General features: G+C 40.9%; 3 long non-coding RNA genes across 6 annotated transcripts; all 3 read right to left on the bottom strand.

Moving 5' to 3' along the window:
- Positions 1–24161: 24161 nt before the first annotated feature.
- LOC135290375 (uncharacterized) lies at positions 24162–39443 on the bottom strand. The gene is made up of 4 exons (XR_010353150.1): positions 39335–39443; positions 32703–32859; positions 30077–30184; positions 24162–27027 (listed from the first exon to the last, which is right to left on the bottom strand). It is a non-coding gene; the product is annotated as an uncharacterized LOC135290375 (long non-coding RNA).
- A 3583-nt stretch (positions 39444–43026) lies between these two features.
- LOC135290531 (uncharacterized) lies at positions 43027–49854 on the bottom strand. The gene is made up of 4 exons (XR_010353297.1): positions 48773–49854; positions 47915–48000; positions 46225–46285; positions 43027–43279 (listed from the first exon to the last, which is right to left on the bottom strand). It is a non-coding gene; the product is annotated as an uncharacterized LOC135290531 (long non-coding RNA).
- A 10185-nt stretch (positions 49855–60039) lies between these two features.
- LOC135289990 (uncharacterized) lies at positions 60040–66030 on the bottom strand. 4 transcript variants are annotated; one of them, XR_010352742.1, is made up of 4 exons: positions 65884–66030; positions 65350–65566; positions 63313–64989; positions 60040–62844 (listed from the first exon to the last, which is right to left on the bottom strand). It is a non-coding gene; the product is annotated as an uncharacterized LOC135289990 (long non-coding RNA). The 4 variants fall into 4 exon arrangements; XR_010352740.1 differs by having other exon boundaries at positions 60040–63427; positions 63535–64989; XR_010352741.1 differs by having other exon boundaries at positions 60040–64989; positions 65169–65566.
- Positions 66031–72089: the final 6059 nt, after the last annotated feature.

Genomic DNA, 72089 nt, shown 5'->3' with positions numbered 1-72089 from the left:
TGGACAAAACAGAAGCAAAATTCAATAAATATTCCCAAGGCATAAGACTTTGAAGGAAACACAAATATTATTGAAAGACTTACCTCTTCTGGATTGGAAAACCTGAACACACAGCTACAAGCATGAAGAGACCTGAAAGAAATACTGGAACATTCAATCACACGAACTTACCTAAAGCCTCTTTGCTGCATTACAGGAAAAATAGACTCATTGAACCTTCATCTTCCATTAAGGTCTGTGGGATTACCATTTATTAACTCATGTGGTTTGACTCTAATGTTACTACAAAGAGAATCAAAAAGTGCAGAACAAAAGAACACTCAAAGCACACTCTAAACCCCATGTTGCCATGCTGTCTGCTTACAGTGAAAGAGAAACAGTCTCCTCTATAGCAAAGGACAGAGAAATTTCTTTTGGGGATGTTAAGGTTCCAAGCACTGCTGCAGTTAAGAGGTTTTGTGTAAAAATACTCATTCTTGGCATTCCTTCTTGCTCTTAATGCTGAGTTGGGTCTGGTAACAAGATGTGAGAGAGTAGTCAGGCACTTTCAGGAAATACTGCCCAACAAATTGATTTCTCTTATAATAGCTCTTGGCATTTCAATACCTCAAGCTAGCACTATTTCTGGAGATATTCAATAATGCTGCTTTAGTATGCACAGAACAGAAGAACGGGGCAAACTCAATGCTTGGAAACTGGGGGAAACAAAATGTTCTCAATGTCACCTGCAGATGTGACTCTGCACAGAAGGTCAATGGATTTCTTTAAACCACAGGACAGACTTCTGAAAGCTAAAAGAAATGTTCTTTTTATTTGCCTTGATAAATACTTATTTTAACCTAGTCTGTAAGTTTCTTCTTCAATTTCACATTGTAGGAAATCCAGATGTATTTTTGTTTATTTTCTCATTTTCTCACATGAGAATTTTGCTCCACAGGCTTTCATGCTTACCTTTAACTTCAGAAAGTTAGCACAGATTATCTTAATTTCCTTGTTTTGGAATCTGTTCTGCCTTTCATGACTCGAACTATGCTTCTCTGGTCTGACACAGACAACCCGATAGATCAAAATTGGCACCTTCTATATCAGATCTGCAGAATCACCAGATTCAGCACAGATAGGAGAATCCACTCCCGAAGTCATACCAGTCCAAACCATTATTAAAAAATTTGTTTTACTTTTGTGCTTACGTAGTCTGAATACAGCACTGGAAGGAAAGGAACATCTCCAAATGACAATTTGCTGTGTCATGCAAAGATCCAGGCCCTTTTCTGACACAGACCAATATGATTATAACTCTTACAGAAGCTCACCAGCTCACTCCATGGCTTTCTCTTATGCTCAGAACCAAGGTGCCTGCATCTGTTCAAAATCACTTCCATGTCATTTTAGGAGTTCTGCCTAAGGGACAAGAACCCTGTTCTTAAAAACTTTTCCATAAGGAACCTCAGCCTCTCATAGCAAAAAGAGTTCTTTACACCCATCTTAATGTCCCTTTGCTCTCCCACAAATCCTTCTAGAACTTGCCACAACCTACAGAAGAGCATGAGTCACAAATCTCAATTGTGCTAATAAAAACTACCCACTGCTTCTTGTGATGCCATGTCCATCCACACCCATCAGTGCTGTCTTGTCACCAATGCAATTATATCTTTCTGTGGCAATGAGACTAGATTCCTCATCTGGTAGGACAAGTCACTAAAAGGATGAACATAAATAACCAGTTGTGGCAATCCATTCTTGAGCTCTGGGCCAAATAGCACCCAGATTGATGAGAGCAAAACACAGGTATAAATGTACTGTTGGTGCATTGCAGGAGGTTGCATTGCTGCTTGAGGTTTAGCAAGGACACCAGTGAGATTACAAGATTGTTTCCAAGAGATGCAAGCCATTTCAGCAAGAAAACACAAAGAAAAGTAAAATTCAGAATCAGAAAAAAAATCAGAGGCAGTGTGCAGAATAAAATTATGCAGACATTTTCATTATTAAGAAGAGCTGTGAGAATGGCAGGGGGAAAAATGTGAACCAGCAAACTAAATGCAGAACCCAGTAATGCACAAATGTGTGTTAGATTGTCCAAGACTTGTGTGTCCTTGCCACATTAGGAAACACGTTTTTGGCTACTTTTCTGCCACACTGAAAAGCAATCCTATGATGACAGGAGCACCAGGCACTGGCTCATAAGGTGTGTAGAAACATCCCAAGATTTGAATTGCAGCCCAGGTGGGTGAAATATCAGCAGTAACATATGCAGTATCAGAGAAGGGAGCAGAAACATATCCCAGAAGTACAGGCTGGCAGTAAAGGAGAAAAATTAGTGTCATCTATATGGCAGAAGGGTACTGTATTTCCTGATGTCCCTGATAGCAGCCCCAGTGCCAGACTACTATGTCCTCTGAGGCTGCTATTCCTTTTCTGAGACAGCACTCACATTGCTGACAGGCACTGTTCACAGACACTTGCCCAGCTGTTTCCAGGTGTTGGCACTTACCATAAATGCATGTCATCCAAGAGCTGCCTCCTCTGAATACACCCAAGGGGACACAGCAGGGCAACACCATGCAAAGCCCAGTGCCTGCTGAAGCTGGACCTGCTGAGCAGTGGGATGACTGAGGGAAAGCTGTCATGTGCCCTAGGATGTCAGAAGCTACCCATCCCCCTGTGGAGAATTGCCTATTGCTTATCATCCATGAGAACAGACTCATTCCTAACTTCCAACTTCTTCTAGACCCAAAGCTACAACTGATCTAGATGGGGTTTTTCTCCCATATCTCAGAGGCATTCAGGTCATGACTGCTCTGTTCTGACTTTGCTAATATGGGCTGAATTATGGCACTCTAAACAGAGATGTCAATTCTTCTTGTAGACTGCAATTATGTGGAGATGTAGGTAGTCCTGCAGACTACAAAGATAATCTTGCAGACTACAGTTAGGAGCAGACCTGGACAAAAGAGGCATCTTATTTCCAAGTGTTCCCCCTGCAGCACAGGTTCCAGCAGTCTCATTCTTGCAGCTGGTTCCAGTTTCATGCACAGCCCTCATTCTTTGCCTGTAGAATGTTATGGGAAAGATTGCCTAGTAAAGTTCACGCCCTTGTGCTCTCTGGCAGAAGAGATGCAGAGATTTCTTGCTTTCCTTTTCCTTTTCTGCCCTGCTACAAGGCAAAAATGCTGTTCAGTTTTAGCCCAGGGCAAGCTTCCTAAAGCATCTAAAGCAAATGTATTACCAGTTTTTGTAGGGCTGTTGTGGTTGTGAGTAGCCTGAAAACACCCTTGCTGGTGCTATTTAGCTGGACCTGAGGAGCACAGTCACAGCTCAAACAGAATAGACAGCATGGACAAAGACATACTTCCTACAAAATACAGATAGCTCTGCTACCTCACAGGAACTTTAAAGCAACAGAAGAACACAACACAACAAGGTTAGTAGGCCTGGATATACAACATGTATCATTCAGTGCGTTGAGTAAGCTATTGGAAATGACACTGTTGCCAAACATCCCCCTCAGATGTAAGAATAGACAGCATGCCTTGGCAGAGCAAGAGATATCAGAATAGGACTGTTCTAACAGTGCATTCATTTGGATGTGGAGAAATTACAAATATTGAATCCTCTTGCTCTTGGGAAGGACTGTGTAATGTCAAGTCTGCAAATTAGGATTATGGGCAATTGGGGAAAGGCAAGTTTCAAAGGGAAAATTGTTGTAGTTTCCGCCTTACTTCCTTGTCTCTGCAATGGACAAGCCAAAGAGGAAATTACATGGAAGCTTTAAAAGAGAAACCTTCTAGACTTTAATGTTATTACCATACAAGAATTTATTCAGCAGAAAATCTTGCACGTGATCACTACATTCTGCACCAACTTTCAATAGTTAAGCTGGCACCCAAGGTAAAGCTAATGAGCCCCACTCTCACATTTGTGCAGGCACCTCATTCTGATATGTGTGAGTATAAACTGAGAGATTGCACATGCAGATCCAGCATGCACAAAGCCCACAGGAGCCATTTGGTAAATCTACCTGTGCCTCAACATGTTTGGCAAGAGAAGTTGGATACCAGTAAGGTTTCATTTTTCTGCCCAGGTAGTCACTGGTACTTTGAAGTACGCACCACGGACAGTAGAGCAAATGAGAATAAAAAGTAAGCAAAGATGACTTTCAATATTCCTAAGCAGGAAAAGGAAGATGGAAGCTGTCCATTAAAACAATGTAAGGTAATGAACCAGTAGCAATTGTTCATTGTTTCAAGAATCCTATTAAGCAGCCCAATAACTATGGAAAAGAGAGGGAAATTTTCACTCTGATTTTGCTACTCATGGTTCAAATTCTACAATCTGGGGAGTAGCTCTTACTGTGTGAATAGATACTTTTAGAAGGGATGAGTGTCTAGAGTCCTTGGAACTTATGGGATAAACTAAGTCCCAATGATAAAATTTTAGACTATATGACTATGCTAAGTTATGACATACATAGCTCTTCTGGTCTTCATAACCAGGTAGTACTTTTAAAAATATTGAGATCTACCCTTTCTTTTGAAAAATATAATGGAAGTGACACTGTTAACAGCTATACCAACACAGGGGCTTTTGGTACAGCAAATAATTTTTCTAATTAAGTGGTGACTGAAAGGTATTCTTGCATAGTTTATCCAGGAGTTGAGTAGCCAGCACACTAGACACATGTGTACAAAGTCTGGGCTGTAGTCCAAATCTAGCTACTGATCTGAAGCATGCCCTTATGCAACCCATTTTCTCTCCATTTCTTAATATATTTCTTTCTAGCCCTTCTGAGTTTGCATGTGGAAACTTCCAGGAGCAGGCAAAGGCACTAAGTGTGTGCCTATATGTAGCACAAGGAGGGCATCCAATTCTGAGGCAGGGTCTGCAGCTGCTGAAGCTGCATAATACTTAAGACATGGATATGGATAAGCATGTGAACAGAAAGTGTCCAGGGAGAGAAATTATGCTTCAGCATTTAAAATTAAGGGCAACTGTTTTAGTAATGCTTTTGTGACCTTCCATTTTTAATCACTATGCCTAAAAGTCTCAGCTAGGCAAAACAGCAGATTGCTTTTAAAATGTCACCCAATAGCTATTTTAACTAAAAGAATCCACCAAACACTGAAAATTGTATTACTATGAAATCAAAACCACTAATTTGACATTAAAGTAACCTTTAAAAATCATTCCTCAGAGACAAACCTAACCTTTTTAGCCAAGCAATAAGATACATACTTTGCATAAGTCATATTAGATCTGATACCCCTCATGAGCTGCTGAGAATGTAGGGAGGGCATCAAGTGCTTTTAACCTCCAAAGGCAGCTGTCTCAGATATATCTCACAGGACACAATCCTTCAAATAAGGATGAAGTTACTCCTCTGGAATTTTTATAACATACAAAATCCCAAATGCCAGGTAGAGGCAAATGGGGGGTATCCATTGGTCTGTCTTCATCTGGGCTTCCCAAGGGATGGAAATAGATGACAAGTGCTATCTTGTCACCTCACTGTTCTCAAACCAGAGAAGAACCCAAGTGCTCAGTGCACCCCTGATGTGAAAAGTCACACTCCACATCAGAGAACAAGGGCTGCTCTGAGTGTGAAACAATTTATGGCTTTTCCTGATTTCCCTCAGGAACAGGCTTAGCCTTGAACAAAGCATAGGATGAGCATGAATCCAGGTTCTGGATCCCCAGAACAAGGGATGGTTAAGAGGTTTCCTTATTTTTTTCACTCTAGTAATGGAAAGGTGGAAGCACAGTGAAACAGGCTCTGCAAGGCACAAATGGAAATCACTTGCACTGATTACTCCAATTTAGCAATGTCTAATTTAGCAAGAAACATGACAAATGGTGTTTTGTGTTTCGCGGAGTATGCTGGCATTTTTACAGCTAATTCATGAAATAACATGAAGAAAACTTGCTGCAGATGGCCTTTAATTGAGAAATAAATAGGTAGAGTGCTAGCCACTAAAATATCTGATGAGAGCTATATTTACAATGCATGAGCTAACCAAACTGTGTTATCTACACCTCATTTAGCAGAGTGGTGTCCAAGCAATTTTGTTACTTACCCAGGAAATTTGGCAAGAGGAACAAAAAGGCATACAACAAAACATACTTCACACTATTGCTCATTGTGTTTGTAACTCTATATTCTTCTGTGCATAGAACCCGTGATGATGACATAAAGAGGGCTGCTGAATAGCAATATAGTTTCACACATTGATAAAGTAAAGATACCCACACCTGCGTATTTAATGAATTCTAAATGCTGTCTGAGCATTTGGAGTCAGAAACATCTCTTAGCTCAGATCTGTTCATTTAGAGCCTGCAAGAATGTTTCGGCAGAAATATTTTTTCCCAACATGAGTGATCTCTTCCTGCAAACACTGGTTTCAGTGCTTCAGAGGTGTTCAAGAATCAGGTTCAGGATGACAATTACCTCTCAATCAAATGCTACAGGAAGAGCAACACCAAAGAAAAAGGGTAACACATGATAGAGAGTGCAACCTAACACTACAGTTTCTAATCAAACCAATGTCCAAAGCAGACACTATCAATACTATTTGACAGATGGGTAAAATAAGGTTTCAAGAACACTTCCAGAACTTGTCCCCCTTGTCCATTACCATAATTGCAGCTATGTAGCATAATGTACTCCCTGAACCTCAATTTGGAGAGGCAATTTTAAGTGCCACAAAGCAGATGAGTCCAAATAGAGACTAGAGTCTAGAGATTTCTCTGTCTAGACTAGAGTCTAGAGATTTCTCTGTCATCTGCTCTGATATCTCCTCATAAATTAGCACCTTTCCCATCCTCCACCATCCCTCACCTCTCCACCATTGCTCCTTTCTCCCTTTTTAGTGGGCTGGAGGCAGTGCATGGCAGCATGCCACAACTGACCTGGAGCTCCTGGAGCACTGTCTGGTGAAAACAGAAGTACTGACCAGCTGGCTGCTGCCTCCAAAAAGGGCTGAGTTTCACCCATCTATCCCTAAGCCAGGCACATGGTATTTGGATTTCTTTCCTTTTGGAGATCTCTGTACCTCAATCAGTTTCAACTTCATTTGTTTAAAATTTAAAATTAGGTGTGAGAAGGAAAAGAAAAGAGGTGTTAAAAAAACCTCTGGGTAAATATACAAAGATATTATATTATTCCACTTGATACAGACTTAGACTTTTATCTTATTTCTTAAAAAAAAGAAATAAGATAAAAGTCTAAGTCTGTATCAAGTGGAATAATATAATATCAGAAGAAAAGTCAGATTAAATGTGCCTATCTATGCAGCAGTAGCCGTAGCAGTAGCTACTTTTGTTACTAATCTAGAAAGAGTGGGGAAATATATTTCTGTCACCCTCTCAGAAGTGGCTTTGAACCAGCTGCTGTGTTATGAAGAGGTTACACCTCTCCACTCAGGAAAATGCAGAGAAGGCAGCAGGACCAGATCTCTGCTGGACTAGTTAGTACTGACTGATTATTGGACAGTGTAAGCTGTCAAGGGTTAAATGAATGAAGGGGTAATAGAAATGTGCTGGAGTGGTATTGGATGTCCAGAAAATAATTGCTTTGTTAATGTAATACAAGAAAAAGCCACGTAGGAAAAAACTTTGCAACTGACAGAAGACTGGAGAACATTTCTTTTGATTTGTAGGGCTAGAACTGGGTAGATGTTATAGAAAAGCAGAGGTATAAAACTCTTAGGAGATGGAGGGTGTTGGCAGCAGAGAAAGACATCATGTGAGATCCCAAATAAAATTTTGATAAAGCAATAATAATTTTACATGCTGAGGAAGCCTTGCATATCATGATAAGTCTATAATGAGGACCACAAGGCTTTGCCATTTTAAACAGGAGCCCAAATAATGGAAAGATCAAAGACAGAAAGGTATCCAGAGGTCATAAAATAGGAAACAATGTGGGCTTTTATTTTTGCTGCAATAGACATGGCAGACTGAGATTATGTTGGCACAAGATGCAGGAGCCTCATCTCCCTACAAGTCTCTTTGGGCATTCAAAAACAGAGTAGCACAAAGTGCCTGGAAAGAACAGCAGGGAGATTGTTTGCAGGAGCAGTAGACAGTGCTGTATCAAATGACAAATGGACTATCAGTCTAGAGGCAAATGGGGTATTTGTTCATTTTTTGTTGAAAACAAGCACACCAGCCAATAACATAATTCTTCCAAAGATAATGACAGGGGAAAAAAGAGAATTCAATGGCAGATAAATAGGTAAGACCCTAGGGCTTATGGTAATAATTTTGCTCTAGCTAAATACATGAATTAACTGGATGAATAAATAGCAATTTGAAAAAGAGAGTTGGAAAAGTACCACTCTCAGGCGAAAGTGTCCTTTATTTCATCTAGCTGATGAGGGGTTATTTTAGAAGACACTGCTGAAGAAAGGTTTTCCAGAGAAAGTAACCCTCACCAGGACATGGTTGTCAAAGAGAAGGTGTTATCTGGGAAACAGGTTTTAATTGAAGATGAGTCAGGACAGCAGGAAGATGAGACAGCTGCTACTGATAACTTTGACAGCCACTTTGAACAGACCCAGATACCAGTGGTGTGGTAATCATGCAGCTATGTGACACAGCCCTGCCATTCTTAATAAAGGCTACAAGGTTTGCAAGCAGTGTGCAAGACCTGTGATGAAGACCTCTCAGATTTGCCCTCTATTAAAAATGTGGCTACTTTTTTCCCTGTGTAGGCTGGACCATTGTCTGGTTTTATTTCTTGAAGTACAACTAGTGAGGCAAATGCTTAAAAGAAGTGGTGACAAACATGCTTGGCTCTTAGTCCTGTAAGCAAGGAGGCAAAAACTTCACCTGAAAAGATGTCTACTGATACATGGATATTTTTGAATTTCCCAAAAGAAAGTGCCCAGGAAGATTTTTCCCATCTTTGATGGATATCTGCCCTCTCTGAACTTTCCTTGACCTGTCTGTAGCTTCATGTTGCTTCTCTTGGCTGTGGCAGCAATTCCTCTGGCTGATCAGGTGCCTGTGCCTGCTCTCTTTTACTTTTGCTTCTCCTGGTGTGGTACGACCATGGTTTTGCATAGACAGCAACGACAAGCTGCTACTCCATGTGCAATGAGATTTAAACAGCAGCAACTTGATGACAAAGTGCTGACAAACCCAGGCCTGGCAGGACAGCAGAGACCTTGGGAAGGACACAGGATGTGGCACAGAGGAGCACAGCTGCAAACACATTGCCCATGGTCAGCTCAAGTGTGAACCTGGAGCTGGACAAACTGGGTTCAGGGGTCATGGACACAACAGAGAGAGAACATCTACTGAGATGGCCCACGGTCTTTTTAATTTGGATGTAACTTGGAGCTGCAGACCAGTGTAGGAAGAGAGCAGTATCTCATCAACCTACACAAATTATCCCAAGTGATCCTAGAGGGACAAAGAAGAATTCATAACATGAACATTCTTCCTGGCAAAGGACTCTGGGTGCTGAAAGCTCTCAATAACATTCCCCTATGACCTCCACCAGTGAGGAACCTCTCAAGACAGGGGAGCAATGGAAGGGTAAGCACAACATAGAAAGGGGCAAAATGAGTGAGAGAATGTATATGTGGGGACAATTTCATAGCAGTTCTTCCACTGCATTGCTATTCCTTCATTTTTGCAGCACTTGGAGCTGGATTAAAACTGAAGAATCCCTTCATATTTCAGTTAAACAAACATTAGATTCTTGGCCTTACTAATAAATTAAATGTGCTTCCTTCTTGTCCATAAACAAGTTTTTCAATGTAACACCTTACTCATTGCAGAGCAATGAAAACAGCAATTTGTAAGGAGCAATGAATGTATCCATCTGGGTTTGTATACCTCCATAGGTGGAAACTACACAACCTCTCTGGGCATCCTATGACACTGTTTGATCCCCCTCTCACTAAAGATTTTTCATGCCTTCTGATAGTATTTCCAGAAAATGGCCTTTTCTATTGTTGTTGTGGCTGAGAATTTGGAGCAAGGAAACTCCCTATAATTGCTGCTTTCCCATTTTTTATAATTATTAGATCCATGATAAAGAATACAGAGATGTTTGAAAGGTAAGGTTGTTGTTTAGATTCAAACATGCTCATGAACAATTGATTACAGTGGAAATTCTCCTTTTCTGAGGCTAAGTGTGGATCCTAAGTGAGAAGGTCTTCAGAAAACAGGAGGGTCCTTGCTGCACTTCATGACGTAATGGGAGGGTTTCTCTGATAAAATTTGCCTGAAGCTCCCATTCTGTCTGCCATAATCAGCTTATGAGTAACTCAGCATTTTACTGTTATATCAGTAACGTACAAATTGCTGGTTCCACATCAAATGGATTCCACATCGTGATAAATGGTTCATCTCATCCACAGATTAAGTACTGACAGCAAATTAGATATAAAAAAATCAAAATCTCTTCTGAGATGCATGACTAGAGAGTGGAAGATATAATCCCAGATAAGGTTTCAGCAAGAATACTATTTACAGTATAGGGACCTGACATTTTGAGAAATATATGTGGCATATCAGGCAAGCAGAAAGAATAAGCAGAGGTTTACAAAGCTGGAATTCCCAATAAAGACTTGAAAGAAGCTCCACCATAGCTTCAGACACATAAAGGGCTGCTGTAAAGAGGTAGAGAATAACATTTCTTATGTACAAAGTGGATAGGACAGGAAGCAGTGGAATTAAATAAACATAAGGAAGCTTTGTGTTACACACTAAGGGAAATCGGGCAAAATGGGCTGTAGAGAGAATTGTAATCTTCTTGGAAGCTTTTAAAGACAGCCTAGGCAATGATATGTCAGGATGTCTTAAGTAGAGCTAGTCCTTCAGTGAGACATGAAGGTAGGCTACATGTTCCTTTTACAGACCTTTTCTGTCTGATTCTGCACTTTCTATCTTGGCTTAACCATTCATTAAGCAGAGTTTATCTACAGTGAAATAACTGATTCCTTTAGACTTTAGCAAGACTACTAAAGCATGTAGAAGAAGAGGAAATTAACTTGGCTGAACCAGGCCCTAGGAAGAATTAATGAATTAGCATGCAAATTCCCATATAAAAGATCGAGGTTATACCTCATATGAAACTAAATTATTTTTAAAATAAATTTTGATTTCCTTTCTCTTCCTCTTTGTTTTGGGGTATTTTCCCAAGAATAAATACTCCCAGAAGTAATGAAGATTTATAGACAAACATGACATTTCTACAGCCAATTTTATTACATTTATAACTGTCAAATTTTTTTCAGTAGTCTTCGGAGAGAGTAAGTGGAAAAGATTCTCAGTGATTCTGGAGAGTTTGGTACAGATAAGAGCAGGAAGGAGAGAAGGTTAAATATCCTCTCATTATTCTATTAGCATAACAGATATTTGGGATCTTTTTACTTCCTCATTATGGACTAGGTTCTCAGGTGCTGCAAGCTTTGTGATCTCAATATATACCTCATCCATTATATCATTCCCTCAGCCATGGGAGTACAAAAATATCCAAAATCTTCTGATCATGTGACACTAGAAAAATATGTAATCCAAGCCACCAAGAAACTTGCTGAGGGGAGAAGGAATAACCAGGATGGTTCCCTTGCAGTCTAACAAGCAACTTGGGTGTGTGTTCTTTTTTTTTTCCCTCTCTCCATTGACATACTTTTTTACAATAAGTGGTTCATACCCACAAGAGCTGTCACTACACATATTGGTGCCTCATTGGGCAATCCACTGAAATAGATGAAGATGAGAGGCTGTGTGGGAAGACACTGAAAGTCCTATGGCACTTGTCTGATAGTTTCCTACCCATACTCCCTAGAGTTGTTTTGATTATGAGACCAACATCTTGTCCTTCTGAAGGGTGCTTGAGATCAAGCACAAGACGTAAATGGCCAAGCAACACGAAGAAATATCAATCCATAATTTTATAATATCATATTAAAAATAATATTTTTAAAATCTAAACCTTAATAAAGTATGTAAAAACACCAAATAAAATCAATGTTTTGTGTAGACAAAATGTTCTCTAAAAGCAGTTGGGGAAGAAAAACATTTCTGTAAGTAACAAAGGCATAATGTACAATATTGGTAGAATTAGTCCTTTTTATTTATAACATTAACCCAAAGACTCTCCAGGAAATTTATATTTAAATACCCTCCTCTGAATATATTACAACTGTAAAAGATAATTTGATCAGAATATAAATGTTATGACTATAGACAGCCACACACTGCATTTTAACAGAATACTTACTGAACTCAGCTGAGGCCATCAACTAGGCATCCAGTTATCCCTATGACTGTACTTGATGTTATAAAGAAACCAGTCAAAAATAAGTCTTGTGAAAAGCTGTGATATTATCTCAAGAAATTATATTGAGGGGGAGAGTGTTCAAACACAGTGGCAGTACTTCATAAAATAAAATAAAATGTACTTCCATATATTTCTTCAGCTAGAAAACTTTTAACCTTCAACAGGGAAATTTTCTGAATGATGAAGACTTCATAAAAGATGCTGGCAGGGCAACTACAGGGTATCCAGCTTCATTTCTTCCCTGGAATATCATTTTGAGGAGGAAATATTTACATTCTTGATTCTTCATCACATTAAGGGGGCAGCAAAGAATTTTGTATCAGCCAAATCCCTTACCTCAGAAGGAGCAGGACAGGATAAAGGGTGGCTGGACTGCACCCAGGTTTCTTTCTGAAAACCATGCCCCTCCTGTTCTGATCTGCACTTTACTCATCATAGCTTCCTGCCAACAATCTGTCAAAATCTGCCTGGCTTTCCTCTTCCCTTCGGCTGCTCTGTTGCTGTGAGCTCCAGAGGTATATGGAAGTATGGCATTCCCTAATAAGGAAGCTTTGGTCATCAGAATTAAAGTGGGATAGACAGGCTACTTCCTGCTGGTGGTGTATTTCCCAGACAGTCCTTCCAGTAATTACCAGGGATAACAATCCCAAGGAGGAATTCAGGTCAACACTTTCCTGTTATTCAGTGTACAGCTGAATGACTTCAGATCAAAACTCCTCTTGTAAACAGAGTTGCCCTACGGTCCTGGTGGTGAAACACCAATTTACACTCACCTGATGTGAATAAGACACAACTTTTCATGTGAAGTCAGCTGTTAGTATGTGATATCAGAGAAGCAAGGGGGAAATTGTAGTTCAGGACTAATGAAATGGTGTGGGATGATTACCTGCTCAGTAGAGGAAAGGAGGGAAATGGATATTGTCTACCTGAACTTCAATAAATCTCTAAATACTATCTCCCATAAGATCCTCTTAGACATGATGTAAATTTATAGGCTGGATGAAAAGGCAATGAGATGGACTGAAAAACAAATGAAGGGTCAGGTAATGAACAGGGAGATCCATGGAACAAGGTGTATTTGGAGGTCAATAAATAGCATTGTACCCCAGGTGCCAATACAAGGTTCAATCCTGGGCAACATCTTCATTATTCATCTGAATGATGGCTCCCCAGTAAGTATGTCCCCAGAGTATACCCCCAGTAAGTTTGCAATTGATGGAAAACAGAGCAGTAATGATATTCCACAGGATTGTACTGCATTCTGAGAGATGATAACATCCTGGAGAAGTGGGCTGACAGAAATCTTATAAGTTTCAACAAGGACAGGTGCAAAGTTCTGCATCTGGGAATGAACAACCAGAAGAGTCTAAGAGCCACGCAATTTGGAAAACATCTGTGGGGAAAAAGACCTGGAGGTCCTGGTGGACACCAAGAATTACATGAGTCAGCTCTGCACCCTTGCACTTGCACAAAAAGGATAAAAAGGATAATGTTGTCCTGGGCTTCACTGGGAAGAGTACTGTGAGCAGGTCAGTGGAGAGGATCCTTTCCCTCTTCCCAGCACTGGTGAGGGCACACATTGGTGACAGTGCACCCGCTGTGGGCTCCCCAGTATAAGAGAGATAAGGCATAGTGGAGAGTCCAGCAAAATGCCACAAAGATGATTTCCTGGGGCACCTGTCCTACAACAAAAGACTGAGAAAGCTGGGATTGTTCACCTGCAAAAGAGAAGACTCAGCAGGGTCTCCATCAATATGAAAGAACCTGAAGGGAAGCTGAAAATGAGAAAGAGCCAGACTCTTTCAGTGGTGTTCAGCAACAGGACCAGAGCCCGTAGGTATGATTGCTGCAGTTGGAACTCTATGAGGGTTTTGTGTTGGTTTTTAAAATTTTTTCTGATTTGTAAGAATTTTTTCATTACAATTTGTCCTTTAACATGGGCAGGGAGCATGGCAAGGCTCTGGGCATTTCTCTGCACACCCTTCTGCTGTCACTCTTAGGCTGTGGAACTGCAGTCAATGAGAGCACTTCAGTGTTGTGGCTTTCCACCCAATGTACCTCTGCAGCACTGAACCCTGTTTCATTTCATGGGCAAGCAATCTGAGGACTGCTTCTTTTTCAGTCATCATAGAAAATGCCTCCAAATAATGAAGACTACAGATTTAAAGTAGATTTGATAAAGTACAAAAAGGCCCTGTAAATCTGGTGTTCTGCCGAAGAACATCACCTTTTATTCAGCGTAATTCCCCTCCACTTTTTATGTAGGCTAAAGGGGTCTCTGAGGGAGATGCAGACAGCAGCTGCATCACTCAGAGAAAAATGTACCATATGGCTATTACATGGATGAGACCTTAGTATAAGTATGGGACTTTTTGCTACCATTTTTAAGGTTTGAGACAGGAACATTTCTCTGCATTTCTGCAGAATTTTATTTGCTCTATAATGTTTACCAGAAATAATAATTATTTTTATACTTCCCTATTTAAAGTTAAGTATTGCCTTAAATAAATCTCAGAAAGTCTGGGAAAAGTGCATAGACTCATCTGAGTTTCCTTTTCATTCTCCCTACACACCTCAATGAATGTGCTATTCGAGTTTTAACCTCTTTCCACGTAAGGTCAGTCAGATCCTTCAGAAGGTTTTGTGCAGTCTTTTTCAGAAGTATGAATGATGGCATGTTCAATGGTATGGTGTGCACTCATTGTATCTTTTTCATGACTTGGGTGAATTGGGTGCCATGCAGATATTATAAATCAAACCCAGCATAGCATGAAACACAGGCAACAACTGGTTGACATGATTTGTATCCCAGGGACGGGTGTGTTTTTGTTGCTAGAGATATTGTCCTGGAGTTGTCTAACAGGGAAAAACCGGTTCCCTGACAGGGGAAGAAGAATCCTGTTTGTCTAGCTGAGGCTCAGAGCTGGCAGTGCATAGCAGAAAGTCATGAAGTGTTATCTATTCTTTGTGCTAGTGCTCGGTAAAAGAGTTGGCTTGATTTCAATGATACGTTCTGTTTAAATTGCTCTTCTGTGAAGTACACTGAAGGACTTATTGAAGTAATGAAAGCTTTTTCCACTTTGGAAATATCAGCAACACCATATTCAATTTGGCATCACTGTGCCAAACAGCCACTGAAAAAACATGTAGCATGAATTGCCACAGTTCAGCAAAAATCAACAAATATGTCTTTTTTTTCCCCCAGCTGTTTGGCATATGAAGTTATCAAAAAGAAATGGAGAAAACAAACAACAACAACAACAACAACAAAAACCCAAAAAAAAACCAAAAAAAACCCCCCAAAACTAACAAGCAAACAAAACCAAAAACCACAAAGATAGATAAAATAAAACAGCTTCAACTATTTTTTTACCTACATAGGCCTCTTTATATACTAGCTTGACTCTTTAACCAAGGAACTCTTACTTTTCATTTCCATAAACATCCTAGAAACCAGCTTCAAAATCAGCCTTAATGCACCTTTATATGGATACAGCAGGACCGATGATTGCAGCTTCATTTTACACATAGCAAATAATAGAAGTCTTTATAGCTGTTTCATCACCTCTTTTTGCCTGAGATGCTTTTGCAGCTTCTAGCTTTGAGGGGCAGTGTCATTCCCACTTTCTCTCTACCAGTTTGTATTCAATGTTCTCTCAATCCTTCTTTTAATGTTGCTGGAGAGTGGTGTGAAAGGAGAGAAGGAAGAGAAAGCAGGAAAAGACTCATTGCCACTGAATCTGGCAGCAACACAGATGCAAATGGTTCTTTCTCAGCCAGCAAATTTAAAATAATGAAAAAAACTCCCAATTTATAGCAAGTGAAGTCATATGATACTATCTTTGAGCTTTTTATGCAATGTTTTTTTGTTTTCATTGTTATTAATGAAAAATTATTTTAGCTTGGTGCCTGATGCATAGAAAAGGGTCCAAGTAATGCTACAATTCAAGTAAATCCTTTGCTTCTGTATAGTTAACTCTCACCAATTACAGAAACACAGAGCTCAATTGTTGATTTTCCATAGATAAACAGTTTTACATATGCACTGATTTAATACACCATTAGTAATGGCTTTTTGCTTAATGCCTTATTTGTTGGGCAGGATTGGATCTTCATCCATTGCATTGTTTCCTTTTTGCTTATGCCCATTAAAAACAGTACTGGGCCTCACCAGACAGGGAAGGAGCCCGAGCTCACCTGGAGGGCTAGCATGGCTGAATGGTCCCTTCAGAATGTTTTACTTCATACTTTTAAAAACTAACAGACGAATAACAGGCACAGGTGTTATGGCTTGAATTTTCCAGAGGGCTGCTGTGCTGCAGAAGGTTAGAGCAAGACTGTCTTTCCCCACACTGCATGGTGACTCCTTTTGCAGATAGAGTGCTACTTTCTCTCCTATGGTGAGAAACACCATACTGTACACAGTGACGAAGCACAGAAACTTCTAAATGAGATCCTTCACTGTGATTCCTTTACACCTAGGAATTTCCAGACTTTTTTTGTTTGTTTGTTTCTGTTAAAAACAATCTGCTATGTACAATGCTGAGATAGCCCAGTGTTTTTGATGTAGCTGTGAGTTGGGTTTAAAGCCTGCCCCTCCTGCTTCCACCTTCCATAACTTGGTAAGAGGTTTGTTTTGGGAGGGACATGATCAAATGCAGAGGGTAACAGCAGGAATAAGACAGTTGCCTTGTATGTCTCTAAAGAAGATGGAGGAAGGACTGAGAAAAATTCATGCACAGGGAGGGAACACTCTAGGCATGCATATTTGTCTAGCAGAACACTTTCGTGTTACACACCTGACTGTATTGGAAAATGACAGTGTTTTTGGTCTGTTTTCACAAGAATAACATTACAGAGACAGCAAAACTACTGTCCATTCTCTCAGTAGGAGCCCTTAAGCTTTCTTACTGTGATCTTCCTGAACTGATTGTCTAAAGCCAATTCTAACATAGTGTGGAAGCTTGAAGCAGAGAAGCACCTTCCCTTTTCTGTGGCATCTGGAGACCTGGTTGTATTGTTTATGCAGGCAGTGAAAGGTCACGGCCTGGCCTAGTCACTGTTAGTAAGTTGTACACTGACTGTCCAGCATGCCTGCTGTGACTTGTACTGAATGAAAGAGAGGGAAAGCTACCACTTCTGGCTGATTGGAGCTGGCTCAGACCAAAGCAGGTTGATTAAGACTGATGAGGTACCCTTCACCTTCTTTTCACTCTCCACCCCCAAATAAAGTTTAGCCATTTTGCTCCAAACCATGGATGCAAAAAGCTTCACACAAAGTGCAGTTAATGGAATCTTCAGCAGGAGGAACACAGGCAGCCTGAACACAGAGCAGGTGCAGGCACACAGCTGGGCTGGCAGGACAGTAATCAGGGGAAAACACTTGGCTTGGAATTTAGCACACCACCACACACCTTCATTATCGGCAAATCAGCACACAGAAGGAGAACAAAAGAACAGCTTTGTAGCTGCCTCTCCTAGACGACTGAAGGAATCAGTGAGATGACATGTAGGTCAGGACACAGAGGTTGATGTAAAATGATCCTAAACTAACAGCATGACAAACTGGACCCCTGACTTGAATTTCTGTGAAAAGAGAAGAGATGGCAGCAGAAACTCTGAGAAAAAAAAACAGTTAATGGAAGTGTTATGAATAGAAAGCTATCTATTTTTTTTAGGTGGCAGAGTTAAAAACAAGTCAGACCAGTTGTTGTAAGTTAGTTGCACTGCCAAAGAAAAGTTCTTCAATTACCTGTTAATGGCTGGTGATTAACCATGGTCCCCCTGATGCTGGCCGCTTGCCAGGGAGGGACACGGAACAGACCCTCTAAGTACCAGGAAAATAGCAGTGACATCAGAGCCAGTATGCAGATGAGAAATGCATTGCGCCCCGAATTTTTACAGTTTTACAGGAAAAACCCCTAAAATTACGAGCCAACAAGTGACCTAAGTGACGTCTAAGGATGGGAGCGTAGTCCCGTACCTGCTTGGACCCTTTTTGCTTCTCACCCTAACCTGAAAAGATGTTGATTAAAGAGACGCCCCAGGGCGTTAGACAAAAAAGCAAGGAATCTGCTACTCTGCCGTGAGGACAGAATCCCCAGCTCTGTCTGCAGACCAGCAGACAAAGCTGCATCACCCTCCTTCTCCGTGCCACGCCTGGGAGCAGCGGCGGCGTGGGCACGACCCGTCGACTACTCCCCACCTGAGCTGATTCTTCTTAATAAAGGCATTAAAAAGGAGAAAGATCTCCTGCCCATTTATTTCAGAAGGGCTTCCAAGACATCAAAGTTTTGCTTAAGTTCCAGGGAGAGGAATATGTACAGTCTGCATCTAGGCTACCTCTTCTCTAAAAGAGAGAAGGATATTAACCTATAGGAGAGCTAAATAATGAGATACCTCTTAAAATATGTACTCAGTGAAAAGTGTTGCACTTGGAAAATTGCTTCTCAGCAGATTAATTGCTTTTTCCAGTATTCATTGCTTAATAGTCCCTCTAATCCATTGTGGTCTGGATGATGTATTTCTCACAGAACTAGCAGCGTTTCATTCTACATTGCCTCTTTTTTGAATCTAGAAACAATGGGCAATAAAAGAGGAGGAAAGAAATGTAACTGAAATAGTCAGTGGGAATTCCAGCTCACCAGCTTTATACAAATAATGATTCCCATTTATTTTTCCAACCTCTAGTTTCTCTAGCCTGTATAAATAAAAGCAATGGTCAACTAGCAAAAATTAAACCAGTATGACTTCATGGTTTTTTTTCAGTGCTTTTTGACAAGGACTAATATCTTTTTGTGGGTGAAATATGAGATTTCATTCTTATATTTGCTAAAAACCCCAAACAACAACATGTAATGCTAGAATCAGGGTGTTGCTTTGTCTAGTACTGACATAAAAACCATTATTTCAGTTGGTATTCTCATGTCAGCACAGAGGGTCAAGAGAGACCCCTGCATTCTCTTATATGCTTTTAGAAAACAGCTCCTCTCATACTAGCTGAAGAGCTGTATGAAATCAGAATATTCAAGAAATAGTAGTAAAACAGTGGTTTTAATGCTATTGGCAAGGCACAAGCTTCAATTTAAACACATACATTAGATAACCATCTCATAATTTGTCCTCCATAGTTAGTGAAATCTATCTTTCATGGTCCATGTATGAACATTTTAACTAAACCTATACAGATGAGACAAAAATGGATATGACTCCACAGAACAGGTGAAATAAATGCAAGGGTGAATGCAAATGTAAAAGAGCCTGGTACTACTCCCTTAGGACTGTGTCTAGGGAGAGAACCCTCTTTTGGCTGAAGGAAAACAAAGGAGTGACCTTGCAGGAGAAAAGGCTTTGATGCTGTACTGCAGTGGCAGGACCTGATGGAGGCCAACAGATAATGTGCTGAAAATGCAAATCCATGAGGAGACCTGCCTGTGCCACAGCACACATACACCCTACCAGGTGAGCAATCCGGAGCAGGCAGCTGGTCCTGTGCATACCTGGCTACACCACACCAGAGGAAGGGCAGAGGAATTAGACAGCTTAAAAGCTGTTGAGCTGTAGAGGCTCAGGGTCAGAGTTTCTGCTGATGTACTCTAGCAGCATACTTCTAGGGTCTGTCCTTCAATCTAATTCACCCCAAAAGAAAGAAGCAAATCAAGCAGTTCAAGAGCAACTTCATCCTTTTAAATTGCCTTTCCTCACTGCCCTTTATGCCCTCTTCTCTCTTCACTTAAGTACTGCATTTCAGCGTGGGTGCCTCAAATTGGTTGCAATTTATAAGCATGTTATCCTCACAGCCAGATATTGATGGGAGCAGCATGGAGCCCTGGGGCTCTGTGGACACCCTGCAGGCAATTTTTGGGATACTGCAGGTGGATTAATTATTTCTATTTCTACAGGCTGCTGCTCTGAGCCATAACATCCATTCCAGGCACATAAAACAGCAATTAAAAATGCCAAGCATGTCCAGACAACTGTCTACTTTCAAATAGTCACACACATCTTCAGGGTGATCTGTTAAACTATTCACATTCACCACTGCAGTTGCTATGGGCTCAGCTGCAGTAAACACAAAGAGCAGAAGTCAGGGATCAGAAATGGCATTTTCATTGCATTAGACTGTGGCACTCTGAGCATCCCCAAAGCTTCCAGCTGGCTTGACTGGGAACAGAAAGGGTCTTCGGGGGCACAAAATTACTATTAGGGCCCATATTAACAGCTGCCGCTACGTACCAAAGTTTCTTGGTCCTCAGGATAGCTATCTATGGTAGCATGCTACTTATTCCAGCAGATGAGGATGAACAAAGGAAGACTCTGAACATGGACTAGGGCCTGAAACAATCATCTGGTGAAAATAACAGCGTGGACAATACCAGAGTGCCATTCCAGACTCTGCGAAGTCTGGAGCAGCCTGGGAGCTATGAAGTTTCATAAGTAGTGTTGGACTGCTGGGGAAAAGCCAACACTGTATGAGGATGGACTTGCTGAGAGAAAAGAGAAATCTTCTGTTTCAGCAAGCCTTAGCAGAAATCCTAATATAACTGCATTTGTTTGGAGCACAGTCCTTGTGAAATGTGCTGAGGGCTTTTGGTGAAAACCCTTAGGGCAATAAAAAGGACATTACAGACAAGCTGGGAAAATGAGGAGTTCCACAAAGGAGGACTTCAAAGTGGGGAAGTAAAACTGACTAAAACTCTGGCAAAGGAATCAACCTTATTCGTAGGTGAAGATGCTTAGGACATCAGAAAAGTGTTCTCCAAATATATTTTCTGCTGTGATTAGGGACAAAATCTTTTAGATGTGACAGCATAAAAAAGATAAGACTGGTATTTCATTTCCTCTTGTAATTTTCCACTTCAATTAAGTGAAAAGAATAATAATATTTAACATTTTGTATTTTATTTTATTATTGCATTATAAATTAAAATTATGATTAATGATAGTGGTTGTTTGAATTGCATTTGAAGACTATTTATACCAGTGCAGGACTTCTGACTTTTTTCTTGTAGGCAGAACACTTTTTTAGTGTTTGCTCTATTCATGAGATTAATTATGGACAGAAGGTGTGTCAAGGAATATTTGACAGAAAACAGATGCTTATATGACAGCAAGTTCAATCTGTATTTGGAGGTTCCTTAACTAGCATTTTCAAAATTTCTGCTGAAGTTGGAAAAAGCATTTAAAATAGTTATTTCACTGTAAGTGAAAATAGAATATTTCAGCCCACAGTATCTTTTCTTTTTCTGTCAAAATAAGGAAACTGAGAACTGAAAAAAGTTTTTCTTTACACAAATTTCCTTCCATTAGAACTCAGAAGTTAGTTTTGGCCCATTAGAGTAAATACAACAGCAACTTAAAACCCACTCAATCCAAAAAAATGCTCAAAACACACTGAAAAAACCCCATCCCAAAACATTAGAAAGCCCCGTAGTGAATTTCTCCCTGTCCTGAACCCTGGGCTACACTATAGTCTCAGAAATGCTCATTTGGCCTTAGTCTTGATGAACAGCCCCTGAGCTCAGCTTCTCTTGAGCTTATGAGAAACACTGCTCCCAGGAACTGCTGCTGTCTAAAAACCTCCTGGTTTTAAAAACCACCATTGGAAACTTATTTTTTCACCTGAGAAACAAGCTAAGAGAAGCAACGTTTTTGTTGTTGAACTTTAAAAGAAAGTTACCAACTCAAATTGTGGCCAGGACATCAACGTGTTAAAAGCCAATGCTCTTGTGAGCCTATGAACAGTGGTCCTAAGTGAGACCATTTGACTTCCAGCATCCCCATCTGACTGGGGCCTCTCAGAGCCAGAGAACTCTCAGATTTGCTGTACTTGGAGCACCACTGCCAAACAATGATGACAAAGCCTGGGCCAATACCCCCACTCCTCGAGGCTCATTCCTTTTCCTGCAGAGAAGATGCAGACATCTGACATGAGCACTTTTCTGAGCCCGAGGCAGAATTTTCACAGGTATCTTGTGTGTACTCTAGGTCTGTGTGAATATGCTACAGAAAATGTACCTGGAATCTCTTAAGTACTTTAGATTGGTAAATTAGGCCTCTAAATAGGTCTTGAAGTAAATTCTGTAGAATCTTTTGTAAATGGTTTAAATTAGATTATTGTTTTAAGGCTGTTAAACTCTTTAGGCACAAACTACCACTCAAGTCCAGAGCTAAGTTTTGCACAGGAGTCCATGTTGAGACTTACAACTCAGTGGAAGGGCCTCCCTTTTTGTTTTCACCCTTACCCCTTCCCATCTTTATACTTTTCCATCCCCAGTCTCCACACAGATAATTTTTGGTTGATCTTAGTTTCAGATTAATTGATTTTATATTTCAGTCCAATTTTTCATCTGTGTGATTTAACCATATAGCAAGTAATATGTTATGAATAAAAAGTTATAAATTTTTTTTAAGGTTGCAAAGTTAAAAAAAGTTGAACCAATTGCTGTTAAATTGAAGGTTACCTGCATGTTGCAGCGACCTATTGTTAAGAGTTCTTCTTCAACTACCTGTTAATGGTTGGTGATTAACCATCCTCCTCTCTAATGCTTGCCAGGGGTAATACCAGACCCCGCAGGCAGCAGAGGAAGGGGAGTGACATCAGAGCTAGTATGCAGATGAGAGAATGCATTTCACCTGTAAGTTTCAGGGAAAAAACCCTAAAAACCACGAGCCAACATGGAATTAAGAGACCTAAGTGGCGTCTAAGGACGAGGAACTTAATCCAGTATCTGCTAAGATCCTTTTACTTCTCACACTAATCTAAAAGGTCTTAACTAGAAAGAGGATCTGGAATGTTAGACCAAAAAAGTGGGAATTTCCTACACTTCTGTGAGGACGGAATCCCCAGCTCTGTCTGCAGACCAGCGGACAAAGCTGCATCACCCTCCTCCTGCCTGCCACTCCTGGGAGCAGCGGCGGTGTGGGCAGGACCCGTCGGCTTCTCCGCACCTGAGCTGATTCTTTTTAATAAAGGCATTAAAAAGGAGAAAGATCTCGTGCCCATTTATCTCTTAATAGAGTGAACTGAGCAATGTACTTCATTATGACTTCACTTTTGTGTTAAACCTGTTTTTGCCATTACCATTGTTGGTTATTCTGTGAGCAACCTAAAACACCCACTAAGACAGAAAATCACCTTTGCAAAACAGTAAGTTTCTGTTATCTTCTTTAGAATTACATGCCTTTTTTGGCCAGAGACCATAGCAAAAAAACAGGACCTAAGACAGAAGTAGGAAAATGTCTCTGTTCTGCTGAGCTGTTCAAAATGTCTCAAATATCTAAAGCATGGAGTGTCTAGAACAGACTGGGAATGTTAGAAGTGACATGTGAGGTCACATGGAAACTGCTGAAGAAAATGGGCTTTTCTGCAGTGATCACCAGGTCACCATGAATGCCTAGGAAGTATTACATAAAAAATGAGAGACCAGGATCAAAATAATGATCAAAATAATGAGACGTAGCTCCTCACTGATGCCTAGAGAGGCTACCCAGAACAGAGGCTGGACAGAGTTAAAGGAATAAAGTAGGTATTGCAGCTGCAATGGTGGCCCTGGTTCTCAGGCTGGAAAAGGATTGTTTTGTATAACTAAGCTATGTAGGGAGCTTCCTAACACTTTACATGAAGTTCAGAGTTACATATTAATTCAATACAGAATCGGGAAAATATAAAAGCTAAAACTTAAGGTATCATCATTAGTAGTACTTCTTGTCAAAACATTTAAATTCTTGAAGTTTGCTAGAGACTGAAGAATACCACAGAAATGCTAAGAACGGATGCCCTTAAACAGAAAGAAACAATTTATTCAGAAAATCCCCTGAGCAGATGCAAGCATCTTCTTTGGAAAAAAATATATAAGTTGGCATGTTCTTACAATTTTCCAGGCATCCATTCAAAGCCACCATGTTTTGCTCTTGTGGGGCTTTTTATGCTTCAGAAATAGTTTTTATTTGTCAACAAGGCCAGAGTCACAAAGTTCCTCTGCATACAGACAGAGTTTGCAAACAGTTGAAATCATAGCACAACAGAATTGTAGTATCATTAAGACTGGAAATATCCAACAAATAACCTAGGATTGCCATGTCCACCACTAAACCATGTCCCTAAGAACCATATCTGCATGTTTTTTATATAGCTCCAGGCATGGTGATTCTACTACTTCCCTGAGGAGCATGTTCCAATGCCTGATCACTCTTCACAGAATAAATTTTTTCTTGTATCTAACCTAAACTTCCCATGCTGCCACTGGAGGCCATTTTCTCTCCTGTCAGAAGCACATTTAAAGAACACATTGCCTCCCCTACTGCTCCCACAAACCACATGATTGAAAACTCAGCAGCTTTTACTGGATAGGGAGGTCTCTTATGTACCTGCTCAGTGGAAAGGCTGAGCTAAATCTCATATACTGTTCTGTCCAAAGCTTGGGTGGGGGAAAGGCATTAAAATCACTCACAATTATCTAAGGAGAGTCCTGAGCAGAGAAGATAAGGCTAACAATCTTACAGAAATATTCCTAATAGCAGATGAAATCAAGACAACTCAGCACAAAAATGATGGTTAAGGGGACTTACCATGTGCTTTTGCAGAAAACACTAAAACCTGGCATGGTTCTGCCAAACTGCTTATTTTCAGACACTCTTTTTTAAACCTCTACTTTGAACACTTGTAGTAGGGCAAAGAAACATTGCAGTGAGAAGAGTTTGCCAGTCCCAGATCACCCTGTCTGACCTGCCACCGAGAGTTTCAAATTACATTCTTTTCCTAGACCAGAATAGTCTGGAGATGAATGGGATCACCTAAACTAAACAGAACTAAACTGTTTGGCCTGAGTATTATTCGGTTTCATCTTTTCTCACTAAACAGCAAAATCTGATAATATCCCTCTTTTCTTGAAAAACAACATACCTTGCTGCCTATTATGCCCACCCAAAACTGAGCAAGCCATGTCCCTAGTCACTTCAATGCATTCTTCAAAACCAGTGGAGGATATGAGTAAGGTGCTGATGGACATACACCTCGTAGTGCATTTCAATGCCATATCAATTAAAATAATAGTGCAACACAGTGACTTTCTCAAAACAGACCAGTTCAGGTGAAATAAATCACTAATCTCTTGGCACTGTACTGGTAGACTGCCTTATTTCACATTAACTCAGGACTGCAAATCCTCCCATCTCAGAACAATTTTCTTCTCCACAGAACCAAATGCTTAGGGACCAAGGGAACTATTAATCCACTATACATAACATTTCCCTCTGATTTTCTTTCTTGGAATGAAGACAGGAAGCTACTGAGTCCAGAAAGCTTCACTTAGTACTATGGCCTCCAGAGTTCAAAGTTATACATACTTATACCTTTGCCCAAGTCATGGGCAAAGTGGTGAGGTTTTCTAAGAGAGTCTAGCACCGTCTGTTTGCAAAGGACAAAATTAGTCAGGGAAGCAGCATAAATCAGCAGAATCTTTGCAGTCAGCAGATATGTGACCCTAAATGAAAGCTGTTCAGAAGCAGACCAAGCTGCCAAAAATGAAAAGAACAAAAAGAAAAGCAATAAAAATGAAAAAATGCAGAGTGTTTCTAGAGCTGAGATTTGTCAATGAGAGCAGAAACTGCCAGGTGCGGGGGAAAGCTGTTACAGTTCTACACACCAGAACTAACCTAGCTCCAGTTTCTCAACTAATCAACGCACAAGAGATAGGGGATAACCCTGACAAGGTTAAAATGTGAGAGCTGAGTGCTAAAGTAGATAGACCAAGCTGTCAGAAAATCAGGTTATTTAAGGTATCAGAAGAGAACTACCCCAAAAGTGGTAAGCAGAACCACTCAGTCTCTGCAGAACACTGGCAGCCTCTCAGGCTTATGTGCTGATTTAAGCCTGTGGCGACAACTCCACTTACTGGGGGAAAGGCAAGGGGCATTTAGGATGAAACTGCCTATTTCTGGTTTGTATTTCAATAGGCCCCAAAAGCCTAAAGGCTGCATAGGATAGCAGGAAAAGTTGTTCTGTCCAAATATGCTGACTGTTTGAAGGAAAAGAGCCAAACAGGAATAGAGAGACAGTGGAGCACATAGGAAAAATAGACCACTACTGCACATAATGGCAGGTTGTGTGCATGATAAATTAAACTTTTTCGAAAAGTAGTTCACCAAAGGTACATTTTAAAGATAGAAATTGAGAAACAGCTGGAATCCTTCCATTCAGGACTAGGAGGTGAATATCTTAGCTTTTCTTACCCAGTTGATTTAAAGAAAGAAACTATGAGGCATGTATCTACTTCAAAATAAATATTCTTTTGAAAATTGTGGTTCCCCTGCAGTATTCCCATGCCAGCAAATTTGGGACTAGGTGAACAGTCCTATCTATCAAACTTTGCAAATTAAAGAGCTATTATATTGCTGGAGCAATGTTTAAACAAAGCCCGCAATTTGCTGTTTTGTTGGGCGGGGGAGGAGGGGGAAGGGCATGAAAACTATGCATTTGATTTGGGTGTCTTTATGGTTGTTACATCCAATATATTCTGGTCTTTTAATAGTCTAAATTCTGTGGTTCAGGAGATTTGGCTTCAAATCACAGCTCTGCTGCTGATGTCATTGTGTGACCTTGAGAAAATTCACTTGAACTCTTTTCTCTTCATCTGTGAAGCAGCAACAACACTCCTGCCCTCCTTCTTTAGGGCAACAGGAGCAAAAATATTCCAATTATCTCTGTAGACAACTGCAGTCATGCTGAGAAACTAAAATAGAAAGGGAAAGAAACAGCAGTTACATAATCTTACCATATACATACACACACACAAACACATACACGTATACAGATTAAATAATCTATATTTTTTAACATAAAATGGTTTTTGGAGAGGGATTTTTTGTTTTATTGTTTGTTCTTCAGGGATAGGATTGTGAATGGCTCTGTAGGATAAATGTATCTTGAAAATTATAATTTTTATGCAGTTTTATCAGAAGCTGACATATAATAGCATAGTACTAGTACAAGTTTCACATTTTAGCATTCTGCATGGGTAGTATATTCAACAGCATTGTATTACTGCTTCATATCAGAAGTCCTGATGTTTTTAACTCACAATACTTGCAAGATGGCTTCTAACAGTTAAAATACAAGCACATACATTTATGATCTCAGTCACTGAACAAAGCCCAGACAGTAGCAAAAAAGACAGGGGAAAAAAACAGTAGTTTATCAAGGGAAAGAAAGCAACATAATCTTCTACAGAGGCAACAAAACACAGCAACAGGAACACGAATATCAATATAACAGAAGATACGGGAATTTTCAAGCAGGAAAGATACCAATTTTCCTTGTTTACTCATAGAAGCAGGAACTGTATTTAAAATTAAAAAAAAAAGAAAATAGAAAGAAAATAATAATGGATTAGATCCCTAGATGTCTTTATTTATTATTATTTCTCTGGCATTTTCAAGGGCCCTATCACAATCTACAAGCCCAAGCAAGTGCAACAATGACGTTCAAACTCATGGCGCGTGGATAGCCTCTTACTCCCACAGGCTCACCATGCATCCTTATACAACCTGCCTATTTTCAAAAACAAACTTCCTGGGGATGATTTCTGACTCAGTTCTTGGCATACTCCTGCTGCTGGCAACTGAAAAGACATGTATTTTTGATTGTGTAGGCCATCCAAGGTTTGATGTTTATGTTTGCAAAATGCTCTGCAGAATTATGGGCTTTTGAATAATACAGAGTTTCTCCTTGTGAATTTTTTTTTTTGTTTTAGATGAAAAGATGTTGAATTATGGGGAAAATATTTTTTTTCCTTTAATAAAAGATTGAATAACTAATTCCCTAAGAACCACTGACATCCTTCCCTGATTTTTCTCTCTTTGTAGACAAGAGTGCTTGGGGAAGTATATGATTTCCAGTTGACTGTTACTGGTAATTTACTTCTGAGACATCTGCCATCCCATTTAACACTAACTCAAAGAACTGCAAAGCAGGAGTAACTATCTGGCCCTTCCAATCAAGGAAGTATATATAGAGGCTGTGACTACAGCCTCTGTGTATATATACTGTTAGTAGTATATATACTGCTGACATCCAGCGTGTATGTATATATATATATATATATATATATATATATATATATATATATATATATATATATAACTGACATCCAGTTTGCGTTCAAATTGTGATGGAAACCAGCACATATCAATGGCTGTGAATTTGCTGTTTATCTTACTCCATCTGCTGGGACATGCAGCTCTTTGCAGAAGCATAGCAGAGGATAGAAATTTCAGATGTACTTATGACCCAGCGTATACTCCTCTACTTACAAAGCAAAGCCAAGCAAGACCAACAAGAATTTGAGAACAAGAGTTCTCATGAACCTGTTAATCAGCAGATCAGTGCTGCTGCTGCTGCTCCATGCCTCTGAAATCCCAGTGGGAATCAAGGCAAGCACAGGGACATTGAAAGACAAGAAGTAAATGAGGCAAATAGCTGTTAAAATGGAAAAACAAAAAAAAAAGGCTAATGCTTTGTAAACTTCCAGAAGCAGAAGACAAACATTCAGCTCCAATTCCTACTTGGAAAGTGAAGCAAAAGAAGATAGCATGCATGTAGAAACAAAACTATCCAGTAGGCAGAGCAAACGAAAACAAAATGCCACATACTCAGTATTTGACAGTGGCAACCATGTTCCCAGTTGTTCAGATTGATCATCATGTTGTGAATGATGAAATGGTACAGAGAGAGATTGCCTCTTCTCTCTGTCCTCTGCCCTTTCTCAAATAATGGCAAAAGATAGCCAATGCAGAAGACACAAAATAATAATTTCAGAAGTAGCACCTTTGCACCAGCTTGCACATGATATATGTAATATGAAACAGGTTTTGTCTTTCAGCATAAACTTTCAAATCTGATGGGAGAAAAGAAAAGTCACTGATTCCATTTAGCAGTCAGAAAGCTGGCCCTGAAGTCCCATGTTCTGATCCCCACAGCCTGTACATTCTGCATCAGCACTCCTCATCAGTGGTTTTGAAAAGCTGACAGGAAATGAGAAGTATTAGGAGCCTTATCTGTTTCTAATGCTGGAAATAAAGACCCTCTTTGTGCACAACAGTATTTTTATGCTCACACACTTGCTGTGCAACAACATAGGCAGCAAACGTCTAGCACCATCCGTGTGCCTTCTTCTAAACTCATACCTAAAGTACCATCAAGTACTGAGGTTGTCCAGGTGTTTTTCCCTTCTGCTGCAGCAAATGCAGAAGCTGTTCCAAGCCAATATTCTTTACTGTGTTCACACAATGGCACAAGTATTCTCAAACCTAGTATTAGCACTTTTTATAAATAGTTTTCTTATTCTATCTACCTTCTGATAAGTGTTGCAAGAGTTCTCCACATATGGAGAATTTCCACACTCCAACCAGGAGTTTAGATTTTTGGGTGGTTTTCTAATTATATTAATCAGATGATTAATATAATCAGAAAACCACAGTCAAACAAGTAGTTTCATAAGTCTGTTGAACTGGTGTTATCCTACAGATCTAAAAGAGTCCTCACAATCCAAAGGGACTAAGATACGATATTAGAAAGATTATATAAATTACAGAAGTCAGTGTAAATGTATCTCAAAATGTCTAACCTACAAATATACCTACTAGGTAAATATTCCACTCAATTTCACATACATCGCTTAGATGTTATCATGCCCTATTTTGAAACCTGTGTTTCTCTCAGTTCAGAAAGCAGCCAGCCAGCTGGTCAAGGATTGTCTAATCAGCCCCAAGTTTATTGCTCACTTGACATCCATTTTCCTTATCTCAGACTTGGAGAGGATCAGGGAAGGTTCAGTTTGTTTGTACGTCTCAGCACCACTAAGTTCTGATGACATCACAGAAATGAAAAACCTGGAAGACAGAATGAAATATGCTGTGAGCACAATGGTACAAATTGCCGGGCAACATTTGCCGTTTCAGTTTGGTGGCATAAACAGGGCATCAAATGTGTTGGTTAGTACAGCTACCAAAAATTTGGGGGAAAAAACAAAAACAAAACAAAAATTTGCTTTTTTCCAAATTGCCTGTGTACTATGTCTCCTCATAAAATTTTGATGTTTTGCCACTGTTATCAAAAGAAAGAATAATGCATTAAAAGATGATGCTGGTATCACCTATGTTTGGGCATCTGTCTTTCCAACATCTGATGTCAGGGGTAAGTAAGAGTCCTCTTCTTTTATGAGGATTTGGGGTCCTCCTAGACAGATCTGGGATGTGTTACCAATCTGAACCAACAGGCTGCCAAAGCCAGAAGCTGAAAACAGATGGGGACATTATTGGTTGGAATGCAGTACAGGCCTCAAATAGTGGCCTAAAAATGAAAGTATCTATGTAACTATGTTGTTGCACACTTTATCACCGTGACAGAGATTGAAAAAAAAAAAAAGAAAAAAAGGCATACCTGCCCTTAGCCCTTAGTTTACTCTAGAGAAAGGCCATGTCTGGGAAAATCAGGATGAGTTTTATTTGATGGGTACTCCCAAACTGCAGGAGTCAGAGATGAACTGAGAAACCAGGTACGCTTGAGACACTGAGCTGAGCAGACTGCAGGAATTTACATGAACCCTCCCACAGGCAAATCAGCTCATTCCATATTATCAGTTGGTTACTTTTAGCAGCAGCAATGTCACTGCTGCAGTTACAGAAATGCATCGTGGCACAGGTGAGGCTGCCTGATAGATAGTGGCACAGTGTATACAGCTCTCACAGCAGCAACCTGCAAAGCCCCTCTGATGAATTATACCCCAAGCGGGTATTCACCCTGTATTTAGGTGTAAATGGTGGAATGGTTGAGCCAGGCACAGAAAAACCTTTATTGCTGATGACTAATGCATCTGCAACAGTTTTGAGACTCTAGTCTAGCTACAGATGAATTATATACAGCAAGTCTGAGAACAAATGTCACAAAAAAACCTAAAGAAAAACTTAGTTACTTGGAATGTGATCAAATACTGGAAAAGGCTGGACAGAGCAGTTGTGAAATCTTCATCTTGAAGGTGCTCATGACTGAGCTGGACACGTCTCTCAGCAACCTGCTCTAGTTGGTCCTTATTTTAGTAGTAAGCCCGGATTCAGAATTTCTAGATGGTTTTCTAACCTCAACCCTTTTGTGATTCTATGAAATTACCACATCTTACTGTTATGAGACAAGCCATTGAGGATATAAGACATAACTTTCAATTTGCAGCATTATACAAATTTCAGACAGCCCTGAAGTCATTAAGGCACTACGCAGGTGTTAATTTACACGAGGAAATGGTGAAGTTCTCATAACAACTCCAGATCAAGAAGACAGAAAGGTATCTTTTAGGCTGCTCAGATGGTCTTCCCTGTGTTCCAGACCCTGGGTGTGATTCCCTGCCACGAAATTCTCCACTCTGTGCACCTTCATTAAATACTGAATTTAGGACCAGTTTAAAAATGCTTTGAGATAGGATTTTTTGCTATCACAAAGACTGCTTTCAGATCATTCTGGCAGACTTGGACAAGATTCCCATGTCAGAAAACAGGATAGCAACAAAGCATACATAATTTTCTACTGAGAGGTCATCTAGGACATTCTAGCTAAAATTCTTCTGCTGGCTAGCACTAAGAGTCACATGTCTGTCCTGTTCTCTTTGACTGATCAATTTAGCATCAGCACCTGTAATCTGTGTGCTTTTACTGTAGCACTAAAAGGATTTCCCTGGCTTTTCTTTCCTGTAATTCTATGCCCAGAGGCAATTCAATTCCTGCTTGCTACTGCACAAGATGACTCACTCTTTTCTTTAAAGAATTCCATTACCAGCAAGCAATGACTCATCACGACCAGATTAGCACTGCCAAGGTATTGAGACTGTAGCCATTCCCATGCAGCTTGAAATTCTGCATGCTCACAATGCTTGGGAAAGAGTGCTTGCTGAACCAGTGGCTTTCACTTTGCAGCAAGCATGCACTTGCACTCTTCAATGTGTTACAAGTTCCACATAAAAACACTCCAACAAATAGTTTCCTAGGACAGATATAAACGTTTGGCAGACACCTGTGTGGAGCTCTTTGGAGATAGCAAAATTATTGTTGGCAAAATTGAAGTTCTTGAAACGGCCTGCTTTTCACTTGGTCTAGCTGAAAAGCAGTGGGAAGGTAATTCCTTCCCCACAGTGTATCTTTCTGTTCAATTTGGCACACAGATAATCCCATAAAAAAAGAAGTGTGTTATACTGGAAAGTGTTCCACTGGTGATTTTTATATCTTGCCTTCAAGATCAAAATTATCAACTTCACTGCTTCTTTCCATGCCCTCAACTTAGAAGTAAAATGTTTTATACCAAATTATTGCATAGGTAGTGTTAACAGTTTGGACAGAATTTGAAGGGGAAAAAAACCCATACCTAGAAGTCAGTCCCAAGGCACGGACACTAAGTTGGCCTTTATTCATTGCAGAGCTGGGACTATGCATGAGGACAGGTGGGGTGCTGTGCCTTCAGGGTATCACCAGAATGGGGGATGGCATGGACCTGGCCACATGTCCGTCCTGACAGGTGTGGTCTGAGGGAAGAAAGCATAAAGCCCTCAGTACGCATCACTTCCTTCGCTTGTTGCTTCTCCCCAGAAGTAAAGAGTCAGCAAAGCTTATCCCTGCCCACACATTTACACATCTGTGAAAAAAACCCTGGTTCTTCCTCTCCTTAGATCTTCATCTTCTTAGATCTTCATCTACTGCATCACTTGACTCTGTTCAACTCTAAATCCCTTTTGTGTGCCACAGTAATAAATCTGCTGAGAAGGTTTCCAGAGGCTAAAGAGAGGTCATTTGGAGACCATCTGCCTGCAAAAGCCATGTTCTTTACCCCAGAGCAGGTCTGAATGGCATATTTCACCAAAGCAGACCCAGGATTTGACTGGTTGCTGACACAGACCACTGAAGTGAATCATGACAAGTGATGTTTAGCATTATTGTTAGCAGCAGAGCACCAGGGCACAAAATGCTTGGAAATAAATGTTTGGGGGTTGTAATTCCACAAGTAACATGGTTATAGACTACTAGATGGTATTTAAGATGATTTTGTTGTTGCTGTGGTTAATTATCTCATATTGTGCAGAAACTATAGTTAGAGGCAACCAGATAATTCTGGAACAAGCTTACATGAATTAGGATATTAAAAGTGACTTTCTTAATGCCTTTTTCATCCAATACTTAAGTCGTAGGACTTTAACAGTTTCTCAGCATGGAGGATTCCTGGAATAATGATGCTAGCAACACTGAGTAGCTAAACATATTAGATTGACATAAAGAGTTCATACACCCTTCTTAAAGAGACACAGATTAAAGAATAATGAGAATAACATGATTTTCCCAACAAGCATACAAAATGAGAATTTAGTTCCACCTTCAATCCTAAATTCAGTGCTCAGGCAAGACCAAAGAACAGAAGGAAGAGGGGTTTTGCAGCATTGCTTTTGCTTAAATGCAAAAAGGCCCCTATGCTACAATTTCTTGTCATATCCCTCTGGTACTGATAAATTGCATTTGCAGACTGTTTGACCTGCTGTACAAAATTGCTTTGCTTATTATATTAAGATGATGGGAAAACCAAATTAAAAAATTTCTCTCCAATTTCATCTCTTTGCTGAACAGCTTCCTGCCATTATGCAAGTTTATCTTCCCAACAGATTAAGCAATGTTTTTAGGGTAATTTTTCTGCTTTACTCATGGTGGTGGAACAGAACATAACTCATATATGAATTTAAAGCATTATTTTTTTCTGCTCCAAAAGAAAGAGAGCAGGGATTAGAGATGAAAACACTAGGGGTGCCTGCACACAAACTCCAGTCTAAGTGCCATCAGTGGCAGAAGTTCAGAGAGAGCCAAGAATAAAATAACAATTTCTGAAAAGTCTAAATCATAACTGATCTGTCATCTTCCTTTTCAGTAAAAAAAAAAAAAAAAAAAAAAAAACCACAAAAAACCAAAAAAACTAAAACCAACCAACCAACCAAAAAAAACCCTGAAAACCAACAGGAAACACCAAGTTAAAAAAAGATCAAAACCTTCTGAACAATTAGTTTGGTAGCTATGAGTGTTTTCTTATAAATGACAGTTAGTTAAATAAAGTCCATAGTGTACTACACCAACTAGAACAAGCTAGAGGAGACTTTAAACCATTTATGTCAGACACAAGAGCAGCACCATCACTAAGCAATGGTACTTGTTTGGCTGTGTCTATCTTTCACTCTAACAGACAGGGCATCTCTCATACTCTGAGGCCCCAGCACTGCTGAGAATGCTTAGCCACTACAAACAGTAGACTGAAAACCAAAATGAAACTAGAAAAAGAGATGTATATTCCTCATCAGAAATCAGTTGGTTGCAATTTTAAAGCTGAAACCAAACAACTGCATCTTTTCATTTTCTCAGTCACTGCTGATAAAATTCCTACTGCTTTGGCTTGCAGAAAATTTAATTTATGAATTATGATCCCACAAAATGAAAGAGATTGATCCTATCCCCCAAACCTTTTAATAAGTTGATTCAAACCAGATATGAATAGCAGCAGTCAAACACTGCAGAGAGAAAAAAAATACAAATTTCCATGACAAATACCTTACAAAAGAGCTGTTTATTCCAGATATCAAGATTTGGGTGCAATGAAGCAAAGGTGAATGTTCAAGTACAGCTGGTCATAGGAAAATTGAGAAAGAGCTTTAGACACCGCCAGGGTATCTCTTTTCCACCCCAGTACAAAAGCAGCAAGATAAAGCTGGTGGCTAGACTGAAAATCTATTTATGGAGGCTGGTGCTGTTGATGAAATGGAGGCTAACTTTAACCTTTGGACATTTAATAAATAGGGATATGCTTTGATAGGCATTGAAGAATGTGTAAATACTCAATATATGGACTACAGAGAAGCTGGACTCATTATTCTATGATGCATAGAGATATGACATAACCAAAACATGGGATTAACAGCAGAATCAACCATCTGCAATATTTCCTCAGAAAATCTCCAAAATACTTCTATAATACATGGATCATTATCTGCCTTTCATTTTCTCCTGCTACATCCAATACTGACAGAGTGTGCCTGTTAAAGTGTTAAAACGGGGAGATGGATTTCACAACTTAATTGCAGGTACTACTAGTTTAATGTACCTATGACAGCTATCACACAGGAGCCAGGCCACTGCTTGTCACTACCTGAAGTTCAAGCACTTGACAACTAAGATTTTTGATTGCATAAGTCTCATTTTGCATTAACATGCAAAGCCTGAAAGAATTGAACTCTATTAAAAGATTTATAAGCTCAGCAAGAGAAGCAACTGTGTTAAAAATAGGTTGGGAGAGCTGGCTTCATCCAGGCTGTCAGAGCTTTCAGAAAGTAGACCTGAAGGACAATGCCTGAAGTCTTCAGTGACAGCAAATTGGATTAAAATCGTATAGCTAATGGCATTACGGTCAAGTCACAGTGTGATATGTAATTGAAAAGACCTGTTGGTGAATCTGGCAGTGTTTTTAAGGCCCTTGAGGACCCTTAAGCTATTTGCATTAGTCAGACCTGGTGCACATACACCTGTCATGGCACAATTGTCCCCTCTTGTCTTTCTTGTTTCTAAACAGAAGTATTTTAGAAAGGCTAACAATAACACAAAATATCATATGTTACAAGCCATGATTCATCTTTGAAACACTCACACCTCAATGAAGTCACTGAAAATGTATGTTTTTCCATAGACTTTGAGGTAAGTCACTCATTAATTTCCAAGGTATAAGAAGTGTCAACCATAAGCTAATTAAGTCATCCTCTTAATTCATGATTGCAGACTATCCAAAAGCTTACAATGGAAGTTTGAACTTGTTTCTGCCAGGCAGTAGAGTGCAATATCTTCCTATTTAGAACAGAAAGGCTTTACCATGGTCTTCCTCAAGAGAAACAGAATTTGTTCTCAGATATCATGTATGTTCCTACCTAGCAGACCTTATTCTATTTCAACAAACAGAACTGGGTACTACATGTATTCCTTAACAAGTTCCATATCTCTTTTCAATTTAAGAGAAAATAATAACATAACTGTAGGACTACAGATCTCTTGTGACCTTTTAAATTGTCAGTCTTAAAGATTAGACTTTTCCTTCAGTGGTAGATGCGTGCTAATAATTATCTATCCTACTTTTTTTTTTTTAAATTGACAATATTAATTTTCAATTCACTTTCTTTTCCTCTTACAAGTCCTCTGGGTTTTCTTTTGAGTCTCCCATCTTGCTTCATTTTCTAATGATGTTTTGAAAAAAAAAAAAAAAAAGCTCTACGGAATCTAGAGATTATTAATTGTGATTTATTCCCTTTTGTCATAGATTACCACAGAGCTTTCTTAATTCACAACATTCTCTGGCTCCAGGCTATTTGCACAATAAGAAATCATATTTCATTTAAGACCTGGGAACTGGCATGTCAATTTTCACTAAAATATATTTATAGCTCATATTTCAGAAAGATGGTATTTTTATAATCAATGGTTGTGCCATATTAATTAGTTTCAAAAATTTTATCATTGAACAGGAAGCTGAATAGCCAGTGAAAGGAACTAATTTAATTACTTCTGCTGTTTTCAGCCTGGATTGATTTAGGTGTGCATCTTAAGCCTTTTCAGACAAGCTAGCTCAAATTTAATAATGAAATTCACTGTACTGTCTTTGGTCATTTATTCAAAATTATAAAAAATGGCTGAACATTTGTTTGGGTTCTCTAAAGAAGAGTTTCTCTAATAAGGGGAAGAAATTAAATACAGCTGAAAATACTACTTTTTAAACTTTTTTTTTTACCATTTTTTGCAAATTGCTGATAAAATTATGGCCTGCTACCAAGCCATGGATTTAGATACATTATAGAAAACTGCCAACATGACAACATGATTTTGTCTCCTCTTGAAAACCTTTAAAATATTATGACAGTGCAACACTGAACAAGTTGTCCCAGTCCAGTTGGTTTAGGCGCAAAACATAGACAGCAGTGCACCAGAGCTGGCTTCAACCCATGTATCTCATCTTGGTGAGACGGGGAACAGGCAGCATGAGGGTGGGGAGCATATTACAGAGAATACTGACTGAACCACCTTGGTATTTTTCATAGAGCTGTGCACTGAAGAAGTGTATTATTGCTAACTGTACCCTACATTTTGGTATAAATGAAAACTCCAGGGTAACATCAGGTATGCTCAAATAAACAAATTTTGTGTTAAACACTACACTCTCCATGCATGGACTATCCATCCATACTGTATAGTCACACTGATGTAACTAATTTCCATGTATCCAGAGACCTGAGAGTCCAGATGTAAACGATGGAACAGTGAAAAAAAAAAAAAAAAAAAAAAAACCCAACTTTTTCTCAACATGTTTAAAAAGCAAATAAGATGCTGAAATTGAAAAAAAAAAGTCACTTTTAGTCACCTATTTACAGAGAAACAGAAAAGGACGGATGGCGAATGGAAGAATGTGCTCTTGTATCTTTCAGATTTCTTATTAAGTTTTTTAGTGGAGATTACTGATCTTCCTTGCTAGGCAAGAAGTTACTTAAAACCCTAGTCTAGCATGAACTGTTTACTTGGTACTAGGAAAGAATTTACAAGGGAAAGGTGGAGAAGAAAAAAGATTTTACAGATTTCATCAGGTTTAAAGTGTTCAGAATTCATTTTAGAGAACCATTTTCCATGGCTGGGTGGATAGAGCACCATATAGTGTGTACATCCCAACAAAAGATTGCATTCTGTCTGCTTGATTTAATCATGTGATCAAAGAAGTAGAAGATACTTTTAAAATTCCACAATTTTTTGGCACAAGTGCCATGAAAAGCAGAGGGAATGCTTCTACATGAATTGAAAAACAACAGCAGCATCCACAGCTGTTCAGCCAGTAAGTATGAGGCATGCAACCCTTCAAAGAGAGAAATAGCATAACCTTGAGATCTGAGACTGAAATATGGAAAACTACCAAATATTGCTGAGGGCTTCACAGAAGGAAACTCGGAGAAGGGAATGCAATTTTTCATAGATATTAAAGAAATGCAACCAAAAGAGATGTGAAAGGTAAAACAAAAGCTAACACAAGAGTAAAGCTGCAGGAACAACTCAAATATATACCATTTGTCTGCCAGATAGGAACCATTTAGACGAGACTTTTCAATGTTAAGCTCACAAGCAGATGAAGTAGACTGCAGATCCATGTTGCCTAAGGTGGGAAATGGGCAATATAATTTTCACAGTTATTTTTTGCCCTATTTTTTCCCCAGACCCATCTCAGACAGAGGTCAGGAGTGCTCTCCCAGGGAAAGGACTCTAAAGACAGATTGAAGTGTTACAGATACTAGCAGCTGGGATTATAGGAGCCAGTCCATGGCTCTCTCACTATCTCTGAACTGTAGCACTGGGAAGAGCAGTGCTTTGAAACTCTTTTTACTAAAGAATTACTGACATATGGATCCTTCCATTTTCTTGCAGCACCACATATACACTAGAAATGGGAGGGGAAGTACTGAATGGCAGCACGTTGGTAGATGAGTGGATAAAGACAAGCAGTTCAGCAGAAAACAGGAAAGCAGTCACTACTGGCAGAAGGACCTGAGGAAATAGACTTGAAATGTGAGTATAGAGCTGGCAGCCCCTTTCATAGGCAGGAGTGCCAGGTTGCAGCTACCAGAGATGCCCTGGGCCCAGTGTCATGCCCAGAATCCTGTTTGCCATGGAAGCAGACCGCTCTGCACTTCCCTCCTGCACAGTGGCAAAGCATAAGAGGGACATTTCTTCCACAGTGATTAGAATCTGGGAAGAATTTGGGTTGTTTTTAAGACGTACTAGGAAAATACAGCTTTTGAAATTCTTTCTTTATTTCTTCATGATTTATTGCTGTCGTGGTTTGACCAGGAAGTGAGTTTCTGGAAAAGTAGTGGTCAAACCAATCAGTGGCCAGATTTGAAATTGTCACTTGTTGTGGCCACTGGGGACCTGGATATGCCTCTGAGAACACACAGGGGTTAAAAGCAGAAGATTCCCACAGGGATTTCCTCTTTTGAGTCCAGCGGTGAGTCGAATCTGACCTCCTCCCCTGCCCAGCTGCCTCTGGGTGGGGGAGGCCATGCGGCCTGTGGGGAGGAGGCCGGAGCCCTGCAAGGAGACCGGGGTGGAGGAGACCGGGGATGTTTGGGCAGCCCCCTCGGGAGAGAGTGATAGAGACTGTGCTGGCTTGGAATTTGATATCTTGTGCTGGCACCATGGCCAGGAGAAGAAGGGGGGGCAGGGTGCCCGGCCGCTGGCAGACTGGGCTGAGCTTTTAACTCTTTTGGTACTGAAACAATAGAAGCTGTAAAAACACTGATCCTCCCCAGCTGAGAGTTTAGAGGGGATGGAGGATGAGCAGATGAGAAGAAGGCGTGAGTGAGTGAGTGAGTGAGTGAGTGAGTGAGTGAGTGAGTGAGTGAAAAAATGCCAGCAGATGAGAAGTGCCCTAGATGGAGGAGATGATTGGAGTGGCTTTGGCTGGACTTTTCTCTTACATAGCCATGGGCGAAACCAATTTCTTCTGATAAGGCAGAGATTGCACCTTGGGTGAGACGGTTGGCCAGAAGCCAAGAATGATAAGGCTGCAAGGAGAGTTAGAGGGAACAGAGACGGATGGGGAGGGTGTGGTGGAGCTCTCTGCCTTCAGCGGAGAAGGATCTCTGTTCCTGAGACCCCTTGGCCCCAGGGGAGTAAAAATATGGGGGGGACAGGTGTCCCAAATGGTGAGAGAAGGCCACTTCTTGGAACTGGGCGATGCATTCTTAAAAGGACCCAAGGAGCAGTTTGGATCCATGGACAGTGGTGAGAGCACTGGACATGGAAGGAAGATGGTCACCACGGCAGATTCTCTCCGGGCAGCTGCCACGTGTGACATGGAAGCACAAGAGGTTCCAACTGTGTTTCCGGGGGAGGCCCATGGTGTAAGAGGGAGACTCCTCTGTCCTGATGAACTGGGGGGAAGTTGTGTGAAGGATGGTATTGGATTGAGAATTCAGTGTTAGAGGGGATGGGGTGTTAGAGGGGTGGAGGGAGAAGGAGTGTTTTGGAGGTATTCCATTGTGGATTGTTGTGTGTGCTTGTTTTCCTTTCCCTTTTGTCTCTTATGTTGTAGATTAATAAAGTGTTGTGGTTTTCCCTCCATTCCCAAGTTGGAGCCTGCTTTGTTCTGTTTCCGGATCACATCTCACAGTAACCATTTTGGAAATATACCTTTCATGGGGGCCCTGGCATTGTGCTAGGGTCAAACCATGACAATTGTTTAATTAGTAACCTTCAGACTTGAACAGTAAAAACTTCAGAGCATAGTTTCTGGATGTGCTTGGCCTCAGTGCTGGTTTGTTGCAAAGAAAGAAAGAAGAGCTTGTGTTGGAAAGGAGTGCAATGTCTGGCAGGGAGCCTGCATGGGAATCTCCACAGTGTCACCTTGAAACATTTCTTGTTCCTTAACAGTAGCTAAGTGATCACTGGATGTATGTAAAGAAGGAATCTAACACGAATTGAGAGGAGCCAGACAGAGCATGTGCAGCTGTTTGTGCCGTTAATTATGAATATGAATGAGTGCTCCACTTATTTATGATACTGCAGAAGTAACACTCTGCTCCTGTCCTCCACTCTGTGTGACAGCAGACAAATCTAAGTAACTTTCACAAATGGCCTGGAAATAAAATGCCCACCAAGAAATGAGAGTGCATTTAAGGCCATTCACACTGACATTTAGCACAGGAAGGCATAAAAAACTATTATGTTTTTATTTCCCCTTCTACGGCCTAGGAACCAAAGACAGTACCAGAAGGATGTCAAAACTTTAAAATTTCTTTAATTAAGCAGAAGCCCCCATGAAATCCACTACCTTGTATTAAAAGTGCTGACATTTCCTTACTTTTATTCCTGTTTTGAAGGATAGAAATACTCTTGTTCTATTAATCTGAGAAATTATTTAAGCTCTGAGTTGTACTCTAACAAATATAAATAGAATAAAACTGACACAGAGAAAGGGGCTAATCAAGAATAAAACTGGAGGAGAAGCACTTCAGAGCAGATATTTCAGAAAGATGACACCACCAGAAAATTTCTGCATGTTGTCAGACTCTGTTGATCTCTTCCTGGCCTTCAATGGCCTGAAAACACTGCTTTCCAGATTTCTGATGTTTGTGCAATGTCTGGATGGACATGAATGGACACATAAACAGGCTAATTTCGTTAGTGTCCACGTGGTATCACTTTGCGGTACAAAAAAAGGAAAGACAGAGAAGCAGGCAGGAGTGGCAGTGCATCTTCTACCCCTCAAGTGGCCATGCTCATTCTCTCACATCAGCCAGTGGGAAGCAGTCATCTTCTCACCCTGAAGGACCAGTAAAACAGGCAAATTTAAGCCCTCTGCATCTCCCAAGTACTCTGTTTTCAGTCCATCATGCTTTAGACTGACTGCAGTTAATCCCATTCATGAACAGAGATGAGGTTCTGATCATAAAAACATTGGCTAACTTCACGAAAATCTTTGCATATCAGGAAGAGGTCCTGAAACCACCTGCATTGGCTAACAAAACAATTTCATTTAAAAATGTTTCATTTTCAGATGCAACCTTCTCTGAGCCTCTCTCTTTACAGTTTGGGATCTTCTGAACATCTCAGGGCCCATCTGATGGAGAGCCAATTGCACAAGAGAGCAGGAGTGAAGGTAGAGTAGCTGACATGCTGATACTTCTCAGACAGAAGCACGGAGTTATCTTACTTGAGTAGTTCTCAGGTAACTACAGAAATACTGCTTTATTTGGAGACATTGTGCAGCCAAAAGAAAACTGACTCCATCAGGAGCAACTACTGGAGCCCAGCCCAGTGCCCTGGGCCCATTACCTAGGCTGAGGAACATGGTTATTTCTTTCTCATTTTCAGGTTCTGCCAGTATCACATGGGAGCATGTACCCCAGAGTCACACCCACAGACACAGAGGATGGCAGTCACGCACACTCACACTGACAAGCTGCCCTACAGCACCCGCACACGGGACTCACACAGGCAGAAGCACAGACAGACAAGCCCCCTCCTCCTTGTGGGCTTCTCCCACAGGCACCCCAAAATCATAGGTCTTCCCATGCAGAGGCCCGGACCTGAGGCCCCTCTACTTTCCAGCTGTTTCAGATTGAAGATTGTCGATTAGTGACACCACACAGACACACCCCCACACACGTGCACACTCATTCACACTCCTGGGGAAGGTACAAATGCTCACTGCCAGCAGCTGGCAGTAGGTACATGTGTTGTGACCTGTAGTCCCACTTGAGTCACTGGTACTCAACCCTTTAGTTTCAGTGGTCTCCCAGTAGCTGGTTTTCAGGACAAATGAGTCTCCCTGGATCTGGTTGAGAATGGAGGGCAATGGCATGCTCTCTTGGTATCTTGGTCCTCCTGTGGCTCTTCTTGCCTGCAGATAGGATTGGGTGTGGGAGTAGGCTGTCAGGACCCACACTGAGGACAGCAGCTGTGATGATGGGGAGCTCAATTCTGCTGTACCCAGCAGGGCTGCTGGAGAGGGCTGGGCTGGGAGTAGAAGTACTCCCTTGGGAATCTGCAGGTTTTCTTTACCTTTACTTGATCTATACAGTGTCGTTGCCTTGCAAACACCCATCATTTATTAGCAGCTTCTTTAAACAAGTGCTCTCCTTTTTGCTACTTCTTATTTTTGCCATCTCTTATTTTTGCCATATTTCATGTGTCTGTTTTCATGGCAGGTCACAACTGGCTATCAGCCTGCACAGATACGTTAATATGTCACATATACAGAACTTACAGCACCTTATACTCTTGTCTCTGGTCCATAATCTTCAGCAGAATAATGTTGCAGCACAGCTGAGCCATCCTGCGTAGAGTTCTGTAGATGTGACTATATCTTCTGCAGGGTTTTAAAAAGCCTGTTCACTGGGGAGAGAATGAGGGAAGGAAGGAGAAAAAGGAGTTCAAAGACACAAAATTCTCTAGTGCCTAGGCTATAGTAATTCAGTGGAAACCCCACCTAAGAAGAAAGGCAGAAATATTTAAAGAACAGTCAACCCAGAAATGCTTGGATTTTGAAACTAATTTTAGTTGTAGTAAAGAACAGAGGTAAAATTAAAATATTAAAAGTTTCCAAAAGCTGGAAATGGCATTTGAAGGTCTGCATACTTGGAGACGGATGTAGTTCTGTGTAAACAAGGCCTCTGTGCTCTTGTGTATGTGCATGCTACATTTCCAGTGTGCCTGTCCATCCTCCTTTTCACTTACCTGATTCCAGCTGCTGCAGTGAGCCCCTGGTGACCCAGCCATTCCCACCTTTCCAATACCTGCTGCAAGGTGCTAACAGTGTGGGCAGTGTACCACAGACAGACCAGGTGAGTGAGCTAAGGGTGTGTGGGGAGCCTATGGAGGCAAAAGCCTCAACACAGGTTGCTGTTCCCCTGTCCCCATGCAGGACACCCCACATTCTCACCCTGCCTTCAGGAGCACCCAGATATTTCTAAGAGGTGTTTAAGAAAATTAGCTTCTTCTTCTGGCTGTTTACTTGTACTTTCAGCTTGGAAAGCAGGCATGCTGGTTAACATGGAGTTGAGAGCTGAACCTGCCTCCAGGCTCTCTAGAACTTCACACCCAGTGCTGTCAAAGCCAGGATATTTCCAGCACAAAGAAACTGTGTATTGCAAAGAAACCATGTATTGCTGCTCATTCTCTCTCCTCCATGTGTGACCCTCTTTCAGAACATTGCCGTTGCTACTAAATTAGAGTGTAATCTTTGCAAGCAATGTGAAAGACCTGTGAACTGAGACCTCTCAGGTTTGCCCTCGCTGAACTTTCCTTGACCTTTCTGTAGCTTCATGTTGCTTCTCTTGGCTGTGGCAGCAATTCCTCTGGCTGATCAGGTGCCTGTGCCTGCTCTCTTTTACTTTTGCTTCTCCTGGTGTGGTACGACCATGGTTTTGCATAGACAGCAACGACAAGCTGCTACTCCATGTGCAATGAGATTTAAACAGCAGCAACTTGATGACAAAGTGCTGACAAACCCAGGCCTGGCAGGACAGCAGAGGCCTTGGGAAGGACACAGGATGTGGCACAGAGGAGCACAGCTGCAAACACATTGCCCATGGTCAGCTCAAGTGTGAACCTGGAGCTGGACAAACTGGGTTCAGGGGTCATGGACACAACAGAGAGAGAACATCTACTGAGATGGCCCAGGGTCTTTTTAATTTGGATGTAACTTGGAGCTGCAGACCAGTGTAGGAAGAGGGCAGTATCTCATCAACCTACACAAATTATCCCAAGTGATCTTAGAGGGACAAAGAAGAATTCATAACATGAACATTCTTCCTGACAAAGGACTCTGGGTGCTGAAAGCTCTCAATAATATTCCCCTGTGATGTCCGCCAGTATGGAATTTCTAGAATACAAGGGACCAGTAGAAGGGTGAGCACAGAATCAAGGAAAGGAGTTAAATGAGACAGACTCCATGTGTGTGTGTCTGTCTCTGTGTGTCTGTGACAATTTCAGAGTAGTACTCCAGCTACATTGCTATTTATTCATTTTTGCAACAATTAGAGATTAAATAAAACTGAATAATCACTCAATATTTTAATGATGATAACAATAAAATTCTTGTTTTACTTCTTCATTTATATGGTTCCTTCTTGACCATAAACAATATTTTTAGTGTAACAGTGGGCAACAGGAAATTCAGAAGGTTTTTTTCCCACATCCATGCACAATGAATTACAAGAAGCTGTGTGTTCCATCACAGCAACTATAGGAAGAAATACAGAAGGTTTATTTTTTGTGTCTTACTACTACCACTGTTATTAATGCATTCTTTGCCCCTGAAGAGCAAAATACATCCAGATGATTCTGATACCTATTTTTTCTTCTGCATGATTTTTGAAAACCACAAAAAGCTGGGAGACAGAGCAGGTTGGGAGAGTTGGTTGTAATACCAGAGAAGTAAGTGCATAGTTTTCTTCATGACAATTGGGGTTTTTTTTAGTTTGTTAATGATTATCAGTGTATGCATTACAAAATCTGTCCATAGGATTTCAGAACCTTGTTGAGTGACAGTGGATATTCCCAGAGTGTAAACACCAGCTAAAAATGCATTTTAGTGTGAGTGTCAAGCCACAAGAATGACTTCAAGCTTCTTTTCCCTCCAATCTTCCACTTCCCTGAACTGCTCATAGCCCTGCAGTGAACTTCAGCTCTGCACAGTGCAATCTGCTTCCCCAGATGTGTCACTAAATAGATAGCAGACCCTGTCAGAGAGAGTCCTCTGTGACATGTGCTGTCAGGGAAAGTTTTCCAAAAGCCCTGAGAATAAAAATGTCCCTTCTCAATGTGACTTTAAAAATGTTGACAGATGGCTGAGTTTTCCATCTTCCTTCCCTCCCTCCCACGTTTAGTTCAGAAGAGTACTGCCTACATGAATCCAAAGCACACTGTGAAATGTTCTTCAACTTGCCATTTGTATTTCTGCCAGGAGGAAGCCAAAAACAGTGGAACCAGAATGCCAAAGGACTTCCTACCTACTGTGTGAGCCTCTCTCAACCTAGTGCAGCTATTTACATATCCCCAGTCTTTCCTCACTATCCATCAGAGTTTAGAAGGTTTGCACCATGCCTCCAGGAAACTTCCAAGCAAAGCATAAGATTGAAGTAAGCTTAATAGTTGCTCTTACAGAGGAAGGAAGAGTTTGTCTTTTCCTAGATCTAACTCTGATAGATCTTCCCCATAAGAAAATTAATTGTCTCTGGGAAAGAATCAGTAAGGTAATAAGCTCACATCCTCAGTGGTAGGTAATCAGCTCAGGGTGCAGAAGTGATGTAAGGAGAAGGAGAAGAGTGAGAACTTACTACATGGTTATTAATTGAAGAAATTCCACCTTCTCCCAAAGGACACCAAATATCAGGATCTCTGTAAGGGATAGCACACACAAAGCTGATAATAACACAACTGCCAAAAACCAAAAAAAAGATAATTTCACCTCAAGCCCACAGCTTAGACACTTTTGTTTTGCCTGGCTCTTTGCTCTGCACTGCTAGCCTTCTGACTGTCAGCAGAGAATATAAGAGGTTTTTGAACTTGGTCAAAAGCGTGATAAGAATAAATTTACATAAGGACCACACTGTTTACTGGCTGATGGAATTACCTTTCCCTTTTGCTAGATAGTCACATAACAAAACAATGCTGAGACAGCACAGTTAAAGTACTACAAAAGGGAATAAAAGGAGGCAATGGAAATTATTTTCAAAGTGGTACTGATAATTTTTAGAATATAACCAAAATTTCCCCCTGGGGTTTTCAATATCATGGGATAAAAACACACTTTGGCACCAATTTGTCCATTTAGTTCTTCCTTCAAGAAAACACAGGAAAATGCTGACATGCCTTTGTTCATGAATCCCTCAGTAAATCTCCATGGATTACACTAATATCAAGTCCCACTAGGCCATTTGTAGTGTGCACTTCTGTTACATAATTTTGGTGTCACATCTTATAGCATCACAGCCACTCATGCTGCAGCATGAGGCAGTGTTATGGCAGTGGTGATGTTGTTGATAATAAATTGAGCTGCTATCTGGGAAGCAATGATAGCAGGCAGGCCACTACTGCAGACAAATCTGACAGACACGTCATTTTGTCTGGGTAATGGCACAGACTTCCCATGTAGCACAAATTATCTATGGAAGAGATTGCCATGGCGTAAAATCACTCTGCCCCTCAGTCCTGATTTCCACATCTGTCTGATGCTACCATCCTTCTGCCAATAAGTGTGTGTGTGTGTGTATATACGTGTGTGTGTATATACGTGTGTGTGTATATATATGTATACACACACATATATTATATATATATATGTGTGTGCTCTTTCTATAGATCTAGTAGATCGTGGTATGAATTCTGTAAGAATATCCAGTATCTGCACAGTTCTGTGAGTTTCACAAGGGTCTAAAAGAGGATTTATCACAGCTAAAATCTAGGCAAACAGAGGGCACTCTGGGTCATGAGAATTAAAAAAAAAAAGGAAACACCCATTCCAGCAGCCCATCCTGGTCTTCACATCAAATGGCTGGACAGTGCCACCTTTTTTCAGAATTGACAGCATCCTAGCAGTCCTACAATCAGGCAAACAAGCAAATGCGATGGGTCATGATTGAAAGTAAATATTCCCAGGGATATGTATTTGGCTGTCTCTAGGTACCTTAAGCACCAGACAAGTTCCATAAATGTTGTTATATCAACAATTTCTGCAATGTTCAGGCAGTTCTTTCTCCCTCTCTCTATATACGTGTATGTGTGTGCATGAAGGGTTATATGTCAGCTATCCCATCTCTAGTTTGTTGTTTACTTTGCATTTAAATGTAGACATGCTTAAGTTGAAACTTTTTCTGATTTTAGTTTTGCTGTGCAGACACTCACTCAAGGTCCTTTGGAAGTGTTGCTGCAGCACAGTAAGGTGGACACTGTGGAAGTGATAAATAGCAAAGCACTGGAGAAGCAATAGGAGGCCAAGAACTGCCTGCAGCAGACATCATTCCTTACCTGACCAGAGAACTCATAACACTCATGAGATTTGTTTGCCTGAAGTAACCATGCACAGACTCTTCCGTCTCATCCCACTCCAAAACCTGTTGTTTACAAACATAAGTAAAAAACCATTCTGTGGTGACTATCCATATTCTTACAGACAGCACTACCAATGTGGTGAGCTATGCCCGTGTGCCCCTAAGGCTGTGATATGAGGGAAAACAGTGTCAGGCTGGCTGCCCAGCACAGGCCCCATGTGGTAATTCCAGTTTTTTGTAATCATGAATAGGCTTCTTTACTCCAACCTGCAGAGAAGCACAAGGCAACTCACAACTGGGAAAGTAATGGTAGGGTCCAGCTCTCCAAGTACAGTGCCGCATGCCAAAAGCAGGCTCTGAAATGGCAGTGAGGTACTCGTTTTATTATTTTCTCATCCTACTCTCTTCACCCAGTGCTGAAGAGCATTATCAGTCTGGCAGTGAGTTTGATCAGCAGAGGTGCTTCAAACAAAATATGTTAAATCCATATAAATATGTGTGAAGTGTTTGTATGTATAAATATATATTTCTATTTTTTACGTAAGAAAAATTGAGTACAACTGCAATAAACAGCAACGATACAGTCTTGCATGCTCATTGTTTAATTATGTGACGAAATTAATTTTTAAATTTTCTGGGCTTTATTGGACTGTTCTTGCTCTATCACTGCTAATGCAGAGGGGTGAAAGGGACACAACAGACACCCTGCAGGTCAAATACAAACATGTGCAGCAGTATATTTCATGTTATACTAGACATAAACTGGAGGTTTAGTTCTCTTGATTGTACCATTTTCTAGAAGGTAGTTTGAAAAAAAAAAAGTGAAAACACTTACCAGGACAAGATGTTCCCGCCATTTCTCATTACTCCAAGCTGAAATACTATGTTGCTTCAATGCAGAAATTCCTGTATGTCAGTTGTGGTTTAAGCCCAGATACCAAAGAACCACACTGCCACATTCTCAGACAGTGGGTTGTGGGAGAATAAAAGTGAGAAAACTCATGGTGTCCAATAAAGGCAATTTAACAGGGGAAGCAAAAGCCAAAAACACAAGCAAAGCAAAACAAGAAATTAGTTCACTGCTTCCCATGGGCAGACAGCTGTTCAGCCATTTCCAGGACAGCAGGGCCTCATCCCACTTCACAGTGACTTGGCAACACAAACACCATCACTCCCAACACCGCCCCTCTTTCCTCCTTCTTCCTCTCAGATTGAAACACTGAGCAGGATGTCAGATGGTATTGAACATCTCTTTGGTCAGTTTGGGTCACCTGCCCTAGCTGTTTCTCCCCCCACCCTCCCATATACCACCAAAGTCCTCTGCAGCTTGGCAGTATGGAAAACAGAAAAGGCCTTGGCTCTGTGTAAGCTCTGCTCATCAATAACAAAAACATCTCTGTATTATCAGCCCTGTCTTAAGCACAATTCCAAAACACAGTCCATACTAGACACATGAAGAAAGTTACCTCTAGTCCAGACAAATCCAGAACAAAACCTCAAGCAATGCCTGTGTCAGAGCAAAAGTTCTGCCTATGAGAGTGGATAAGAACAGAGGAATTGAAAAAAAATGAAGAAACTTTCACTGTGGTGATCTGTCCCTCAGGTGTCCCTTTGTGTATTTCAAGATGAGTGATTTTGAAAACCACAGACAAAACTCACAGCCACATTTGTGCATTTTCAGGAGTTTCTTATTTGGTTTTTCTTTTTTTAATACCTTCCACACATCGGTGCCAATCTGGTTTGGGAACTATTTGAAAACTTGAGGGATTATCTAAAAGTCAAAGTTTATTCTTTGTGATTTGGCTATCTGTTCACAGAGAAATGTTCCCAAAGCGTGCAACCTGGTCACAACTGCAGTGCCAGCCTCCAAAGTTGTTTCTGTTTCTCTGTCCAGATGCTTCCATGTGTCCCCTTCCTAACACACTAATGAAATTCAGTAATGAATACCCCAATACACTAATGAAAAGCAGCAGCCATGGATAGGAGAGGGGATGCAGCAGCCCTTAGAATAACAGTAGGAAATGCACAGCATGTAAAACCAACAACTGTCCTAAAAGTACAAGGCAATAAGAGGAAAGAACTGAGTATTTTCTCAGTTTCTTGGAGAGCACTAGGGCAGCCAAGCCACATGAATGAAAGGAAATGGACAGATGGATAGATCCTGACAGTCCTGCCAGAGACCTATGCTCTTGAAACAAACAGGGAGAGATGGGGACTGTGCTGACATTAGCAAGTTGCTGCAGCAAACCATGCTGTTTAACATTGATTGCTCTTGTTTTCCTCTAGTAAAAAGATTGCAGCAGATCTCTTTTTTCAATCTAATGTTACCATTCAGCCTGATATTCCCTCCACCTCCAGCTGCTGTATCTCCTCTGAAATAATATCTCAATATCTGTGGCAGAGCTACAGCTGTGTACCCACAGTCAAAAGGCACCTATGTATTCCTGAGCAGGGCAGTTACACAATCAGTAGTACAAACTGAAATCCTGTATGCATATTTATTACATTTCACTTTGCCTTTTAATAAAGCATAAAATAGTGCAAAGTTGCTTGCTCCAAGAATCCAGAACACTCTCCCATAACTTGACAGTCCATATGCAAATGTGGGACTCTTCAGACTTTCCTTATGGTTTTGCTCCACAGCTTTCAAGTGGTGCTGTAATCCAAAACCTGCAGTATTTGCCAAACCTACAGTCACTAGGAAAGTCAAGGCAGAGGTGCAACAGAGCAGAGATGAGTTAAAGTTAATCCAAAAGGATGCACACAAAAAGGAGATTTGCTTTTGACTAGAGATGCAGAAGTCAGCACTTATTCCCTCACCATGCAGCCAAAGCAATTCTTTCAGCAAGGTCACTTCTCTCGTCTCTGTCTTGTTTGTCCTAACATTAGCTCAACCTATTTATTTATATTAGTATTACTCCAGATCATATGATCTCCATGCCACAGTAAAATATGAAAATTAGGCTCTGATCACTTTACAGGACAATAGTGCATATGAAATTATGTGTGCTGAAAACTGAGCTGTTTGCATGCATCATTCCTATTCCTTCCAGAGGTCATTCCAATCTTAAATCTAACACTGAAGATCATAGACGCCTTTTCCAACCTTAATGATTCTATGATTCCATGATCACTGAAAAACCAGCCTCCAAGAATTGTGTAGTTTGGGTCTCTGGAATGTACAAGCTTACCTATAAACTACTGTCTTTGAAAAACCAAATCTTCTGACAGATACTAATTTCCCTTGACTTTTCTGAGAGCAAGGAGAGAAGCCTGGCTCTCCTCTGAACAATAAGACAAATTAATTCAGCTGCCATCAACAAATGCAGCCCCATTTCTCCCCAGTTCAGTCCTGATATGTCTGCATCTCAGGGACATGCAGGAGAGAGTTTAATTCAATTCACCCACAAATGCCAATACTGGCGAGTTCTACAAACACTTTATAATGCTCCCCCAGAAGCACCAGAATGAAACTTTGCAATCAAGCATTCAATAAAGAAAACTTAGCTGTGAACAGCTTCTGTAAGTGATTGGTACCTTCAGTGCAGAACAAATGAAAGCTTTTCCCGTGATTGTCAGGGCATACCTGAAAATATTGGGCTTTATGTCCAAGCAGGAGCAGAGCCACACTGTTACTGCAGTCCTGAACTGTAACATAGAGAGGAAGAAACAGCAGGGGAGCTCCACAGAAAACACAGCACAACACAGCACTTCTCCTGTACCAATCACATATACTGCTTCCCAGACAAGATGGATCAGATCGAAAAGTGTGTGAATGGTCTCTGTCTTGAGCTGCCATTACACTGTAAAACATTACAAGGCATGAGACTAAACTGGAAACAGTGCAGCAAACCTATATTTATCAGGAGAGACTGCCACATCTCTAATGCCAAATCAACCTTGCTCAGATTTCAAGCCTTCTTCAGACCTCCTTCTACAATTCAATCACATCCTAGTCAAGAAATAGTGATTTCAGGCCTTGCCTGGCAGTTGTTGTGTTAAAGCATTGACTCATAAATAGTTAAAATATTATTATGCTTTATAAAGGTTACATATTAACAATTAAAATGTGGCTTAATATTATTTAAATTTCTGAGAAACTATTTATGAATACAACTTAAATAGAATTTAATTCCAGAAGACCCAAGAAGTATTCACCTATTTAAATATATATTAAATACACATGCAAGTGTAACTTATTTCTAATAGCTGAGTACACTTTGGTTTTTGTAAATAAATGCCTGGGCACTGAATTGGCTGTCATCCACTGAGCTTATTTATCATGAAGAACTGAGTTTGAGACACTGTCTCCTCTAAACCATGCAGAATTAGATCACCTTTTAGGCTGGAAAACAGTCTTAAGATCACCAAGTTCAAAAGGGCATCATAGGATCCTCACTGGGGTTTCCTATAGTATTGTCATTTTTGATACATATAACTAAGATACAAATATTCACATTTCTGTGGAAAATTTTAGCGCAACGGTCTTTCTGATAGGTGAATGTACCACTGAAGAAAAAGGACTGATGAGACTGAGATAACACAGACAAAAATGTCTGCCCAAAATTAACCACTTTGTAAAGAAGAGTGTCCATTTGTTAAGTGACAATAAACAGGGTCCCCCTATGGCTGGTGCTGCACAGTCTTCAAGCCAGAGACCCTGCATTCTGAAGTAGGAAGACAAAATAGGGGTGGGTGGCAGAAGCTCATCTGAAATGGGAGATACACAGAAGTCTTTGGCAGAACCAAAATCTCAGAAGCCCCACTCCAGTGTTCAGGTCAGCTGTGGTGCTGTTTGAGTTAGATCAGTGATTTCTCTCTCTCCTGGGGTCATCTGGTTCATATCAGCTCGGGTCATCAGAAGCCAGTAAGAACAAAGCTCCAAGGCTATGATGCAAACATAGACCAAAATCCTAGGGTTTCATACACAGGTGACCCACTGAGCAGACCAAAAACTAATTTGACTCACATAGTTTTAAATGTAATTGGGTTCATCTGACCTAAACTGTATTCTACTTCAGACGCAGTCATTCATCATTCCACTTGTGGAGAGAACTTAGTATTTTAAGAGTTCAAATCACATGGCCACTTTTCAGATATCCACCTAAGAACAGTAATAATTCCTTGTTTACAGTGTCCACTACAAGTCTGGATGGAGACATGTACATCCAGCCAAACAAGTTTGCAAAACCCACTGTAATGGACATGGAAGGAATCTGATTTTAATGGGAACACCGGTTCTGAGAGTTCTGAGAATTAAGTCCTATATTTCTGACAAGACACTATCTACATACAGCAGTAATAACTGATCTATACTCCTGCATTTAGGAGCAATGCTGTGGCTGCTTTCAGGGTTGAGAATGAAAGAGGAGAAGATTTGGGCTGTTCTCAAACTAGTCTGTATTTTTCAATAATTGTGTGGATGAAAACGGCTGAAAAGGATGATGCAGAAATATAACACTGATGAGATCTATTAGTAAGGGGTAATGATAATAAAGGGAAATTAAGCAAATTTGCACAGTGTAAGGGAGAGCTTCAGGTGCAGATAAACATACCGACAGCTCTGGAATGAGGTCAGACAGGGAAACTATGCTGCAGAAATCAGGCTGTCATTTCTACCAGAACTTCTCTGAGAAAGAAACACATCCAAAGTAGAGACTTTTAGCACAAAGTGGAAAAGCATCTTGGATAAAGATCTTTATATATTTCTATTTTTTTGCATAAGTGTCTGCAGCCACAGTTTGAAATGACATACCCAAATAAAAAAACTCCAGGCTAACCTGGAATGGACTCCTTATCAGAATCCTTTTATTCCAGATAAGTGCAGTGCTTTTCCAGATTTGTTAAGGCTGTTGTGTCTGATAATAGGTGGGAACCCTGCTGCCTCCTTTCCAGACTTCTGAAACTTTTCTGTAAACCTATCAAATCAGGAGTCTACCAAGAGACTTCAGCATAGTAACACTGCACAAAGGAAAAGAAAACACCCAGGCTGACACCTGGCCTGTAGGCAAGCCAATGGTAGAGCACAGTGCACAGAGGAGCACTTTTAAAGGGGAAGAAGAAACCATGCACAATTTGTGCTTTTATCATACATACCTCATGGCTGGTTGAATTGGTGTCTTTCTCTAATCACTTTTTTTTTTTTCTGGACAAAGGAAATGCACTAGGGTTCCTTTGTCTGGATTTCAATGAAGCATTGAGCATATATGCAACTTTCAATTAGGACAGAGATAACAAGAATTACCCAAAGAATTTACAGGAGAGAATTGAACTTGAAGACTATATAAGACCTGAACCAATTTCAGGGAAATTATGTACACCACACCAGTGTTGTTTTGTGGCACAAGGTTTCCAATATAAACAAGTTTGTTCCATATTTGGGAAAAGATGGTGGGGGGATGATAGCTCTTGATTTCTGGAGTCCAATCAAGGGCCTGAGTGTAAAAAAAATTTCTACTCACAGTGACTCAGATTTTAATGTCTTGCTTTCATCTAATGGAGAGAAACATTTTTTAAAAGTTTAAAGCAATTCTTCTTTGAGACATCTGTCATTTTATCAAGTTTGCTGAACTCAGCTGACAAGTTCAAAATTTTCAAAGGGAACAGAAAAATTAGTATACATTTTCTGCATATCTCCACACATTATTTCACCACCTTTCTCCTGTAGAAAGCCTGATTTAAAATATTCATGTATATATAAATGATGTACTAAATTATTTCTAATGTAGCATGCAATGTATTTAATTATAATTAAATATTAATATAATGTTAAAAAATAAGCACATTGAAAATAACATCTAAAGCTCTGAAAGTTTGCAACAAAACAACATTCTGTGCTGCTACTGAACATTAAGAGCTGCTGTGCATTAACCCCCTCTGCTTGCAAGCCTTTTGTTTGATAGCAAATTTGGGAGCTCCCTTTGCTGAAGGACAATGGAAAAGAAAATTGGGTGAGTTGGCCTGGATATCTTCTCTGCTGTTGTTTCTTGCAAGATTGACTCTGTCTACCTTGATGACAAAATGGACATGACATGACACGACATGGAGGACAGAGGAAAGCCTGAGTACCATAAAAAATACAGCTTCTGTGGCTAGCAACAAGTCACCTACTTTGCAGAGCCCTTGTGCTGATGGAGGGTACAACCAGCACCTGTGCTGATTGTCTCAGGCTTTGCATAAGATTGTTGTCCTCGTGCACATCATTAAAAATAACTAAACTACAAACCCAGCTACACACAAACTGTGTTGACCCCACAGCAGAGGACAAATATTAAACTGTGTTTTGCTACCTGAAGCAAGTCCTCTGTATCTCTCCACTGTGGCAGATGCACAAAACCTTATCTTCAAGAGCTGTCTAAACACTGCAAACCTAAGCCCAAATCAATATAATCTGCAGCAGGGTATAAGAGAGAATAGACCCAGGAAACTACTGAGAATAAAGAGAGGAAAATCAAGGTAGTGGGAAAGGTAGTAAAGCCAGGCAGCCAAAATAATTCCTCTCTTTCCCAGGTTACTAGTCCAGGATACCTGCTGTACTACATCCCCTCTAGTTAGAAATCATTATTTAGGGCAAAGTAAAAAAAAGAGAAGAAAAAAATATAAAAACCTGGTTGGTCTTTTTTTCTTTGCTGAGAGATCAGAGGTCTAAAAACAAACTCTGTAACTTGGACATTCATCTGTTTCCCTGGTTCAGCAATCTAATCAGAAGACCTCACTGTCCAGTAAAGGTCAAGGGAACACTACTCAAATAAAATGTGTTACAGCTGGGTAAAATTTTTTCACAAGAATGAAATTGCCCTATATCATGGGAACAAAATGTTGCAGAAAGTACCTGTGTAGCTTTTGAAACAAGTGACATGATCAGACACAGGAAAAGTAGGCATCTTATAAGGCTCTCAGCTTCACCTACAGACTTTATTTCTTTTCCTGGTGTACTTGTCTGTTTCCTGGGTCTATTCTCTCTTATACTGCAATCTCTCTCCTGTTCTGTTCCTTTTCAAAAGAAGAACCAGTTGTTAATCATAGAGTTACAGAACGAATAGAATCACACAGTGGTTTGGGTTGTCAGGGACTTTAAAGATGATTTTCCTTTCGTGGGCAGAGTTTTTATATCTACCAGCTCAAGCAGGCCAGGGCCCCATCCAACCTGGTCTTGAGCACTGTGAGGGATCAGCTTCCACAACTTCTCTGAGCAGCCTGTTGCTCGGTCTCACCACCCTCTTGTACAGAATTTCCTCCTAATATCTGATTTAGACCTGTGCTCTTTCCAGTTAAAGCCATTGCCCCTTGTCTTGTCATTACCTTATGAAAAATTAATATACTTTTTTTAGCCCCATTTAAATATTGGAAGGCCACAATGAGGTCAACCCTCCCCAAATCTTCCCCAGGCTGAAACAACTCCAATTCTCTAAGCCTGTGTTCATTGAAGAGATGCTCTATCCCTGTAGTCAGCTTCAGAGACCTCCTTTTCAGAGCTCCAAAAAGCCCATGTTTTTCCTATGCTGACAACCTCAGAGCTGGGTGCAGTATCCCAGGGGGGGTGTCTCATGATACCAGAATAGGGCGTGGTAGAATCCCCTCCCTCACCCTGCTGGCCACACTGCTTGGTGCAGCCCAGATTAGGTTGAGCTTGTGGGCTGCAAGCCCTTGTGGCTGGGTCATGTCCAAGAACCCCCAAGGCCTTCTCTGCAGGGCTGTTCTCAGTGAACCCATCTCCCAGTATGTATTTGCATTTGGGATTGCCCCAACCCAGGTGCAGCACCTGCCACTGGGACTTGAACTTCATGAAGTTCATTGGCCAAATTCAAGTTTGTCCAGGTCCCTCTGGATGGCATCCCATCCTTGTGTTGTGTCAGCTGCACTGTTCAGGTTTGTGTCATCTCCAAACCTGCTGAGGATGCATCAATCCCGCTGTCTGTGCCATTGACGAGGACACTGAGGAGCAGCAGTACCAGCAGAGAGTCCTGACAGACATCACTTGTCACCAGCTCCCACCTGGGCACAGAGCACAACCCTCTGGTGGCATCCATCCTGCCAGTTCCCTATCCACTGAATAGTCCATCTATTAAATCCATCTGTCTCGTGTTTGGATATCAGGATGAGAAGTGGGACTGCATAAAAACCTTACAGAAGTCTAAGTAGGTGACATCCATCAGTCTTGTTTTGTTGACCATTACCATCACTCCATCACAAAAGGTCTCTAGATTGGTCAGGCATTGCTCTTAGTAAAGAAAGCTGTGCTGGGTGTCTCAGACCACCCCCCCTAGTCTTGCATGTGCATTGACATTGATTCCATGAGGCTCTGCTCCATCATTTTCCCAGGCACAGATGTGAGGCTTACTGATCTGTAGTTTCCTAGATCTTCCCTTCTCCCCTTTCTAAAGTAAGAGTGACACTTCCCTTTTTCCAGTCACCAGGGACTTCGGCTGACCACGGTGACTTTTCAAATACAGTGTAGAATGTTCTGGTAGCAGTATCATCAGTTCCCTCAGGACCCTGGGATGTATGTTGTCAGACCCCATAGACCTGTGCCTATTCAGTTCCATCAGGTGGTCTTGAAGCTGGGAGGGACACTTTGCTTACACTGGGAGGGACTTAATTTCTCCAACCCCCACCTGGAGGTTCAGGGAGTTTTGAGAAGTGGGAATCCTGAACACCAGTGAAAACTGGGGCAAAGAGCTCACTGAGTATCTCCGCCTTCTCCAGATCCTCTGACACCTGTTCTCCCTTCTCATTTATCAGGGAGTACACTGTCCCCGGCCTGTCTTTTCTCACTCACATGCAATTTCTTTTTATTATCCTTTACATACCTTGCCAAGTTCTGTTCCATTTGTGTCTCAGCTTTGCTGATCCCATCCCTACACATCTGAACTGTATCCCTCTACTCTCCCTAGGCCACATGTCCCTGGTTCCACTCTCTGTGTATTTCCAGCTCGTTGGAATCCTTCTCCTACAATGGGAACTTCTGGGGACTTGAATAAGGCAAAACTTTAGAAATAATAATTATGCACAAAGCACATAACCATGGCAGCCAGGTTCACATTAGCATTTCCTAGCTTTCAAGTGCCCAGCCATGCAACATTTATACACTTTTAACACTGGTTTTTGAAATTGTTTATGAAGCACTTAGCATGTAAAAAGGCCCTGTTCAAATAGCATATATTTATTTTTAATAGAAATAATGCAGGTGCAGCAGCAGGCAAGCACAATTGCTTCTTTGAGATTAAAACAAAACCAAAAGAGTGTTTGAAGCTCTAGCTCCAACAGAAATAAATATAAGCCCTTTGGTGAAAAGTTCTTGGATCAACACTAAAAAAAAAAATAAGAAAGCCAGAGTGGCATGGGAAATAGTTATGCGTGGAGGAGATGCTGGCTCATGTCCTGTACATTTGGGACACTTGATGATTCATGATAATGAAAACTTTATAATGCCTAAATTGGAAGCAGAGTTTCTAAGTCCCTGTGCACTGTGAAATAAACAAGACCAGGATGGTATATTTCAGCTGACACAAGTAAAAGTGGCAAAAAAGTAGCAGCAAGAGATTCTCTAGCACAAACGAATAAGCTTCCTACTAATCCAGTCAACATCTCCACTTTTTCCTTACTCGCAGGAAGCAATATGTGAGAGATGTCTATACTAGAGACTCATGACAAAGGTCTCTCTCCTCTTACTCTGCCCAACAGAGAAAATTGTGTCATCCCCTACAATTTTATCCAGTCCTTTCTCATAGCCTCAGTCATCTGCTGATGACAAATACATATAGAAGAGCCCTGGTATCTATACATCACCTCACCCCATGCTGGCCAAATGAAGGACAAAGAGGGATTCTGCTGACCTCCCCAGTCCCTGTATCACATCCAGGAAACATTAGGAAAAATAATACAAAGGCGGAAAATGTCCTCAGTGCTCGACTGCTGGGCAAGGCAATGACAAAAATCCCTTATATGAAGATCTGAAAGGAAATGAGCAGGGACCACCATGTGCCATACAGCTGCTGGAGCAGCAGGCCAGCTGAGAGGTTATGGCTCAGGGCTAGGACACAACCACAGGGTCACTCGGCTAGAAACATTAGTGGTCACCTGGCACCAGACAGTTTCATCCCCTTCCAGGGGGCTAGAGATCAAATCTATTATATAATGGCTTCATTTAGCAATCCATAACTACACAAGCGCTGAGAGAATAGAGGGGATCTTCTTTCATCAACTGCCATTCTACTTTGAAGCCCTGCTCCATCCTGGCATGCTACCCTTCTCCAGAAACTGCTCCCATAAAAGCTTTTCAGACTCCAGTTTCAGAGAGTATGTAGTTAGGTACTGAGGACAACGGAGTGAATATTAAACAGTATTCATCCCCGGGTTTCTGATTAATTTCCTACATCTGTGCTTGTCTAAATCAGTCTTCAAATTAGAAGCAAATATTCATAATTTCCTGCCTTTCTTTCCCCTGAATATCTAAATTCAGACTCATGGGCTGATATCTTTTCTTCTCTGTACTGGTAAAGATGCCAATGTGACTGCTGACTGGCGGCATGTTGCACTGTGCATCTACGCCTACCTCAAGCCAAAAATCACCAGCAGTATTTCTATGGCTCCAGACTGATTTGGGGCTGCCAAGTTAAAAACAGACTGGCAACTGTAAACAAATGGATGACAAAACAACTTCCAGAACATTGGATAACAGCTTCTCATGGTGCCCTGGCAGAAAAAGCTAGCCAACAACCACACTTGAGGGGGACTCAGAGAAGGAATGTGGATCGAGTTATGCATCATCTACTTCTCTGGAGCTCCATGAGAATTCAAGGGAGTAAAAAAGATCCAACACTATTTCCACCATCCAGATGGGTACAGGAGGTTCTGTAATAAGCTGGCAAAAGATACATGAACACTTATGGGCTTGAATTGACTACTTACATGGCATTTAGGACCTTACTGGGAAACAATTGTAGACCACCACAACTCCTAAGAGTGCAAACACAGTATGAGAGGGCTGAACTGCAAAGAATCCAACCCCAAGCTCACAGAAGTCAGACAGATTTTTTCTAATGACTTCCAAACACTCAGAAGTTTTAAAGAAACAATAATGCTGATCACTCTTTTGCTAACAGTTAGCTGTAACTTACGGTGTAGGACCTTGATAATTAAAACAACTAGCTAACCCAGCAATAGCTATAAAGATACTAGATCAGTTCTCATGTATTCTCTCTATAGGTGGACCTCAGTGAGGAAGCTTCTTCCTGGTTTTGAAAACAAAAACTGTACCAGTCTTACCCAAGAGTGTTAACTCAGATCATCTTAGCTGTCAATGCTGTTACATAAATTTCAGCAGCATGAAGGGATTTAGCATACAAAGGGCAGTGTTGAACAGCAGTAAATCAAGTCAAGCAGTAATATTTCTCAAAAGAACCAAATTGTAGGTTAGGTATTTTCTAGCATTTTATTAATGAGCAAGAAGATAAGGGTCAGCCATGTGCTATTTAAATGCACAGAAGCATTGAACTGGGAAGTGTTAACACCATCTCTGGGATACCAGGAGTGGTATGAAAAACAGACAGGAAAAAGAAATGCATAGTTTCCTTGAAAATTGTCACATTCCTGCATCTCGGAAAAAAGACCCAGTTCTGTGGACAAAGAAGGCACATAACTAACATGTTATACTTGGGGGGGCCATAACTAACAAGTCATACTTAGTCCTCTGTACAAAAATAAGCTTTGATGGGGTTTGAACATCATTACTATACTTAATTTGCACCTTGAGAAATATTTAGACATGATTTCAGCTAGGATAGAGTTGGTTTTCTTAGTAGCTGATACAGTGCTGTATTTTGGTTTTTCTATGAGAATAAAGTTGATAACATACTGATGTCTTAGCAGTTAGTAAGCAGGACTTGCTCTAAGTCAAGGATATTTCCTTCCTGTGCTCTCCCAGTGAGCAGGCGCACAAGAGGCTGGGAGGGAAGACAGCCAGGACATCTGATCTGAACTTACCAAAGTGGTATTCCATACCATAGAACACCATGCTCAGCACATAAAGCTGGGAGAACAGGGGACATTCAAAGTGATGGTGTTTTAATTCCCAAATAACCATTACACGTGATAGAGCCCTGCTTTCCTGGAGATGGCTGAACACCTGTATGACAGTGGGAAGTGGTGAATAAATTTTGCTTTTCTTGCGTGTGTGGCTTTTGCTTTCCCTAAAAAACTGTCTTTATCTCAACCCAGGAATTTTCTTACTTCCACTCTTTTGATTCTCTTTCACATTTCCACTGTGGTGAGAGTGAGCCAGTGGCTGTGTGGTGCTTAGCTGCCATCTGGGGTTAAACCATGATAGATTTTATGCATATGTAGTGTTGGAGTTTTTTGGTTTTATTTTTTTTTTTACTTCTAAAGCTATAACTAACTTTTCTTTCAACAGCCAAAATTTAGGTCATGTTTCTCTTTTGAGGGAGAGCAATCCAGAACGTAGTGAATTATTATTTAAATGGATAAGGAGACGCAAATAGGAGGGGAAAAAAAAATACCCACAAAAAAACCCCCCAGATTTAAAATTTCAATTTTCTGTTATTATAAGAACTTGGACTCCCTGTCATCTCTGTGGTAGCTTTCATGACCTACTAAATACAGCTTACTAAGCAAAAACTTAGACATACCATAAGGCCCCTCTTTCACAAAAAATCTGAAAATGAAAACAAGTGAGCTTTTGTCCTTCCACTCAACATCGAATTTCTTCCATCTTCCCTGGCCTCACCCTCAACATTTTGGTTGGACAGATATGCTGCCCTAGTGTGATTCCTCACCTGACACTTTCCTCTGGCACTCAGAGCCAGAAGTCTTGCACTGCTGTTGGTCACACATTCATGTGAGCTGAACGGCCTGGCAAGGAGCTAGCTAGAGCAACCTTTGCTTGTGCTGTCAACAGTTAACAGGGCCAGTCTTCAAAGTGTAAGCAAAATGAAAGGAATCAGGTGACAGCGACCTGATTTTACCTCTTGAAATCCCACACACCCCTGGCCTGCTTTCCAGGAATTATCTGGGGAATTTCTGCAGAGCAGATCTGCCATCATGTCATCCAAAAGGACATCCCTCAAGTATCTGATGCTTCATCAAAACATGGCAGAGCCATTATGGACACAATATCCTTCTCCTGTCCTTAATGAAGGCAGCCCAGCTCACAGGGCTAGTGGCAAATTTTGGCAGAAGTCACAATGTTTGGTGAAACATTTCCTTTTCAATATTGTTGCAAGTACTCTTAGACAGGCAGAACCATGTTAGTCGCTTTCACCAGAGATGCCTTCAGGATCTTCAGACCTGTTATTCCACACAAGAATGCCTCATCAGTCCTGGTCATGCTGCAATGTTTCCAGGTCTCTTTGATCTTCAGCCAGTGCTTCCCAAGAGCAGGGCATGGAAAACAAGATTGTCCACATGCTTTGTACGGTTCTTGCTCTCAGTATGACCCGCCTTTATGTAGGACCTCTATTCTCTCATTCTGCTTTCATTTCTTCTTCCACTGACTGCTAAGAAATGTTTTTCTCCTCCTCTTTTAGGATTCAGGTCTGTTCTCAAGTCCTAAAGACAGCTTTACTGTGTTCCACAGGACTATCCCCGAGTTATTCATACACATTTTCTGGATATCAGGCTTCTCCACAACTTGTCTTGCCCTCCAGACCCTTACAGAGTTTAATTCCCATCAGGTAGGCTTTGCCTCCAAGCAGTTTTCAGGAAGTCTCCATCAGCTTCTCCCTTTTCTATTATAGGGAACTCTTTTGTACCAAATCTCCCAGCTACTCAAACTGCCTCTGCTGCTCTGCCCTCCTCCTCCCGGTTATTTCCTCTGTAAGTCTGTCTGTTTCTAGTCCTTCTCTTGGCACTTCGCTCATCCCAGTGCCACCTCCCATATGCCGCCCCTGCCTAGGCAGAAAGATCATTCTTAGGCTGCACAACCCACAGCACAAACACGACATGCACTAAACAGCATGCACATGCTACATGAAGCAAGACACTTGAACTTGTGGGGATTGCCTATGATGTATTAACAATAGCCAAAATAATCAAAGTTCCACCTGGGAAGTATGTGATTCAGTTGCTGTCACATTAAGAGTGCATAAATTATGTTAAAAAACAGTGGGTCAGAGAAGTTATTGTGGTAGTCAGAGATAGATTTAGCTTTTTAACGCAGTTTTCAGCATCTAGACTTGGACCCTGATAGTACTGAATCAACACTGAAATAACTCTGAACAGCAAGTGCCACAACACTGGACATCTGCTAAAACACCATTTACAGAAATTCTCATCCACTATGCCAAGAAACAGAATATATCTCTCTTGCTGGGCATAGGTTCACAGATCTGTTGTAAGCAAACATTTTAGCTCACTTACAGTTCATGACCATTCAGGCTTGTCAGTCAGCAACAGGAGCAATCGTCTGTCTGCCCACCCAGCAGAGCAAATGCCAAAAGCGCAGTCCACATGAATGCAGACAGAGAAGCAGTCACTGCAAGAAGGTAACTTTCTGCATTTTACTCAGTCTGTAAGAAGGTGATACATATCAAGTAAAACAGAAGAGCCAGATACTGCCTCTACCCAGCCTCAAGGACTTACTTTTATAGCTGTGGTGACACATCCTCTCTTCCTATCTTAAACCTAGAGTCACACCATAATCTCAGAAAAGCTGGTTAAGTCTCAGCCTTGATGAAAAGGACCTGGACTCAGTTCCTCTTGAGCTTATCAGAAGCCCAGCCTGCTCCCAGGTGAAAGTTTAATGAACACCTGTTTTTAACAAACACCATTGGAAACTTATTTCTCCTGCTTCAATAACAACCAAAGTGGAGTAATAATTTCATCATCATCATCAAAATTTCAAAGAAAGCTACCAATCTGAATTTTAGACAGGAAGGAAAATTATGACAAGCCCAGTCTCTTGCTACCCCACAAACAGTGGTCCTAGGTGAGACCCTTTAAGCTAGACCACAATGAGCTGTGACCATCACCTCCCTCTGAGTGGACCCTCTCAGAACTCTAGGTTCAGTTTGTTGTGTGCAGTTTACAGAATGATTCTCTAAAAGTCAAAGCAAGTCCAAACATCAACTTTCTGGTACTCAAATGTCTGTCTTCAAAAACCTTTGCAGGGTAACAGACAGATTTTCCATATTTATTTTATCTGCTAATTATAAATTAGTGTCTTGTGTTTTCTCCAGACTAAGTTTACCAGGGTACTTTTGTTTCATAACATACAATGATATTTTATTTCTTACAGCCGTGCTCCCAGGCATGAAACCTTACAATTAGGACAAGATTACTGTCTTGCCAAGGAGGTCAGTAACCCACATATGCATGTTTGTAATTTGTACTGATCTGCAGCAGCAAAAATGTCAGCTTCAAGAGCAATGAAATGTAATTAGTCAGAGGCCAAACTCCCTCCAGCCACACAGCTGCCATGCTTGAGAGTATAAATGGGCCACAATGCTGAAGATGGGCTGCCTAAGAGAAAGAACTGGGGACTGGTGGAAAAGTGGTTGCTTTATCTGCTATTGGTGTGCAAAGCAGATATTTGCAAGTCTAAAACTGAGAGCTTAGAAGGGGGGCATTCATACCAAAACTAGAAAGGTAAGAGCAGAATATGTGGGTGTTGGTGGACATGATTTTCAGCAGCCAGCCCAGGAAACAGTTCCCCGAAAGCACCTGTTCTAATTACCCAATGTTGTAACTACCTACTGCAAAGTGGGCCTGACTGATAAATGCTGTTGATCCAGGACAGAGACAAAAAGAGATTGTGCAGGTACTACACAGCTAAGGCAATGCACTCTGCAAAAACCTCTGCTAGATTCTCTCTACTTCCTTCTTTCCATCAGTAGAAAGTTCAATTGCAGAGGTCCTCCTGGATTTAAATTCCTCCTGGAATTAAATTCACTGCTTGAAAGGAGTGAGACAGCTATTTTTTCTGAGATCAAAAAAGCTAAATTTGAAAGCAAGTTTTCCATTACTCGTGTGGTGGTTTACCCTGGTTGGATGCCAGATATCGCCAAAACTCCTCTATTACTCCTCTCCCCAAGTGGCCTGGAGAGAGAAAGTAAAATGAAAGGTTCATGAGTTTAGGTAAGGGCAGGGAGAGATCACTACTGATTACTATCATGGGCAAAACAGACTGAACTTGGGGATATTAATTGAATTTATTACTAATGAAATCAGAGCAGGATAATGAGTAAAACAAATCTTTAAAAACAATTCTCTCCTACCCTTCCCTTTTTCCTGGGGTCTGCTTCCTCTTCCAGTGGCACAGGGAGACAGGGAATGAGGGTTGTGGTCAGGTCATCACACATTTTGCTGCTCAGGGAGAGGAGCCATTCGCTTGCTCCAGCATAGGGTCCCTCCCATGGGAGACCATTCCCCATGAAATTCTCCAAGCTCAAGCCATACCATGAGAAACAGTTCTTCATGAACTGCTCCAACTTGTGCTCCTTTCCACAGGGTTAAATCCTTCAGGCACAGCTTGCTCCAGAGTGGGTGCCTGTCATGGTTTAGGAGTGGTATCCCCAATTCAGTTCTCCCACCAAGACCTTCCAAACCACACAGCTGCTCGCTCACTCCCCCTCCCCTTTCTTCTGCCACCAGTGTGGGGGGCTGGAGAGGAGAACTGGAGGCACAGAAGGGAAAGATCACTGGTTGAGATAAGAACAATTCCCTAGTAACAGCAATGAGGTAAGAAAAAAAATAGGAACAGCAACAACATTAATAACAGAAGTTATTAATATTGTACAGATAGAGGGTGGTACACATGAAAAATGCTCACCAAGCATGGGACAATTGAAAACAATGGCAGCCAGGTTGCCCACCCTCCCAACCTTTTTGGGTTTTTTGACTGCAAGACACACCCTCCTTCCCAAAAGTCCCTCATGTCCACCTCTGGCTGTGACTTGAACTGGTATAGAACAACAATCTAGACATGCCCACCTGGCTTCAGGCTTCAGGCCCCTCCAGACACACTGCAAAAAAATTAACTCAATCCTGGCTGAAACCAGGACAATCTCCCAACAGGGTCACAAGTCTGACCAGGTGTCCAGCATGGGCACCTCTCTCCATGGGTCTGCTGGTCCCTCATAGGAGCCTGCTCCAGGATGAGCTTCCCACAGGGTCACAGCCTCCTTTTAGGCACCCACCTGCTCCAGTGTGGAGCCCCTCCATGGGTCACAGGTGGATCTCTGCATTCCTCAGGGATCTCCAGAGGAAGCAGGGGCAGAGGTGCTTTACCATGGGCTTCACAATAGGCTGAAGGAGAATGTCTTCTCAGGCTCTTGCAGTATATCCTCCCCACTCCCAATATCCACAGACCTTGGTGTCTGCAGAGATCTTCCTTTCACTTTGCACTCCTTACTTCTCTGAGCACAATTACACCTGCACAATATTTATTTTCCTTCTAAAATATGTTACCAGGTCATTACTACCATTTCTGATTGGCTCGGCCCTGGCCAGCAGAAGGTTCATCCTGGAGCCATCTGGCATTGGTTCTGTTGAACATGGAGGAAACTTCCACCAGCTGCTCTCAGTGTAGTCTCTCCACTGCCAAAATCTTGCCATGCAATTCCAACACAACTCAGTTCAGCCCTGAGCTTTCTTCTGACTCACAAGTAATTTCAAGATAAAAGGGCAAAATTTATCTCTTTTGCAGCTCTTGCTTATCTTCTCTGTTCAATATTATGCCTTCTCTTTCCTACCTGAAGCAGGGCCTGGTCATGTTCAAGGCTTTGAAATTCTTTATGCTCTAGGTATAAAATTATCACTTGTCTATAAAATTAGTAGTCTGTTGCATGACTTATTCAGTAGCTGTTTATGCCTGTCATCTTCCTGAGGAGACTGAATCCTCCACACACACCCGAAGTTGTCTACTATTAAATTCCCCACTTTCTCCAAATGTAGGCTAAGGAATAGTTACATTAAGAGAAAGGGCTTGCCCAAGTCAGCACTAATTCAGAAGAAGTCACGTGAGAACTGATTCCCAGCTCCTCTCTCTCCTTGCATCCAAAGTGCTCATTATGGAGGTGCAAGTTGGGTGCAGAGTCCAGCTGCATGCAATCAGTAGTTTAATGCAGACTGCCTTCCTTTTGATTCACAGTGTACAGAGTTGCTCTGTATTTTTTTAAGTTTTGCTTGTTTTCCCATCAGTGTCTTGAAAGTATTAAGAGATTTTCCCCTGCAGTCACATTTTCCACTGTATTCTTTATTTCATGGTTCCTCCAGAGTCTTTATTTCTGCATACCTGTTTCTAGTCAGGAGCACTTCACAGTCTCACTTCCAGTTCAGCATAATACCCACATCATTATTAAACCCATATACAGCTCCCTGAAAAAATCTACCATTTACTTCAGGAAAAGAAACAATCAACAGAAGAGTTATTAGTCTTGTTTCATTTTCTGTCATAGTGGATTTCTGATTTACAATGACCTCCTTAGAGTCTGATGTGCGCTCTTTGTTTCACTGCATGGTCAACCTGAAGACAGCAAAGGGGAAATATGACTAAATACTTGCAGTAGCAGAACTGCTCAATGGAATCTGCATTTAAATAAAAATAAATAGATTTTTCAGAACACTGTATTAAACTAATGGAGCATCTGATTCTTATCTCACCTCTCCCTCCAATAACTTCCTTGAGTTCACCTTTTTTTACCATCTCATTTGTTTCTGAAGAAGTAAAATTTATAATGCTGGAAGGGTGGGGTCTGGAAGTGGGTGAGATGCAGATATCAAAATTAATACAGACAAGTAAAACTAATAAAATTCTGATCAGGCTTTATCCTTGGATAATCAGATTGTCTGCACTAGAGTCATTTAAATGAGACAAGCAGAAGAGTTTCCAACCATGCATAAGAAATGTCCTGTGTTTTAGAAGAGGTTTCTCCCACAGGCTGCTATACCTGAGCAGGGATAACAGTTTTGGATGGAGAAACATTTTACTAAAGTCACCTACATTGCCCCGGGTATACTGACAGGCTTGAAATTACTCCTAACCTGCCTAAGTTGTAGGGCTGCAGCTGCAAATGTACATTACAAGCACTCAAAGGGGAAAGAAGAATCATTCAGTAGGCAAGAGCACCCAGGCAAACAATGTTGGTCTGAATGCATTCAGAAAGTGGCAAAGATCTATTCTCCAGCACCAGCTCAAGCATCATCTCTTAGCATTGTTATGTTTTCTCACTTCTTAGAAATAAAATTCATTCAAATCTCAGGGACGGAGATTTCTGACAGGTATCACCTTGCCTAGACTGTGAATGGCTACCCCCAGGGTGTCATATTTTAAAACTGCCTGTCCCTCTGAAGCCTGGTTGTAGTTTCTTACTGGGATACGCTTGCCCACTGCAGACAAACCCTGGTCTTTAGGTCCTCCAGAAGTCTTACTGAGTTCAAAAATCTCTGTTGGCAGCTCCAAACCTTTTAGAGAAAAGCTGCTGCTGATGAGCACTATTTATCCCCAGTATGTAAACTCTGACATAAGACTAAGCAAAACACTTTGTGGCACTCAGCTAAGAGTGGGAATGCAAAATGAGGTTAATTCACTGGGTTTTGTTTGTTGGGGGTTTTTTTTCAGTATATTAGTGAAATTTCCAGTTTTCTGGATACTTTTCCATTCAAAACAATTGTTTTCTTACTAAGAATAAGACTCAGTGAACAAAACAGAGAATCCTCCAAACACTAAAACAAAAAATTATTTAAAGGCATTTGAAAATAAATTATTGGAAGAATTAAATATGCACTATCATTTATCAGACTGGCTTCTCAAATCAAAAAGCTAGCCTAGAGACCTGTGTTTCATCTCTTTATTATTCAAAGGAATTCAAATCAAATAAAGCTGTAAGAAATTAGGGTAGGTTCCTCATATTAAAATTATTACTCAAGTGTTAAATTTTAGCTCTTAATTATATTGTATAACTTTTCAGGGTGCCTAACTGATGCAATATAAAGTCAGAGAACTGGTGAAATGCCAAGAATAACACATTGTCTGAGAACAGGTTCCAGGCTCTGAATACAAAATAGCTGTAACCAAGAGCTACGTCTGCAGATCTGTCATTTGGTGCAGAGGTTTCCACAGGTCACACTGTAATTTGGATCAAATCTCTATTTCAACAACAGATATGTATGCAAATTCCTCCAAATCCAACCTATTCTTCATCTCACTTATGACAAGAGATTTAAAGTCGTGTCTTATTTTCTGGTGTGTATTTCCACTGTTTTACTTATAAACTGCTTCTCCTCAGGTCTCAGTTCAACAAATCAGGCAGCCCCTGCTAATAACAAGATGATTTGGATATGTCAGTCAACCAGGCAGTAAAGTGAAAACAAATCCTTGCCTCTTCTTTACAAACGTACAGCTTTTCCAGAGGTCTTACACACTACTTGTTCTTGGAATTCACTGTTGACTTCATAAATATTAAATTACTTATTTTATTAACATGAGACTGTTGACTTTATTAATGAGAGTCAACAACTGTATCAACACTTAATTAACATGCAGGAATGAAGCTGGTCACTGTAGATGTCTATTTCCCTTTTCCTGCCCAATTTGTTCTTCACAGCTCTGCAATGGTATTGCCCTAGCTACATACAATTGCAAAAGTCAGGAATTGTGTATGAAGAAAACATCCTATGCAGTACTGTAAGGAGACCACAATGATCAAGGGAGACATGACATGTAGTCTGAAACTGATTAGGACAACAGGGTAATTATATCCTGGAGGGACCCAGAGTAACTGTTTAGATCTTACTACAAAACTATCCAGAGGCAAATGCAAAATATCTTTCTTGAGAAACAGACTCAGCATTCAGGAAGAGTGTACAGCCACTAACTCTTGCAAACTAAAAACTACTGCCACTGCAGAGCCAGTCAGCTGGAGCAGTCAGGTGGGCACGGCAGGCTGAACTGACCAAGGCAGGTCTGAAAACTTCACTCATGAGCTGGCCCTGGTCAGTGGTTGCTCAAAACATTACAGTTCACTGTGCTTCCAGAGCAGAGAGAGGAGCAAGGCTAGATACAGCAGGCACTGAATGCATTTGTCTTGCCAGAGGCCTGTAGTAGTATTCCCAGCAACCCTCCACCTTCACCAGGATGCACCAAGGCAAGTACTTCTCCCTTGGTGTGTGAAGCAGGTTTTCTCTTCATGAACCTGTTCTGCTGTTCATCTGGGAGTGTTACACATGCTTTGCAAGACCCCCTTGCCCCACAGTGACACTTATTCCCTGTCACTTGAAATACAGTCTTAGCATCCACAGAGAACTTTACCCAAAAAAAGGACAGCTTCCCTATGAAGAGTGCTTGCTTTTTACATTAGCTATCTTCAAGAGCGAGAGCATTTACACTGTGGATTGAACTCACTGGAAAAATACTCCCTTATTGTTGCTCAGGAATTTCCTCATCTTCTTTCACTGCCAGTGATACAACCTGGTTCTGCTAAGCAGGAGATAGATAGTGGCTTATGGACACACCTCCACTGAAATTTAGTAAAGATAGCAATTCAGACTTGGATTTGTTAAAAGACTCCTGCAGTGGCCAGACTTACTCCTGCCATGAAGGCCTTTGCTCATGCATTCAAACTTCATTACAAATAGCATTCCTATGAACCTCTCCCACCACTATTCATCAATCAGACTAATCTTTGTTCTTCCCTCACAGAACTAATGCAGCCAGCTAGGCTGCAAATCCAAGCCCATCTGCCTCTATATCTCTGCAGTGAATACTGAAGGGACATAACGGTAGGCAGAGAAGAGAAACTTTCAGAGTCAATCTAGCCAGAAAGCTGAAAGTACTGACCACTACAGACAGGCAGAAACATCCCAATCCATGCTTCAGGGGCTCTCAATTTGGCCCCAAAACCCATATCCTGAAGGGTGAAAGAGAAAATCCTTTGAATAGTGAATAGCTATAGCTAGAATCTTTTGTCCTGTGCTTGTGCATTGAATTCAGCAACTTATGCTTCAGTGATGCTGCTCACCACAGTGGGCCTTCACTAATGCAAAGATATACTAGTGACATGCATTGTCAGAGATAAGAGCTCGAAAAGAGACTCAAAGGAAAGGCCTGCACAGCTGAACCAAACTAAAATCCATTTCTTATGAACAGGAAACGCTGGAGTTCAGTTAAAAGCAGGCTGGAGTTTTTCTACCTTGAGAAAATATTCTGAGTCATTTTCTTCTAGACTTATTCTCACTGAAGTTCAAGGGCCAATCCAGTGGGCAGGTAAACCCATGCTCCTCCGAAAGCAACAGAAAAGACAGTTGTTTTACAGTCATTTCACCTAAGAATTGGGTGCAGGAGAAGAAGGATGAGACACACAGAGGACCTCACCTCATGTTGATGCACAGCTTACTAGAGGCTCATAATCATAATTTCCAGCTGACTTTACAATCTAAACTAGGAAAACAATTAATTCCAACACCAGACCAAAACAAATGATCAGAAGTTCTCAATTCTTGATGACCAAGGAAAAACCAAACTTTCCTCACAATCAGGGGAAACCAAACTAGTCAAAAAGAAGTCCTTTTAGAGCAAAGTTCAGAATATTGCCTGTGCTTATATTCATCACTGGGCAAATATCTGTTCTTGGAAAAAGGAGACCGTTGTCCCAATGCCAGAGAAAACCTCAAAACATAGATGACCTTACAAAGTAGTAATATTTAAGCAGTCAGCTGTTGTTATCTGTAACCACAAGAAAACAAAAATTTATTCCACTCACCACTCTGATTAATGTAATACCATGAACAGGTTTATCCATTTGGTCAGGCAGGAATAATTTGTTACTGATCTGACACCACATGGACGCATGACCATACATATGTCTTTCACACATCTGCAGATGTATAACAGGCCCATAGAAAACCTCAGAGAATGCTGAGGTTTTGTCTCACTGACAGTGATGCATCCAAAAAAGAGTAACAAGACCACATGCATGGAGAAAAAGTTGAGGAGGATTCCCACACATTTCCATAATCCCCTTAAGAAATCCCATGGAAAGTTTGTGCAGTTGTACAAACCCATTCAAATATCTCATAATAAATTTACTTATTCCCAGGAGACCAAAGACAATCTGTTTTTCCTCTTTTCCATTTACTGGAAATGACTCCAGTTAAATGTCTCTGAGGCTACACTTAGTCCCTGCAAAGACCTGACCTAA

The sequence above is a fragment of the Passer domesticus genome, chromosome Z, assembly GCF_036417665.1.
Source record: "Passer domesticus isolate bPasDom1 chromosome Z, bPasDom1.hap1, whole genome shotgun sequence".
Lineage (NCBI taxonomy): Eukaryota > Metazoa > Chordata > Aves > Passeriformes > Passeridae > Passer > Passer domesticus.
The sequence above is the reverse complement of the archived record's forward strand: the minus strand, read 5'-3'. Positions and strand labels throughout refer to the sequence as shown.